This window comes from Chenopodium quinoa, unplaced genomic scaffold (assembly GCF_001683475.1).
Source record: "Chenopodium quinoa cultivar QQ74 unplaced genomic scaffold, ASM168347v1, whole genome shotgun sequence".
In the NCBI taxonomy this organism is placed as follows: Eukaryota; Viridiplantae; Streptophyta; class Magnoliopsida; order Caryophyllales; family Amaranthaceae; genus Chenopodium; species Chenopodium quinoa.
The window spans coordinates 1,694,751-1,766,839 of NW_018743783.1; the positions used below are offsets into that span (position 1 = coordinate 1,694,751).

Below are 72,089 nucleotides of genomic sequence, written 5' to 3' on the forward strand. Positions count from 1 at the left end.
ACCATCCATGTCTGCGAGTTTAGCTGCGCCTCCAGATAGGATAGTTTTTACAATGTATGGTCCGGACCAATTAGGCCTAAACTTGCCTCTTAGGTCTAGAACATTCTTTTTGAGTGCTTTTAACACCAAGTCTCCTTCCTTGATGTTTCTTTTCTTGACCTTTTTGTTAAAGTGTCTAGCCATGCGGGTTTGGTAGCATTGGGAATGATGTAAGGCTTCTTGTCGTTTTTCATCGAGTAGAATTAGCTCTTCATATCGTGCCCTTGTCTATTCGACCTCATCAAGCTTACTTTTTAGTGCTATGCGTAAGGAAGGTATTTCTAATTCTACAGGTTGTACGGCGTCCATTACATAAACTAGAGAGAACATCGTAGTTCCTGAGGATGATCGGATTGACGTGCAATAACCCCAAAGAGCAAAGTGGAGTTTGTTAGGCCAATCCTTGTAGTTTTCTGTCATCTTTTCGATGATTGTTTTTAAATTCTTAATGGCTGCTTCGACTGCACCATTTGCTTAAGGCCTATATGGAGAGGAGTGGTGATGTTGAATTCCATACTTTTTAAGCAGGTCTTCACACTCCGCTTGAAAGTGAGTTTCATTGTCACTTATCATTTCATGTAGGACTCCGTATCTACATATGATGTTCCTTTTAATAAAGAGTGCCACATTTTTTGCGGTAAGTTTTGCGTAGGACGTTGTTTCAACCCATTTGAGAAATAATCAATAGCAACGAGAATGTATTCATGACCTCCCGTTCTAGGGGGGCGATTTTTCCAATGATCTCTATTCCCCAAGTTAAGAATGGCCATGGAGATGTATAAGTGTAGAGGAGTGATGGTGGAACATGTTGTAAATTGGCATATATTTGACATTTTGCACACCTTTTCACATATTGATAGTAATCTTTTTGCATGGTAGTCCAGTAATACCCTTGACGCATGATTTTCTGAACTAACATTTTGCCATTCATGTGTGTCCCACATGCTCATTCGTGCATGATTCTCATCACTCTTTGAGCTTCCTTTTTGGCCTACACAAAGGAGAGCTCTTCCTCTAGGTACTCTTTTATGGAGTTTATCGTTTATGAGCACATACTGTGAGGCTAAGAGTCTTAAAGCACGCTTTGCTCTTTTGTCAGCATTAGGTGGATATTCCCCTTTGGTGACATAATTGAGGATGTTTTTATACTAGGGTTCTTCTTCTAGAATTACTTCGTCATCCTCAATAGCTTGAATGTAAGCCGGTTTATGCCTTTTTTTTTATAGTTAAAGGCATTTGTTCAATTTCCTTAGGAATTCTAACCATCGAGGCTAGTCCTGCCAATGCATCAGCAAATTGGTTTTCTTCTCTTGGTAAATATGTGTATTCTACTTTTTCAAGTTGGTCAGTAAGTGTTTCCAAATAGGTTGATAGGGAGCTAGACTTTTACTTCTCACTTTCCATCTTTTGGAAATCTGGTTGATAATAAGGGATGAATCCCCAAATATTCGAAGTTTCTTCACTCCCAATGCCAAGGATGTTTCGAGTCCTACCACACATGCTTTATATTCCGTAGCATTGTTGGTAACGTCGAAGTCAAGCTTGATTGAGATTAGGACATGCTCTTCCTTAGGTGATACTAATGAGACTCCTACGCCACAACCTTTCTGGTTGGATGCGCTATCAAAGTATAATGTCCAAGTATCATCCTCAGTGACCATCAACTCTTCATCTGGGAAGTCGTCCTCTTGTGCTGGTGTTGAATCTTCAATTGGAAAGTCTGCTAAGAAATCCGAGACCGCAAATACTTTGATGGACTTTTGGGGCATGAATCTTAGGTCGAATTGAGCTAAGTTTACTATCCATCTGGATATTCTTCCATTGAGTGTGGATTTTTCAAAGAGATACTTAAGGGGATCTATTCGAGATACCACATAGACTGTATGGACGAGCATGTAATGCCTTAACTTGGTTGTGGCCCACACAAGTGCGAGGCACAGCTTTTCAAGTGGTGTAGCGAACTTCGTATTCAAGCATCTTTTTACTTAGGTAGTAGATGGCGTTTTCCTTTCCTTCTACTTCTTGTGCGAGCACAACCCCCATTGTTTCCTTGGTGAATGTCAAGTACAGGCGAAGAGGAATTCCCGGTAGTGCTGGTGCTAATATAGGAGGCTTCGCAAGGTAGGCTTTGATCTTGTTAAAGGCTTCTTGACATTTATCCTCCAATATTACTGGTACATTTTTCTTGAGTTTCTTGAAAATTGGTTCACATATCGTGATGAGCTTTGATATGAAACTACTAATATACTGCAACCGGCCAATAAATCCTCGAATTCGCTTCTCGGTTTTTGGCGGTGGCATGGACATGATAGCCTTAATTTTAGTGGGATTTATCTCTATTCCTCTACAGCTAATGACATAGCCTAAGAGCTTTCCTAAGGTAACCCCAAATGCATACTTGGCGGGATTAAGCCTCATGTTGTATTTTCGAAGCCTATCGAAGAATTTTCTTAAGGCTACTTGGTGTCCGGGGTGATCCTTTTATTTTACAATCATGTTATCTACATAGACTTCGACCTCTTTGTGCATCATGTCATGGAGTAAGGCAGTTGCTGCTCTTTGGTAGGTGGCACTCGCGTTTTTCAACCCGAATGGCATCACCGTGTAGCAGTAAGTGCCCCATGGTGCTATGAAGGTTGTTTTCTCCATGTCTTCTTCCGCCATGAGAATCTAATTGTGACCTGCGTACCCTTCCATAAACGAGAGAAGTGCAAGATTGGCAGTGTTATCTACTAAGACGTTGATGTGTGGTAAAGGGAAGTCTTCCTTTGGACTTGCCTTGTTAAGATCTATGTAGTCGACACACATTCTTAATCTACCATCCTTCTTGAGAACTGGTACCATGTTGGCGACCCATTCTGGATATTTGGATACCTTGATAAAACCTGCAGTTATTTATTTTTGAATTTCTTCTTTTATTTTAAGAGCTACGTCGGGTTTCATTCGACGCAACTTTTGTTTTACAGGTTTCATTCATTAGTGGTATAGTGTGTTGAGCAATTTCTCTATTTATTCCTGGCATATCTTCGTATGACCAAGCAAAAACATCGATAAATTCTCAAAGTAGATTTATTAATTGAGTTCTTTCTTCTTGATTTAGAGTTAAGCCAATTTAAACTTCTCTTTTAATGGTAGGATCCTTTGAGATGTTAACTGTTTCAGTTTCCTCAATTATTGCCGTTTTATTCTCAAGTGCTTCCATTGCTTTAATTATTTCTTTGTTGGATAGAAAAAGGTGCAACTGCTAAGAACTTAGGAAACTTATCAACGGAAGACTCAGACTCAGACTCGGACGACTCAGACTCATCAAACATGGGTCCTTCTCCTGTGGTTATGGATATCTTCCTTCCACTTGGTGTAGTCACCTTCACGGTCTTGCGCCATCCCTGGAGTAATCCTTCTGCTGGAGTGATGAGCTTGGAGGGGCCAAAGTTCTCACTTTGTAGCACGGTTTATATAAGCGCGGAGTTGTCGTCAATACGCTTAGACTCATTCTTCTCATACCCAAAGAGGAGACCCATGACATTAAAGTCAAAGCATGGAGGTGCTCGTTCCTTATAAATAGGAGCTGGGATCTCGTCTAAAAAATTGCAGTCCAGGAAAATTTCGAAACTAGGCTGGCGTATCCCATTTCTAACAAGTGGCTCTGGGAATTCGTAGCATGGATAATCTTCCCCTTCTTTTATGCATTGTCCATTTAAGGTGAAAGGGTATGAGTCCATTGGCATTGCATTTTCTAGGTGCGAGCTTTACTTCGTGCTTTAGACTTTTCCCGAGCTCGCTTAAGGTCCTCTAGAGTTGGTTTGAAACCAAGTCCAAAAGTGTCCATCTTAGGGAGGCCAGGTAGTCCCATTTGCTTAGCTATTCCTTTTTTCTTTCCTAGAGTCATTCCAGGAAATTGTCCTTGTCTTGTAAGGATAGCGTTGACCACAAGATTTGAGTGGGGATTATAGTCAATAGGGGTCTTTTCATCTTCCTCGATAAAAGAGACCTCAGCGACGATAAAGCCCCATAAATCTTCATCGTTTTCATTATGATGCACATTAATGATGGGTTTATCAACCGCTTTGATCCTCATAGGGGAAGCATCAATTGTGACAGGGATTGCTCCAACTATTGCCTTTACTTGTTGGTGGAAGGATGAAGGAACGACCTTAAGGTCATGAAGCCAAAGGCGTCCCAACAATAAGTTGAATGAAGTCTTGATGTCTACTACGTGGAAAGTAGTGCTATGTTCAATGACTCCCGCAGTGACATTCATGGTGATGGTTCCAAGAGCTTGGAGACGAGTATTGTCGTAAGATCTTATGCCTTGTGTGGATGGAGACAAGTCTTCATCCTCTATTCCCAACATTCTTGCAGTACGAAGTGGGCAGACATTAATTGCTGAAATATTATCTACAAGGGTCATGGGCACATTCATTCTTTTGCAAACTACTGTGAGGTTCAAGGCTTTATTGTGTTTATCACCTTCTAGGGGTAAATCCTTGTCAGAAAAGGTGATCAAGTTGATGGGACTAGGGAGGTCACTTGTAAGGAAATTAGCTAACCCCTCTGGAATAGTTTCAGAATCTATCCCTACTTTTGCTAGAGCATCCATTACTGCGACTCGGTGTTCATGAGACGAGTCTAGGAGTTTCCAAACATTCATCTCAACCTTAGTCTTCTTGAGTTGTTTGAAAATTTCATTATCTTCTATGAGAGGTGTTAGGATTGGTTGAGTTGTAGGGATAGGCGCATTTGTGACTGGTGGTTGCAACCTTCTGGACCTTGTAAGCACAGTGATTGGGGATTCTTCCTCCTCATCCCAATTGTCGTCAATTGGGTAGAATGCGACAAGTGGTGGCGCTTCCATGTCTTTGAGGTATACATCCTCATCATCATTGTCCCAAATCCAATTGATGTTGGTGTCATTGTCCCAAATTTTGCTAGCATCCACTTCTAGAAGGTTGATGAAAAGTTTTCCATCATCTATAAGTCCTTGGATATAGTCTAAAAAAATCCGAAACATCCTTCAATTGTGTGACCTCCAGATTGGTGGTACTTGTAGTAGAGTTTGTTCATTTTTTTAAGGGACTCGAATGGTTTTGATTTGCGAGGCTTGACCATGCCTTTTTCAAAGAGCATGTCAAAGGCTCTTTCATAAGTAGTGCCTATGGGTGTGTAAGCTTTGTTACTCATCTTCGTGGGTGGTTTGACCACGTTGAAAGTGAACGGTTTCCTTCCAACGGTGTTTGAAGGAGAGGAATCGTTTTCCTTTTCGAGGATACGTCTATTTTCCATTTTTTCTACCCTTCTATAAAAAACTTGAAGTTCAAGACTTATTTCTTGCAAAGTATTGAGAAGGACATAAACTTCTGCCCTAGTAGGACCTTAACTACCAACGTCCTTATTAGTAGCTTCTTCTTAGAAATCACTCATGGCATCGAAGAAAATCTCTTCTTCTTCTTTAATGGCATGAACTTCTTCCATGGGAGGATCTTTGACTGGTTTAATGAAGAGTGATGGATCTATTGGATCCTGTTCATCAGAAATTGCCAAGGAATTGAATCAGAAAGTGGAGAATTGTTGATACTTGGCTTCTTGCTAGCAAGAGGCACTGGGAGTTGTTGTTATCGATTAAGTGTTAAATAGCTTCCTTCAATTTCCAACAACTTTCAGTGGAGTGGCCCCTGCCTTGATAATACTTACAGTGTGCATTTGGATTCCAATTGGGTGACCTCTTTTCAGGTGCGGGATCTTGAATGGGTCCAATAGGAGTAATAAATCCCTTTGCATGAAGACGATCAAAGGCGGTGTCGTAGCTCATCCCAATGGGAGTGAACTCTCTTCTAAATTGTTTCTTATGTCCTTGATTATTCATGGCTAGGACATGGTTTAGATCAAAGGTACTAACATTGTTACTAGAGTGGGTGTTTTTGGAAGAAGAAGGATTGTCGTTCTTCTTTCCTTTCCAGCCACTGCTGTTACTACTGTTAGCAACTTTTTGTTTTGCAAGATCATCTTCAATTTCAATGCCTATATTGTAGACGGCCTTGAAAGTATTTATATTGCATCGATATTTCAAATGCTTTTGATATTTGTCTTGGAGGTTCTTAATGAACATCCTTACAAATTCTTTCTCATTAGGAGCTTCAATCATTCTAGCAGAAGTTTCCTTCCACTTATTATAGAAAGCTGTAAAACCTTCATTCTCTTTCTATTTTAGCATTTCAAGTTCCCTATGATCAGTTTCTACTTGAATATTACATTTATATCTATCAATGAACGTTGGCACACGGGTTTAAGAGAAAGTGAGAGTAGTGAAGGGAACACCTTCTAGTCGATCCCCTTGATCTCCATGACTCTTTTGAAAGCCCTCAAATGAAAGTAAGGATTGTCAATGGGTTTGAACTTAGGGATGTCATTGGCAGAGAACTTTTGCGGAAGAAGATCTTTGTCTACGGAGACCCCTTTTGGAACTAATTCCAAGGTACTTATAGTCATTAGAGATTTGACTCAAGATGTCCTCCATACGCTTGACGGTTTCTACTGGCACTTGCTTATTAGGGTCATTGACTTGAGTGGTAAGCCCTTTAAGCATCTCGGCAAGTCCACTGACGGTTTGTTTAAGTTGGTCGACTTCTTCTTGACTGGCCATTATTAAGAACTTTTTCTTGCGTCGAATCGGTTTATCGAAGAGTAGTACTTAAACGAAGGTGTTGTCTTTGATTAAACGCCCTTCTCTTCTTGACCAAGTGCTATAAAATTAAACCATTGACTCGTTTAATGACTTGACTCGAATTGACTTTTATTTTTTATTGGGTTGAAAAAGCAAAAAATTGGTGCATATTTTTGGAATCAAGTATGGGGATTTTATCATGGTTTATGTTGGGAGGATAATATCCGACTTACCCTCCTAAAAAAATGACGGAAAAGCGCACACAAGACTAGGCATGGTCATGGTGAAAAGACATATACAAAGTGTGTGCATTGACTAGTGAGTGAAAGTGACATGCCCAAGACTCGTGTAACGACCATGGGACTATGTGCTTAGACTCAATCAAGAACCAAATTAAGACCTTGGTTATTAAATTAATTAATCAAAAAGTTTAGACTCAACGCGAAGACTCAGAAAGGAAAACCGAATCATCGCGAAATGATGGAACTATCACATCGCGTTGGTTCTATCGCAGCGCGATATAAATATCGTCGCGATAGACCTAACTTCTGCGCTACAAGACAAACTTTCGCGCCAAAACTGGAACGTTAGTTTAACTTGTTTTCGGTAAGTCTTTCAAAAGGGAAGCCTATACTCTTAGTAGGTCAAGTATGTTTAGACTTTATTAATCCGATTTCATTAATTAATTAATTAAGCAAACTCCTTTTTAGTCATTAATTAGTTTATTAAGACTTTATAAACACAAGTCAACACAAAGGCTAGTTTAATCACAGGCAAGATATGCACAAGTAAGGAATGCACAACTAGTCAAATAGTCACAATATGATGCAATGAGTTTGCAATAACCTTTGTGATTAAACTAAAGTTCTCTAGTTCTCTAAAGTTCAAGAGTTATGGCAGTCAAAGAGCGTCCATAGTTATGAATCCGGATGCACCGCGCGGAAGCCTTACCTTTGGAAGGGTTGGCGCATATGGATGGGACCCCGCAAGTTATACTTGCTTCCATGGTTTGGTAAATTCACAAACTTGGATGTACATGTCGTTGCACGGAGCGTTCGATTAGCTAGATAGAGCGTGAATTCTCAAGGGCTAAAACCATATGTAGAACACATATGGGTTCAGAAAAGAAGGAAAAACTCAATCAGGAAGTAGAATCGGCGAAACAATACTAGAATCGGTCAAAACAAGAAGGCAGATTCCTGGAGCGATGTCGGAAGAACTTGACGAGAGAAAACAGGAGCCATCGCACAGCGACAGCAATATAGCTTCGCGATATAACTGTCGCAGGGCGATGGATCCTGTCACCTCGCGACAGTTCCTACGCTTTGAGGCAATTTTATGTGTTCTTCGGAATTTCGATTTTCGTAGTATTTTTTCGATTCTAGTTGTGAAAGATATTTCCGACTTTTCCTACGTGTAAAAATCCTATGTTTTTGACGCATTTTGGATGGTCTTTCCAATGTGGACCTTTTTATGATTATGCCACAATGTTAATAAAAATTACGCACATGAATATTTAGAACGTTTCAAGTCTCATCCACTCACTCTAAATTGAATTGCCAAAATAAATTTTAGGAATTAAAATTAGAAATCCTTCCCAGTGGAGTCACCAAAAATGTGCAGGGAATATTTCAAACATCAACTTTGAGCCCCATTGTGGTCATGCATTTAAGCATGATGGCGTCCAAAGGGAAAGAAGCTAGAGATAAAAGGGTCGCCAACAAGTTTTAAGAACTTTTAAACCATTCACGAGTGTAAAGGTTACACCCCATACACGACCACAGAGATCGCTAACTCCATAATGGTCCAGAACCACGACTGGATATTCGAGGATGATGGTATGAATCCAACCTAAAAGAGATTGAACCCGCCCTAAATTGGCCTCTACTTAATTCTTATGATATTCATGTGCGCTTTCCGATTAACATACATACAACAAATTAATCCTAAACCTGTTTAATCTACATTGCTTGATTATTAATGCACAAATAAATCTATTATTGGTGATCACTTGAATTTAAATCATATTAACCTACAATCAAATTATTAATTATCTCATTAGGCATGATTTCAAATAAAAATTCCTTTTAAACCTGTAAGAAGGTGCTTGATCAAGCAATAACAATAAATCATGAACAATCAAGCAACGCATAATAATTATTGACACAAAAATCATCATCATAATCTCATCAAAACATGATTAATAGTAAGATCCTAGGCATGATACTAAACGGATTAATAATAAACCCTAGCATGTCACTAAATAATAATCAAGATTAAAGCTTTATCCTAAACATGATACTAGCAACCAACATGATATTAGAAAAATTAATTAACACCCTAACATGATACTAGAAATCATAAAAGCATCATAACATGATACTAGAAATCATAAAGACATCCTAACATGATACTAGAAATTAAAATAATATTCAAAGCACGAGTTCTATATCAAAGTAATAAGAATAGTAGATCTACTCACTTTGATGCCTTATATCTCTTTTTATCAAAACAATACACGAGTTAGTAACTTCAAGAAAAGAATAAATCAAACAAATAAACAAATAAGAATTGAAATATAGATATGGGACCAAACCCTCAGAACTATCAACCTTTCTTGTCGAGGTCGAACGCAACTACGAGAAGGGCTTGGAGTATTCAAGTCTCGCAATGGACGTATGGTGCTGGGATGTGTTTAGGCTAAGGCTAAAAAAAAGAGAGAGAAAAAAGCTTATAGCTTAGAGAGAGAGATTAAGATGACGGTTGTTGGTGAATCAAAACGAAGGAAAACGACCTTTATTTATTGAGAAAAACGAGGTAAAAGATCAGAAAAAGAGTCAGAATTCGACTTGGAGGAAAACTGATCGTATCACGAAACGACAGCTATATCGCGGCGCTATACTTATATCGTTGCGCGAGATTAGTATCGCAGCACGATCTTATCATCGTTCAGCAATACTTTTGAGAAGATAGATACCGTATAAAATCCGACTTCCAATCAAATTGGGTTAATCGTATTTCTATACGTATACTAGTTTTGTCAAAATTAAATCTATTGAAAATCAAGTGTTTTATCTGAAGTAAAATTCTTAAATTTTTATCTTTTCAAATACAGGATAAATTAGAACCTTCTAGAGGATTCTAGAAACTAATATTAAATCCTAAGGGATTTAGAAATGGTGTTAAGGTTAATGGACCCTCCACATGGTCATTGGGTCGTAGGTAAGGCTCAGTTTGGGCTTAGTATAGTATTTTGGTCATAACTTCCTCGTTATAACTCAGATTTAGGTTTATAATATATCGTTGGAAGCTCTTTTCAAACCCCATCCAACTATTCAATCACTGGACCCAGATTATGGACCAAAATAGTCAGTTTTGGACGTTTTTATAAATTGGACACGAAATGAATGATTTTTAGGACACGAAATGAACTATTTTGGGTTTAAAGACACGAAATAAATGATTTGGGATAGAAAATTTTTAGGAAAGATTAGAAACGGTTAAGGATAAAGGGAAACTCACGAGACTCTTCAACTCTTCACCTAACTCGATAATCAAAGACGTGAAAGGAACTCATCACTGGGTTTGGTTTTTGGGGAGACACAATCAAGTGTCTACACAAACAAACAAAAGAAAATTAGAAAAAAAAAAAATTCAATTTAACGTTAACTATTTTATGAAGTTATGATTATGGCTTACTTGTGGTGGTATATTTTCTGTATTTGAATGATTTGACACTTTTTTCTTGTTATGTTTTGTCTGCTTTGACCGAGAGGCTTTGGCACTTACATCATGAAATTTTTCAGTCCAACTTTTTCTTCGCTTACCTCTTTTTTTCCCCTATTTTGGTTTCAAAGTAATATTGTTAGGAACACATGCTTGTAGCTGTTCACTTGAATTCACCTCAGAAGAAACTCTACCCTTTTCGATAGCAAGGCTCATAAATAACTTATCAACTTGAGAAATCAAATTATTTAACCCATTCTCTAAAAGTGATGATGATTCTTCAAAATTAGATGCTCTCGAAGAAACTTTCACAAATTTTTGACACAATGATTTAATTTATATCTACGAGTAGCATCCAACCGAGGGTCCTCAAGAATAGTTCTTCTAGAAACATCTTCCACAACTTCACTCCTAGCTTCTTTAGTCCAACGTTTCAAAACATATTTCTTAGGGACTAATTTATTGTTCATAGTATCAAGGACCTTTAATGCATGAGAACATAATAACCCCAGTCTTTCAAACATTTTGCAACTACATGAAACAGTTTCGTCGAAGGATCACCTAATACTTGATATTCTTTTCCAATATAGTTGTCATTCTCAAGGTCGGAAATTACAACTCTATATTCATTGGTAAGTTGACCTTCAACACGTGGCTTAATATAAGCTGCTGCCGACCACTCATATTCATCTTGAAATGCTTCAAAAATATTAGGAGTATATATTTGGCTAATTTTGCCTAAGTAAAGGTGTTCTCTTCATCTTAATTCTTGGTAGTTTTCTCTTGAAGCAAACTCATTGTGCAACTCATTTTGACGCTTTAATCCAAGAACTCTCTCAAATTGTTTAAAAAACCGCATTATATCCATGTTGCATTTTAGATAGTCTTTTAAGTCTTTATTAAAGCTTTCACTTAACTGAGTACTTTGCATCCCTAAAGAAAGCACATTTGTCATGTAACATTCTGCCCATTTTCTTTTCAAAGCATATATACTATCTAACCAAGTACCTTTGGTGACTATGCCACGCAATGCTTCGAATGCCTTTTCAAACTCCGCTTCTTCTTTGAAATAATACATATAAGCTTTGAATGCACGAAGAACATCTAATCCGTCATGTAATATGTGCTTGATTGCATTTTCTGTAATATGCCAAGTACATAATCCATGCCACACACAGGCATCACCCCTGAAATGGCCTTTCCCATAGCAATATCTTGGTCAGTGAAAATAGTCTTCGGCTTCTTGTTGCCATGTGTTGCTATAAATGTTTCGAATAACCATTTAAAAGATTCAGCTGTTTCTACATATAAAAGAGCTGCACCAAAAACTGTTGTCTCCCTGAAATGCTTAAAACCAACAAATACACCAAGTGGTCTATGCTCTTTATTTGTACAAAAGGTAGTATCAAAGGAAACTACATCTCCAAATACAGCATAATCAATAAGCAATTTTGCATCAGCCCAAAATATGTTTGTTATTTTCTCTTCACAGTCCAACTGAATTGAGTGTTGCAATGAAGGGTTCTCCACTGTTTGTAAGTGAAAGTATTTTAATAAACTTCCTGCTTCCCCGTACATCATATCTCTATGGCGCTTACTTCGTAGATAATTTTTATGGTCTTGATGAGTGTAGCCAAGATTGGAAGATCCACCCACATGAGCACCAATGAACTCATGAGCTGCTCTAGGACGAATTTTTGAATCATCCACAAGTTCAATATCAATGGCTTGTATTTCAGAAATTTTTCTCTGCGACGACAACAAGTGGCTAGTTTTCGGTGGATGAAGTACATGATTGTGTTCAGATACAAAATCATGAACCTGGTAATTTCCTGTAGATATAGTTAATATAATACCAATGCGGACCTTGCATTTGGTTCTTCTTTAAGCTTGAGAATTGGTTGTCAAGTGGTCTCGCTTGTCAGGTTGACGAAAACCCTCTTTTGAATAAACAAATCTCCTAGAAGTTACCTGTCCATCCTTGCCCCTGTTCTCATAATTCTTACGAACGTTAAATCCCATTTTCCCTTCATATTGTAACAAAAAATTCCAAGCATCCTCCACCGAATCAAATTCCATGCCTACCCAAGGAACCCAATTTCCTACTTCGTCGTTACTATATGTCATTCTAAGACTAATAAATTTTATTATTGCTATTAGTATGAATCATTAGAGATCATCATTCAAATTATAATTAATTTAAAGTGTAAAAATAAAAAAGATATAAAAAAACTGAAGTTTTTCAATTGAAATATAAACTAAAATAGGGCATATATTGGAGCAATTTCATCTTACTTGGAATGGTTGAATGAAAATACAAAATCACAAATTGTAGACTTCTTGATCAAATGTTGCGCCTTGAATTATTGTCAATGACAGATGATTGTTGCTTTAATTTTTTTTAATGGGTATATTTATAGGTTTAAATTTGGGGAAGCAAATAAAGAAAAAATTAATTCGCTTAACAATGGTGGAGATATAGGCTCATAGTAGTGAAGATTACGGATCATAGTAGTCAAGATTTTGGTGGGAAAATAATTACTCCTAGTGGTGAATATTTGGTGGAAAAAGCACTTAAGCAGTTTAGGCACCTACGTTACTTCGGTAATTGCTAATTGCCTTTTTTTTCTTTTTTTTTTCTTTTTTTTTAATGAATTAAGGGAGCAACATCAACCGTTGATATACATGGAGAGCTGTGATAAGCCCAACTCTACATGGTAGAATTTTCCTCCAACTCTAGAGGATCCGAACGCATTACTCTCTCTTTTCCATCTTTCTCTCCTCTACTTTAATTTCTGTCTCCTCTAAGCGTTTTCCCCGCCAGTCCGCCACCACTGCCAAGGTTTCTTACCGACTATCGCCATCATCTCCCTTCTACCGTCGTCACTTCCTTCCATCATCATCTTTACTCCATTTTTCTTATTAACAAGAGGTGCTAAATTCAATTCATTAGTGGTCGAATTGACCAATGATTTATGATCGACAACCTTCACACTCAAATTTGACAACAAAGGAATTGAATTATGCCTACGTTGAGATTTTTTAATGAATTACTCCCTTTGTTTTATAATAATTGCAACACTTTCCTTTTACATCCATTTAATAATAATTACAATACTTCTTTATTTGGTAAGAAACCACTACTAATTTATTATTTCTCTTTCCTACCAACCCCACTTACATTATTTTTCTTATTTTTTTTTTATTAATTTTCTCTTCTACTAACAATTAAATACATCCTCACTAACTATATTTTATAATATAGAATTCCCCTTTTGGTTACAAGAAAATGAAGTAAATTGTGACGCATTTGCTATGACGCTTTTAAAAAATGTCGCAATTTATTTTTGACCACCAACCTATTAATTACATATATTGGTGGGAGGAGGGGTGTTTTTTTTTTAAAAAAAAAAATTTAATTATTATTAAAATAACATATATTAAGGTTAAATTAGTCATTAAGTCTTTAGTTAACTAGGGTTCGACTTATGATTGTATTTTAACGTCATTAATGTCACCATTGGATTATTATATTAATTAAAGTTCAGCAGGGATAATAAAAACTTTTACAATTTACCACTGAGAATATTAAAAAAAAAAATAGTGTTACCAAAAAGAATTCCCCTTAAAATTTTTGTTTGAGGGGGTTTAACCAAATAAAAGTTGTGAGACCCATTTATAAATTTAGCTTGTACTTCTTTTATTTCTTCAATACTGTAACATGTAGAAAATTCCGAAATTATGCTCTCCAAATTACAATTTTAATCTTTAAATATTTTATTTATTATATAACAATTAATATTATAAAAACTTGATATTGTGAAAGTATATACTACCTCCATTTTACATGATATACAACAATTGGGTATTTTTTTTTTTTGTAAGAAATAAAATATTTAATTGTTACCTATAATATAAAATGGAGGTAGTATATTAAAATAAATATAATAATATTTCACAATTTTAACTAATGTAATTAAAGAGAAGTGTATGAATATTGAATAGTATCATATGATTAGTTGTATTGAAATTGAACTACGGTTTTTATTAAGGGAAACCAAATGAAAAGATAATAAAAGTGTCTTTTTTATTGTTCCTTATCTTAGTTGCTCCTATTCTATTTAATAATAATAAAAAATAAATAAAATCATAATGTAGGAGTTCTTTTAATTATGGAAAGTTGGATTACTAATTCTACTTCATATTGAATTGAAGTAGCTAGGAGTTATCGTACTTATTTATTAACTTTATAAAATCAAATGTAATTCTTATTTCCTCATATTCTTCATTAGCTCCAAGCTCTCTTTTTCTCTCTATAAAGTATTGACATTTTTCTTCTTTTTTCCAAGCATAATTTTCATTGTCAAATTCATAATGATTTGTGAAGGCGAGAGAATGAGGTGGTTAAATAATAAGAAACACCGTTTTAGGGTAGGACAAGTTATTAATGAAATCGATGCAAATTATGTACCAATACAAACTCTTGGAAAGGGGAGTTACAGTTTGATTTGTTCAGCGATCAACACGGATACAATTGAAAAAGTCGCACTTAAGAAAATAAGTGATGTATTCTTCGATCACATTGTGGCTCTTAGGACCTTAAAGGTAATGATAATCCGCAATGTTTCGTCATGACTACGTGATTGGATTACGGGATGTTATGATCACTTCCCCTAAAAACAGTTTTAAAGATATTTATTTAGTTTACGAAATCATGGATACTGATCTGGATCACATAATCAAGTCTCCTCAACCACTTTCTCATGATTACGTCAAGTTTTTTATGTTTCAGGTTTGTCTATTTTTAACGAGTAACTAAATATAGATTTAATTTCCTGTTTTATGTTTCAAGATTTAATTAATTTTAATGTATAAAATGCATAACAATAATAATGTTATTTACTAGTAATACATACTAAATTTATGTTTTATGTTTCAAGACTTAATTAATTTTAACGTATAAAATTATTCATAAAAATAATGTATTTACGTTTATACTCATTCTTAGTTTGTGTTTTTCTGTATGTAGTTACTGGAAGGCATGAAGAATCTCCATTATGCAAACATAGTTTATCGTGATTTAAAATCGGCAAATATTTTAATAAATGCAAATTTCGACCTGAAAATATGTCACAAAGGTGAATGTAATGTTAGAATTTATGGAAGTGTTGATAGGCTTTGGTGTTTTCGGAGTAGTAGTTTGGAAAGAGAATGAGTGAAAAGTATAAAAAAAAAAAGGTTGACTTTTATTAATTTGGTTATGTTTCTTCTTTTTACATCTCCATCATCATACATGGCCATCTATTTATAGGCCTAGCTTAGAACTCTCTAGATTTAGCTAGTTGTATTTCTAATTCTAGATTATTCTACCTAATTCTCTAATTTTCTACATACCACATGTTACATCACATGCTAAATATATTTACAAGATATTTCTACAAGTTTTTACAGTATTGTTCTAGATTTTTCCAATATCTCATGTTATATTTTTATACAACATAATTCTAGATTTTTCTAGATTATTATTTTTTAACAGGTGAATCATTCTTGAGTGATTATGTAGTAACGCGCTGGTATAGAGCATCCGAGTTACTTGTCTGCCACGACAACTATGATGCAGCAATCGACGTTTGGTCGATCTATATGATGCATCTTTGCGGAGATATTAGGGCGCAAACCTCTCTTCCCGGTGGAAATCCCCTCGAGCAAATTAAACTTATCATAACTTTCTTGGAAGTCAGAGTGAATCTGATCTCGCCTTCATAAAAAATCAAAATGTTGTTAAGTACAACAATGGATTGCCTTATTCAAATGGGGTTTGATTGGAGGATGAATATCCTTGGGCTAATCCTTTGACCTTAGACTTGTTGCGAAAAATGCTTGTTTTGAATCTAACAAAGAGGATTATAGTCACAGAAGTGATTCGACACCCTTACATGGCTGACAGCATGCATATTCCAACTGAATATCCTCCTGCTCAAAGGCCACTCGACATTGATATTGAGGCGAATGTAGGAGAGTCATGTCTAAGAGAGTTGATGTGGAGAGAAATGGTGTTTTATCATAATGTTTGATCTCTAGAAAATTCGAGTTGTACTAAACAATTGATGGTTTCTCCAAAGTTGAAAAAAATAAAAAAATAAAAAAAAAAACCAATTGATGGTGAAATAGCTTAGGTCTACTTTGGTTATTGTTTGTGAATTCAAATGTGTTAGATATAAGAAAATTTAAGGGAAATTCTCTTTGATAACACTATAATAATCCAATGGGGACATTAATGACGTTAAAATACAATTATAAGTCTAACCCTAATTAACTATAGGGTTAATGACTAATTTAACCATAAATGGCTGAGTTGGTGGGGAAGGGATTTTTTTAAAAAAAAATGTGCCACAAAATCCCCACCCTATAATTTTCCTAAAAATTTTTGCAGCACCTAGAAGTGCTGTGATTATTACGAAATCAATGGAGTATTTCTTTCTCTCACCTCTCCTCTCTTTTAGATCTGCTATTTTATATTGATGCGAAGGGCATTAATGGTGGTTTGCAAGGTGGGATTGGGTTAATTAGTTGGTTGATGTGGTGGTTCATTCAAGGTAGTGCTAGCAATGGTGTAACTCTATTTCAAGCTTGGCTTGCTATAGAGGATAACAGTGAACGAAAGTTTTATGGCTTTTACCCAGTAAAGATGCCAAAGTTTTAATTTGAAAAAGAAAATATCACCTTATAACAAATCCTTCTGTAATTTTTGCCCCATTGATTAGTACTCCCTTAATTACTCCCTCCGTTTTTATATACTTGCTCCATTTTTCCATGTGCAGATTTTTAGGAGAAATTGGAGAAAGTAATAAAATATGGAGGTAGTGGGGTAGGTGGAAGAGTAAAAAATTGTAAATATACAAAAGTAGTTTAGAGAATTGGAGGAGAGAGAATATGAAATTAATAAGAGAATGATTAATGTTAGGTCTACTAGTTGAGAGAAATTAATTAAATATTGTAAAAACTTTCCAAATAAGGAAATGGAGCAAGATTTAAAAAACGGCCGAAAATGGAATGTGGAGCAAGTATTTAAAAATAGAGGGAGTACTTCAAGAAAAATCCAGATAAGGCCTTAAAAGTAAAAATGTAGGAATTGGAAATTCCTTGATAATTAGAATTCCTACAAAACATGGGAATTATTTTACCCCACCTTACCTTAGTAAATTAGAATTCCTAAATAACATGGAAATTAGCTTCCTACATATATTTTTTTGATGAAGTTACTTTATTGCCCTAAAAAATTTGTAAAAAACATTGAAGTTGTAATAATACATGTTCGGGGAAGGGCCCAAATCTATAAAAATATTGAAATAACCATAATGTTCCTTTGATACACCCTAGACCAAGAATATATCAAAAACAACCATGACACATATATCAAGACACCCTAATATTAAGCCTGTACAAAACTATCTGAGAATCCAAAAATCTGATCTGCAACCAATCAGAATTTTTAGGTATTTGATACGAGTTTTCATTTCGATTCGGATATCCGATCCGAAAAGCGAATATTGGATGCGTATTTGATATTGATTTTCTAATTTTTGGATATTCGAAATCCGAAATACAGAGGCTGAAATAGTGAAATATATACTACCTCTGTTTCGTATTTGCAACTTTGGAATTTTTTATCTCACAAATAATACACCAAAGTTGCATAAAATACGGACCAGAGGTAGTATAAATTTTTTAAATTGTTCATATAAAACTGTCCATGTATTATTAATTTATTATAATATTCTTAATATATTTTTATGATAATTTTTATTGCAAAAGACTACTATTTTGTTAAAATATGTTGTAGAGTTTAAGGATAAAGAAGCTATAAAATTGGTGAAATTTAGAAAATAACCATGATCAATTTTAATTAATATTGGATAACGAATATCTGAACCATCCGTTCCGTATATTTTGGATATCTGAATACTATTGGATATCCGAAATTTTCGGATCGGATTTTGATATCAGTTTCTTATATCCGAGTAACCAAAATGGGTCGGATGTTCGATCTGTGAACAGGCCTACCTAATACCGCCTAACAATGCCTAATATGGCCTAGAACGGCCAGAAACCCTAATCAATCAGTTAATTCTCTCCTATAAATAATAGTCAGCACATATTAAACGGGTAATTAATTTTCTCCTTATTCTCTCTCTTTACAAACTTTACCTCTCTAAACGATTGACTAACTTGACAATCGGAGGGGCTTTCTCAAGAACACTTCCTGAGGTAGTTAACTAACTTTCTCAGTTTGTAGGACTTAGTTTGACCAGATGAGTGGGCTCCCCCATTCACAGATCTCAAATTTCTTTTGTAGAAATACTTGTGAACTGCATAAAGTTAACCAAACAAAACATAGGAAGTTAATTCATGGCAAATACAATTTCCTTTATGTCAACCAAGTATGATTTTAGTAATTCCTAAGAATTATAACTTCCCAAACATTTTAACTTCCTATGGATATTTAATTCTCATATGCAACCAAACGAGGCTTGGTTTATCAAATGAGATGTACACCCTCCATTTTTAAATACTTGATCCACTTTCCTTTTGCGGCCGTTTTTAAATACTTGCTCCATTTCCTTATTTGGAAAACTTTTACAATAATTAATTCATTTTATCTCAATTAGTGGACCCAACATAAATCATATTTTATTAATTTCATATTCTCTCTCCTCCAATTCTCCACTAGTTTTGTTTTTTACAATATTTTATTCTTTCACCAAACCCACTACCTTCATACGGAGTATTTTATTTACTTTCTTCAATTTCTCCTAAAACTCCGCGCATGGAGAAATGGAGCAAGTATTTAAGAATGGAGGGAGTAATTAAGTTCATCTTAATATGTAACTTCCAAATATGAAATTTTCATTATTTTTCGTTATGCAGACAACCCAATAACACAAGGCCTCATAATTCGTAGGGTCCAAAATCTGTTTTTTTTTTTAAAAAAATAAGTACAAAAATTTTTCTTACACCGTAAGAAATACTTACTCCGTATTTTTTACTTTGACTAGTTTGGTGATTTATAGATACGATAAAATATATTCATATGAGATCTTGTTAAACAAAGGAATTAGAAAATTAAACTTGGGGCAGTTGGTTAGTATGTTTGATTGACCGAGTTATGGAGGCATTTTTTGCATAGGCTTGTTCTCAAACTTGCAATAGTGGATTCTATCGTTTAGACTGTAGATCAATGACCGTTCGTTTAATGTGTCAAGATAAAAAAGTACTCGTACTTAAATTTGCAATTGTTTTAACTAAAACCATTACTTAAGCTACTAGTCATGACAAAATCCAGTATATACAGTTGAAGAGTTATCAACATTCAACAATTTCTAGCTCCATAATCTTCCTATAAAAAAATGAGAGATGTACAATGTAATGCAATAAGCTTCGAAAGCCGCAAGGGTGAACTTATTCATTCATGTTGGGATGCTAAGACCAGAAGCTTCTACCGTTGAAGTAGTGTAGAATCTGAAGTCAGACAGCAATAGCCAAACCTTCTGTTTTATTCTTAGCAGCAGTTTCATTACCCTGAACTTGGTGAATTCAACAGCACCCATCAAAATACTTGGATTTTCTAAAAGAGAGTTTCTACTGTACTCAATTATCCAAGTATTTGGTTCAAATTGCACAACAGAAGCACTCCATTTTCTTAAAATCCATGTCATGTTCACCTCTCGAACAGTATAAATGATCTTGCCTTCAGGCCACTGTTAAATGAACAGAACGTAATTCAGAAAACAGCAGCAATCTTAGAAGCCCATAAGTAAAAATGTACTACAATACTACATAGTATATACTATATTTTTGGATTTGATTTTAAGCTTTAATATCTTTAATTCCTCATCAAAAAGTTGAATACTCTTACTCAAAGCCTCAACCCTCAAGGTACAATTGTCTGATTGAAATCAACTCTTTACAAGTTTACAGGATTAACATGATATCTACATTGTAAAATGACCAGATATTATTCTAACATATAATCTTAGCTCAATTAATTGTTCATATAAGCAGGTAATTTGGGTATATATGTATCTATACATTAGTCTTAACCTGGCTCGCTCACCTCAGTAATTCTGCCAGACAACACCTTGAATGATCGCGACGAAAACTCGGCTGTTAAAAGACCAGCAGTCTGCAGAGGCCACCCCCATATCAACACTTCTTCTGCTGCCGATTTGTACAATGTGCAATATGACATTGAGATCAAGCCATCCTGAAAATATACAGCATATTTTGTTAAATCAATATCATAAAATTGGTCATTTGCTTCTGCCTTATGACCCATACCAATTGCAGAAAAATTCTCAAGTCTATAACATAATTGACATGTATACACTATTGTTGTTCGACAATTAACAGTCACCTATACTATTATTTGAATGTCCGGAAGATGTCAGTATTAACAACGGGTCAATCTATAAAAATCACTCTATATATCCCTAAATTTGTAACATTTAAGATATGAAATCATTGTTTACCTGATTAATATCCCAGGAAGAATCACCAAGAATGCAGCTTGATACTGTAACACCAACAGAATCATTCAATTTTTTCTGAATCAAAATCAATCTTTCACTCAAATTCTCAACCCCAGAAGATTCTTCAACAATCTCTCTCAAAATCTCCCCTGATAATTTGGGCCGTAAAACCCGAATAATCCCCCAAGAAAACCCAAATTCCAACCCAAGAATCAACCCAATCAACAAAACCCACCTCAAAAACTTCCATCCCAACCCCAATTTCTTCTTCTTCGGCTCAACAATCTTCGATCCAACCGTTTTTGCTGTTGATCGAACAACTGTCTTCGACGATGCAACCTCAGCAATTGGTGGAGTTTTGGAAATTGGAGTAGAAAGAAGAGTAGGATCAATCGAAACCGGGGTTATATCGACTTCCGGTTTCGAGGCCGAAAGCTTAGTAAGAGAGCTTTTTTGAACACTCATTGACATAAGATCTAAGGTAGCAGTGATACTATCTAAACACATTTTGCAGGTACAATTGGCGTCTTTGCGGCAATCTGGGAAGTAATTGGTTTCTCTTTCATCTTGGAAATCCGATCTGTTGTCTTCCATGGTTATGGGTTGGAGAGATTTTGGAGAGAGAAGCACAGTTTTCATGGTGGATTTTTTGGGTTCTTGGAGTTTGAATGTGATTTTGAGAGTTAGGGATTGTATGAAAAATGATGAATTTTAATTTGTTTGAATTTGAAATCTTAACGGTCGAGTCTGGCGCTTTAGGATTTGTTTGGGTTGGGCCTATATAATCTGGGTCTGTGGGCCGTATCTTTCAGGACACTATATGTGTATAAACATTTCCATTAGTCTTCCCTATGTAATTCTCCTTGTCTTGATTACATTTCCATTAGTACTTCCTATGTAATTCTATTTGTCTTGTTTGTTACTTGTTTTCCGTGTTATTATTGTTAATTATCGTTAGTCACATACAAGCTACTAAGCTAGTACACTCTGCTTTCCCTTTCATGTAATAAGAAAGCAATTAAAACAAGAAATTCAATCAACAAAATAAGATAGACCAATAAGATATAGTGGTATTCCCTCCATATTTTATTACTTGCTTCATTTCTCCGTGCTTGGAGTTTTAGGAAAAATAGTAGAAAATAATAAAATATGATGGAAGTGGGGTTAGTTGAAGACTAAAGAAATTTAAAAAAAAAATAAAAAATAAAAGTGAGTATAAGTGGGGAGGAGAAAGAATATGAAAAATATTAAAATATGATGTGAGGGGTTGGGAGGAAAATAGTTAAATATTGTTAAAAGTTTCCAAGAATGAAAATGGAGCAAGTAATAAAATACGGCCGCAAAAAGAAATTAGAGCAAGTAATAAAATACGGAGGGAGTACATAGATAATTAGGTCACTTACGTCTCTGATAAAATGATAAGTGCAACTTGATTAAGAAAATTATTTAAGGCGTGTTCGGCGCTAGCTTTTGAGTAGCTTTTAGGTAGCTTTCAGTGTTTTGACTTAGTCAAACCACTACTTAACAAAAAATGTGAGTGTTTGGCAAAGTAGTGGTTAAGGTAGCTTTTAGTGATGGAGGTAGTTTTTATGAAATGTTAGAAATATTAGTTTTTGAAGTTAGAGGTAGCTTTTGAGGTAGCTGTTGAAAATTTAATCTATAGCTTTAAAAATAAAATATTGATTTTTATATGTAACAGCTAGTCAACCGCTACTTTACCGAACACTTATACCTAAATTATCTATCTTCACAGCTAACAGTCTACCTACACAGCTAACAACCACCTTCACAGCTAACAACCACCTTCACAGCTATATTTTGCTGAACACGCCCTTAAAAACATTAAATGGTAATTATACATGATTGCACAACAACACAAAAAACTTATTGTGGAGCTAGTCCACGGGAGGCCAATTACTTTTTTAGGTACAAAAATGATTAGAAATCAATAATCTTAGTTAGTGACAATTATAAGCCTAACATAATGATTGGATAGCCAATTTATGGATGATGATTTATCATGGTTTTCTAAGGGAATAATATTATGTTCGGTTAGTGTTGTGCACTTGAATGAAATCCTATCCCATTTAACCCCTATCTATGCCTATCATTTGCTTTTGTTCGAATAACCACTTTCTAATTCATAATCATGCTCTACAACTTAAATTAATAGACATTTAAAAACATTTACATAATAATAATAATAATAATAATAATAATAATAATAATAATAATAATAATAATAATAATAATAATAATAATAATAATAATAATAATACCTCCGTTAATTGTTATCTGCAACTTTGGAATATTTTATCTCTCATAAATAATACCCTAAAGTTGCAGATAACAATTAACGGAGGTAGTAATAATAATAATTATTATTATTATTGTCAAAATTTATACACAACTAGAAAACAGGAAGATTTCGACAGACTGGTTCTGACGGACACGAAATTCCGTTGAATAATTCCGATGGAATTGTTCCGACGAATTCAACAATTCTGACGGATTTATAATCCGTCAGAAATTTCCAACGGAATTCTCCGTCGAAATATAATAAAGAAAAAAAATTAAAACTTTTTACCAAACCCTAAAACGTAAATTTCTGCCTCTCTTTCTTCTCTCCTCTTTCTCTCTCCTCTTCTCCTTCGTTATCTGCTGCTCTTCTCCTTCTCTTTCTCTCCCCTCTTCTCCTTCTTTTCTACTACTCTTCTCATTCTTCTTTCTCTCTTCTCTTTTCTCTTCTCCTTCTCTTTCTCTCTTCTCTTTCCTCTTCTCCTTCCCTTTCTCTCTTCTCTCTCCTCGTCTCTTTTCTTTTTCGCCGGTGTGGGGTTGGGGGGGGGGGGGTTCATGACGTCGATTTGGTTTTCTTTCTCGCCGACATGGAGGTGCGGTGTTCTCTAGAAAATAATGGTTTTTTAGGATCTAGAGTTTTCATGGTCGAATTTGGCAATATTAAACCAAATTCTAGGTGACATTCAAAGCCAAATTCGATTTTAAAGGTATGTTTTCTTATTTTTAAATTTTTTTTTAATTGTTTTGTTAATTTTTGAGTTGTGATTGTTGTTTTGGTGGGTGATTGGTCGGAAACTCGGAATAGGTAGGGTTAGGGTGGTAGTTTTGGGTTTTGTTTGGGTGGTTTTGAGTGATAGATATGGGTTAGTTGGGTGGTTTAGGGTGGGTGGGTTCGGATTAGGTAGGTAAGGTGATAGATCTGGGTTAGTTGGGTGGTTTTAGGTGGGTTAGGATTAAGTTGGTTAAGGTTGTGGGTCTGGTGGGTGGGTTCGGGTTAGGTGGGTTAAGGTGGTGGATTAAGGTGGTGGATCTGGTGGGTTAAGTGAAGGATTTATGTCTTCATCAAGTGCAATTACTAGATATATCAAGGATCATTTTTATGGAGATAATTAGTTCATTCTTTTGGGTCGTTATTGTTTGTTGCTAGATATGATAAATGATTGGGCTAGTCAAACAGTCCAAAACCCAATAGAATAGATCATATCACACAAGGGTTTTGGATTGAACAAGTATGAAGCCCATTAATGGGCCTCATAAGGTAATGTCAAGCCACATAATAAGTTAGGCTAGAGTATTTGGTTTGGGTTAGGAGTTTAGGCTTCACATGGACTCTAATTATATATGTGATATATAAATAGAGGCCTTGCCTAGGTTATGTATACAAGTCACAATTAACCCATACAGTGAATTGTGAAGCAAGCAACCAAAGCTCTCTAACCCCCTCTCTCACACGCCTCTCTCCTCCTCTCTCCCTGTCCGTACAGACGTCGGCCCCCTAGTGGCTCACGGTGGTGGTGGTGTTGGTTCGTGGTTCATTCATTCCTCTCCTCTCCCTAAAAGGTTGATTGAAGGGTTCAATCACGACTAACTAGCATTAGTGGAGGTTCAATCCTTGCCCGTGGACCAAATAGAGGAATCACGTTTGGGGTTTTAGTTCTCCTTATTGTTCTTGCTCGATCACTCGTGGAATCACGTTTCAAAGGTATAATTATGTGTTCTTTATGTGTATGCAAAGATCTTGATTATTAGATGCTTATAAATATGATTCATGTAATTCCGCTTATATTTAAAGTCCTACATTAAGGTGGTGCGACTGGTGGGTTAAGGCGAGTTGATTTCTTACGCGTAGTGGCGGTGGGGGCTGGAAGCGGTGCTGCGGTTAGTTTTTTTTTTAAATTTCTTCGTTAAAGTTTTCGACGGAATTTTCGTCGGAAATTTTCGGTGGAGTACATTCTGTCGGAAATTTCCTACGGACTTTTCCAGGTCGAAAAACTTCTTCCGACGGACTGAATTCCGTTGGAAAAGGTAGTGTTTCCTACAAATGCTTTTCAGACAATCGGTTCCGATGGAAATTCCGTCGAAAAACGGTTTTCCAACGAAAAACAGGGTGTTTCCGACGGAATAATTCCGTCGGAATTTGCCTATTTTTAGTAGTGATATATAAATTAGTGTGTGGTTTGGGTGTTGCATATATATGCACCAAGTTGCTACTTTAGTGTGTGGTTTGGGTGTTGCATATTCACCAAGTTGCTACTTTAAAATACCGGAAAAACTTGTGTGGACCTGGTTCACAATAATATTATTTTGGACCCGAGATTCATACACGCGTAAGTGACTGTATCTTGAACATAGTGACCCATAATCTTAATATAGTAATCTTAATCTTAACATAGTAAACTTTATTAAAACTTGTTTATATGACCTTTATATTATTGTGAATCTAAAGTACGACGAAATGTTGAACATAATTGAATAACCCTAATTATAATATAATGACCTTTATTAATCATATTAGCTAAAATATAAAAAAATTCATTAGAAAAATAATTGACCTATTAGGACCTTTATAATAACACATTGACTTTTATTTTAACATAATAACCTTTATTTTAACATAGTGACTTTTTTTTTAATTAATAAAATGACTATAATATCTATAATATAGTATTAGTGGTTGCTTCAAAAAAAAAAAAGTATTAGTGGTCCACAATAAATTAATGTGAACCATGTTTATTTAAGAGTTTGCATTAAAACATAATGTTAGTAACAAAGAAGATTTAAATAGAATAACCATCCATTCTTGTAATTGTTGAGGCTATTCCTCTTTATTTATATAATCTAGGCTACATAATTATTTTTTTTCTTCCTTTTTTGGGCTTACTTAAAGATATACCTCCTCTATTGTTATTTACTTGCAAGTAGTTGCAACACAACCTTGTGACACGCATTTTAAAGTCAAGATTATACAATATAAACGAATAAATTAATCAAAATAATTTTAATACATGGTTCCTAATCCTTCCCTATTCCCGATGTTAAAATTATTTTAATGAAATCATTTGCTTACCTTTAATAATCACCTAAAAAAGTGCGGGCCTAAAGACTGTGTTGTAAATAAAAGAAAACGAAGAAAATATTTATTTATGTGTATATAGAGGCACAAATATCTTTAAAACATAATGTTATGAAGAATTGTGATTTTATATCCTTGGGGTTTGCTCGTTTAGGGGGGGGGTAGTTTTACCAAACTACCTTCAGTGTTCAAAGCTTGTGAGATATTTTTTTCCCATATATTTTGATATGGAATAAGTCATTGTTCACTTCACCTTTAAAAAAATATTACAAAGTAAAAATAAGTTCATCAGTTCAATAATAATAAATCCAAGTCAATAAATATAAGTTTAGTTCAGTAAAAGTCACTAATGTTCAGTAAAAGTAATTTCAGTTTCGTAAAAATAAGATGAAAAGAAAAATCAAACTATATCAATTGTTCTAAAACAAGTAATGTGGCTCTGTTCACTACATCTTATTTTTGCTGAACTGAAACTATTTTTATTGAATTGAAATTATTTTTGCTGATTCTCAATTATATTTCCTCTTTAAGGTTACTGGTTTTTTTACTGAAGTGAACTTAATTGTAATAAACTTAACTTATTTTGACTGAACAAAATTTATTTTTACTGAATTTAAATTAATTTAACTAAATATTTTTTTTAAAAGTGAAGTGAGCATGACCTATTGTTTTACAAATTCAACCCAAATACCTAAAACTCCAAAATCATAAAATTGATGAATAATCGTGACATGAAAAACGCTACAAAACTGTGACAGAACATGTGAAATGTCATTAAAGTCAGATTTTATGTCACATGATCGATTTTTCAATTTTGTGCATTAATCATTCACGGAAAACGCTGGGAATTCGTTCACTACTAACTAATCCATATCAGGTTTCCAAAACGTTTGCAAGTCCATCTGCACCCAGGATCTCGTCTAGTATACAGAACGTTTTCACAAACAATACGTTATAATTATAAGCGAAATTTTAATCCCTATATTTATCAATTACATTAATCATGTACTAACTTTTACTATAGTCGTTACTACGAGAAATATAAAATACATGTATGAAAAACAAAGGTTACTACGTATGTAAAATGTTGTTAAATACAAGTACATATTTATATATACTACATATATAAAGTTGTGTACAACTTAAAATCAATTTTTTTTACCTCTATATAGTTTTACTACAGTAGTATTTAATTGTAAATGGTCAAACTAATACGTTTATATGTGTCAATTTTAAATGTGTCAATTCTCCAGATAAGGATGTAATTTCCCATCTCTCGTCCTGTTAGAAGAACAAATTTCATTTTTAAGACGAGCATACTAAAACTTTTTGGTCCTCAAATAAATTACTAAACCTAAAATTCCAAAAAAGCTTAAAAATAGTCCAAGTTTATAGAGAGATTTATTTAACAGAATTCACCGCTGTACAAAACAAAATAAGATAGAAATAAAAAAAACTATCTAAACAAAAAAATAGAGCACCCCTGTTTGATAAACAGAGGGCTTATAGAAACTTAGATCATTCTCCTAACGCTTTTTCATTCACGATTTTATGTTCGTCATTCTTTATCGATTCTTCCCCTCCTCGCCGGGCTTTATACTCGGCTTCGGAACCTTTCAAAGGACTTGAGGAGCAGTATTTGATCTTGCATATTTTTTAGCAGAAGAGTGAGATAACTCTCCAGACCTTCTCCTAAGCATTTGGCGCATACCATCAGCAACCCTCGAAGCCGGGCTAGACTTGTAGTTGCTGCAGAAAGACATGTGCGCGCTCACAGCATTTTCAACCCCCGCTCTATTTACCTCGTCTCGCACCGCTACGGAGCATAACCCACATAACCATTTTCCATTGAAGTTTGCCTTTACTGCATCTATGTATTCTACTGTGCATTCCTCTTTCAGTCCACAACACTCACACTTTACTAGCTCTACCTCCATTATTTATTTTATATTTTACTTCTTTTGAAATAAAAAGGGGAAAAATAGGTTTAGTTTTGAGGATTTTGGTTGAAAACTAGAGGGTTTTTTTGTGGTGAAGTATGAGTAGTAGATGTTTGTAAGGTGAGAAGAGAGATAGCAAGCTAAGAGAGAGGGGATGAGAAGGAGGAGTATATATAGTGGTGGGGAAAATCAGCCATAATTTGCTGCATGTTCTAAGGGAACATGGGTAGTGGGGAAATAAGACAAATGGGGTCACCTTTTTTTTGGGTGGGATACCTAATGTGTTGATTAATCGTTGCATCATTTAACACTATCATATTTGTCACCAAAAATATAAAATAAAAATTATAAAACAAAATTTGGGTGATTCCTGTCAAATTGACATATTCTGTTCACTTTATTTGTACTGATTTAAAGAGGAATATTTCTTAGGGCAGTGATCCAGGGGTCGCCTCGCATCCTCAGGGTACAGGTTCGAGCCTCACCATGAAATTCCCCTTCCCTACCCTTTGGCATTACCAGCCATGTTTTGTGGTAGGAGCCTTTGGTTGGGACCCAATTAACCTTACTGTATAATTTTTTTTTTTTATTTTTTTATTTTTTATTATTGTTTCAAAAAGAAATGTTATGTAATCCAAACTCCAATCCCTTGTAAAATGACCATTTTATGATTTGTTTTTTTTAGGCTTGTTCATTATTATTTTTATTTTTTAAAGTGTATCAGTATGACCAACACATAAATTTAGGAATAAGAGTTAAACAAGGTAACAAGGAATTGTTCTCTGTTTACCTTATTGTCACTTATTTTAGATGTAAAAATTCAAATAAGTTCAACATTACTAAGTTCTGATAAGGATTATCCAAGTAATAATTACAATAAGTTTTAATAAGGTCAATAAGTTCATTCAGGTAAGTTCAAATGAGATAAGATAAGTTCATATAAGGGAAAATCGATCAGGTAAATTAAACACACCTTAAGTGAGGTTTGTTGGGAATTAAAAATAATAGAAAAGATATAGTGGTGTAATAATTTTTTAGAAGTAAAAAATGTAAAAGGAGAGAAATAAGTAAAAATAAAATAAAAAGTATTCGCTTGGTAGAAATGGGGATCCCAATTTACTGTTGGTGTAGTGGTGATTGAGACTATACTTGGTAGGGAGGAATGTCTGTTCGATCCCCCACAACAGCAATTGGGAGGGAATTGGAACCTAACCACCCAAAACTAATCCCCAAATCCGAATTAGCCCAAAGGGTGAAGCGGGTGGAACAAAAAAAAAAAAAAGTCCAAAAAAAGAAAGTTATACACTTATAAAAAAAACGATCAAGAAAGTGATGCACTTAAATAAAATAAATAGAGGGAGTAGCAAAATCCATATGGTTTATCAATAAAAGCTTCCAATCTAATATTTAAGGTGTTTAATTGAGGTACTCCGTAGTTGACATGTTCGTACCGTAAAAATGAACAATTAGGTGTTTTAGATTAAGACTTTGCTCAATTTACCTTATTTTTACTTGTTCAAGAAACTTAATTGATAAGGATTTAGTAGATTTCATATAACAAGTTCATTTAATATAAGTTCAATTGAATTCAAATAATTTCTACAACAACTTAAATAATAAAGGTAAGTCATGAGGTGAATAAATATATTCAGAGGTACCTTGCCTTTAAGAAAGGAAATTTTGTGTAGAAGTACCCGCAAGATAGGGTGATTTGTGAACAACTACCCATATTTTTTTATTTGTTTACAACTATCCGCAAGTTTGAAAACATTTGGGTAGCACTACCCATTAACGTTTTTCGTCCAATTTACCCGTTAGTGGGCCCACTTTTTAACTTTTCCCACCCAATTTACTCCCCCCCCCCAACTACCTTCTCTCTCTCCTAATTTATTTCCCTCCATTCTCACTCTCTTCTTTCACCTTCTTCAATTGACCTCGAATCTCTAACCTAAGCAGCGAATTTTCACCATCATCTTCACCTCCTTTTCAGAAATTTGGCAGCCCTACCAACCTTTTCTTTGTTGTCTCTCTCTCTTCCAACATAACTCATCTTGTTGCTTTTTTGGGTAACTCGAAGTAAATGAGTGAAATTACAGCAATGGAAAAGGGGGAAAGTGAAGTAAATATACAAATTAATGAAGCAAATCAAGGACGAACAAGGTACATTGGTGTATTCACCTTAAATTTCTGTCCTTTTCCGTAAATAATGTAGAAATTATTCAAACCCTAAATATTTAAATACTCGAAATTGGAACCCTAATTTTTTAATTGACAAAATTGACTGGACAATTAAACAATTACAACACTTTATCACATAATTAATTAACGTTAAACTTGATTGAGGTTGTTGTTGAGCTTTGATAATTGTGCATTAGTTGCTTGGTTGTTTGCCCTGCTTATTTTATGCTATGCATGTTGTTTGACTGAATGTAGTCACATTGTTATGTATATTTACTGTTATCAATGATGTAGGGAACTTCCATCATATGTTGACATGAATATCTGGGTCAGTGGGGAATTCGAATACAAAAAAGGTAAGACAAAATATTTGGGGGGAGGGATGTTTATGAGATTGAGTTGTTCGTTGAAGGAACTTAATGTTGGGAATTTGAGGAAGTGGGTGATCCAAGCATATGATTTAGTGTGCAGTAGGGTACCCCAGAATTTCAGTGTCTGGTACAGGTTACATGACAGAAACTTGACTAATGGAAGGAGGAAGGTGGAGACATTTGATGACATTATCAATTTGGTCAACAGTAGGGATAAATTTGATAGAGTTGTAATTTGGGCCTTAGTTGAGAAACCAAACCCAGTCCAGCAACTTTAACAGGGCCTAGGTCCAAGGACAAAGAACTTTAGCTTTGTACCTACTTTGACACCTAAACCAGAACCCCCAACTTCTTCTGTTTTACCATCTACCAGCACAAAATTGAAGCTCATTAAAAAAGAGGTTAAGCCTGTTAGGTGGAGCTTGAGGTTATCTCCCAAAAAAGGCAAAGTAGATGATGATGATCTGATGATGATGATGGGGAAGTTGTAGTGATCACCCAAGCTGAGTATAATAGCCATTTCAAGCAACTATAGAAAAGCCCAATGTTATCCACACAAAGCTCTCAGCCTTCTTTGACTGTTAGTCCACAAAAACTAGCCACCTTCCTAGTTCTTCTTCTCTTCCATCAGTGAACCCTAGCAGATCATCTACACTTAAATCACCTACCCCAAGAAAGAAAACAGTTTCTCATAAGGGAAAGTCAAAGAAAAGTGTAGCCACAAAGGGAAAGCAAGTTAAGGGTAAGGGTACAGGAAAGGTTGATAGAAAGAGAAGTTCAAAAAGAGTGATTGAACTAGGTGTTGATGGGGAGGACTGGAGTGGAGAGGGTGAGTGGTCTGATGAATTTGAGTGGTCAGACCTAGATCCAGACTTTGCAGTTGAAGGAGAGGACAACTTAGAAGAGGAAGTTGATCAGAAAACTGTTGAAGCCGAGATAAGGCAGGAAGATTTGAATGTAGGTGATGTTGTGGAGGTAGAGTATGACTCAGAAGAACTAAGGAGTCTTCAAGGCTCAGATGAAGAGGTATATCCTAATCCCACTTTTAATCTTGAGGTAGATTACAAAATAAACATAAGCTTTGTTAAAAGGTTGAAGTTTCCTATTGTTGAAGTTGTTAGAAAAGCAATTAGGTGTCATAGCATTGAAAACCATTATGATTATTATTTTTTGCATAATGGGAAGACTAAGGTTAGTGTGTATTGTAAAAACAAATGTGATTGCCCATGGGAGAAGCAGCATGGGAAGATAGTGTGTAAATGTCAGTCTGAGAACAAGTGTTACTTCAAGATTCTGTTGAGGCAGCTAAGAATGGAGAATACTCTTCAAGTCAGGAATTTGAACTTAAACCATACTTGTGGGTTTCACCATGAGAGTTTAAAGGTCACATCAGAGTATTTAGCAGATAGGTATTTAGATGAATGGAAATTTGATCCTACTTGGAAGTTGAAAGTGTTCATAGACAGGGTGTAAAGGGATTTAGGGGTTCATATTGGATACTACAAGGCCTGGTTTGCTAGGGAAAGGGCTAAGTTAATTTTGTACGGTGATTCAGCTAAGGAGTATGCAAGGGTGTTTAATTATGGGCTGGCTTTGCTTAAATACAACCCTAGTTCTTCAGCTATTGTGGTGATAGAAGGGATTGAAAGGCCTCTCCCCATTTTTCAGAAGATGTATGTGTGTTTTGAAGCATGTAAAGTTAGGTTCAAGAGGGGTTGCATGCCTGTTATTGGAGTGGATCGGTGTCATTTGAAGGGTGCTTTCCCTGGGATGATACTTGTTGCTGTGAGTAAGGATGGTAACAACAATATCTACCCAGTGGCTTGGGCAGTGGTTGAAGTGGAGAACAAGGATATATGGATATGGTTCTTGGAGCTCTTAATCAAGGACATTGAGAAACCAAGAGAAAAGGGCCTTACTTTGATGTCAGATAGACAAAAGGTACTTATCTAATCCCAAACTTTGGATATTCTTATGTTATGTGGTCAGTGTATATGTAATGAGTTAACACTAAGTGTATTTGCCTGTTGTAGGGACTATTAGAAGCTTTTGCTATTGTGGTTCCTAATGCTGAAATCAGGTTCTGTGTAAGGCACATTTGGGCTAATTTCAAGCTCAAATTTGGTGGTGAGGCTTTTAAAGAGCATTTTTGGAAGTCAGCAAGGTCAACAACAAGGGTATGTGGTTGGACTTTGAAAATTGTAACTTATTTCTGCATTGTTTGCATAATCATTAAAATTACATCATTGCATTCATTGTTAGGCTAATTTTGAAGAGCATATGGCAAAGATAAAAGAGTTGTCTAAAGATGCATTCCAATATTTAGATGTAATTCCAACTAGGCATTGGGTTAAATATGCATTTTTCACATATAGCAAGTCTGATATGCTTTTAAACAACATATGTGAAAGCTTTAATGTTGTATTGACAGATGCAAGAGACTAATCAATAATCACATGTCTAGAATGGATTAGGAGGTATGTCATGAAGAGGAACACTCAGAAATGGGAGGGTGTGCAAAGTCATGAAGGCAGATTTATGCCTTATGTTGCCAAGGTGTTCCAATTTGTGTCACAGTTGGCTAGCAATTGTGATGTAAATCCTTCCAGGCTAGACATATGGGAAGTGGACTACTACAATGTCAGGTATGTAGTAAATCTGGTGGAGAAAACTTGTAGCTGCTATAGATGGGAGCTCATTGGGATCCCTTGTGCACATGCTTGGGCTGTGATAATAAAGAAAAGACTCAGGCCAGAGGACTTTGTTGACGACTTCTACAGCAAGGGCAGGTACTTACAGGCATACTCACCAAGTATCAAACCAATTCCTGGTATGAAACAATGGGAGAAGAGGATTGACCTGATGCAACCTACACCACCTGTCATAAGGAAAATGCCAGGAAGACCTTCCCACAAGAAAAGGAAGCAGGAACAGGGTGAAAGGGAATAAGCTGAGTCAAGCCAAAGAGCTAAGAAAATGCCTAAGTGCTCTAACTGTGGAGTCCCAGGGCATTACAAGAACAAGTGCAAGAATCCAGCACCACCCAAAGAGGTTGATAAAGGTGGCAGACCTCCATCAATGAACCCTCAAAGGAAGAAGAACTGGGATAGAGCTGTGAGAAAGGTATGTGGACATTAGATTTGGCATCTATATTTTAAGGTTACTTATTATAACATGTTCTAAAACTGTATTTGTTGTTATTTTTGTCTGTCAGGGCAAGATTAACCCTGCAATTGGGACATCCACATCCCAAGTTGCTCTTTCTCAGTCAAGCTCATAGGGTGTAGGTCCACCACAACCAAGTCAATCAACCCAACCCACTCAGCCCCTGCCTCAAACAAGTGACAAAGGCAAGTCCAAGGCAGCACCATTAAAAGCTAAGTTATGAATCAGGTCAAAAATGAAGAATCAGCCTGTGTGGAAGCCTTAGATCATTATGTGATTTAGTTATGGTCTGTATTTTGTGTTAAGAACAATCCTTATATATTTTGTGGGGCTACATGTACTTCATGGTTTAATTACATTGTTGTAGCCTATATTTTATTAAGTGTTGATGAACAAATCCACTTTGGCCTTGTAATTATTTTGGATGATCAAATGCAAGGCTTTTTCAATATGGATGTGCTTAAAATTTATGCCTTAAATTGCATTGTAAAGGTAGTAATCAAAACACAATTCCATTTCATTGTCATGACAATATTACAACCTAAAATTGATAAAGGTCAGCATTTGCACTATTTTTACATACCAAAATCTTTGACATATGCCACTTATACAGTGCAAATGTAATACCAATGATTACCTAATTGCCTACTACATCACTGTCCTTCCTAAATACACTAGCACCATTCCAATAACAATAACTATCACAATCACCTGCCTTTGCCTTCTTCATAGTAGCAGAAAGTGTCTTGCATTCAGTAAAGCAATCTCATTTTGCATCAGTTTTTTGTCCAACACAAGTTGATTTGTAACAAACGTTTGACACTCAAGTATTTCTTTATCAATCCATTTGAAAAATTTGCATCATCTTCTACCAGATGCAACATCATAGAATTTACAAGCCAAAAATCTTCTCCCGGGGTTTATTGTAGTCCACGACGTCTTCAATTTTGGTTGGATGCCGCAATTGCACTTGTTTGGATGATATTACATAGCAGAGTGGTATGAAGAATTTGACATCCTACCAATTACAATGTCAATAAGTAATTAAAATGCTTCAAAATTCAATCTCAAAGCCAAAATAACCGAATCCCACAACTCAATTGAACCCCCAAACCCTAGAAATCAAAAGCCCCAAATTCGATTGAACCCATAAATCCTAATCTGAATCACTAATTTAGACCCTATTTATGTTAATTGCATTCAATTAAAACTTGTTAACAAATGCAAAAAAACAATGAATTAGAAGGAAGGTGTGAAAGATTACCTGAATTTGCGTTCAATTGCTTGATTTCTTGAATCTGATTTTTTGAGTTATAAGGGAGGGAAAATTAAGTAGGGATGAGAGAGGAGAGAGAGAAGGTTAATGGGTAGTGCTACCCAAACGTTTTCAAACTTGCGGGTAGTTGTAAACAAATAAAAAAAAATGGGTAGTTGTTCACAAATCACCATTTAAAAATACTCCATAGTGTACCTACTCAATTTACATACCTTTATTTTATTTTTTTTAATTTAACAAATATATCCAAAATTAATACCGAGTAAATAAATTGAATAGATAAAAAAAAAAGCTTTGATGGACATTTTTCTTTTTTTTTTGGCAAAATTGGCCTCAACAATCTGAATTATGGCTTGGGTGCACCCATCCTGTACTTTGCTTAGTGGCCAAAACACCACAAACTAATGACTTGGGTGCAAAGCTCACCTTTAGTGAGTTTTCGGCCACCATTCTCACCGGAGCAGGTGAATTAAATTTTTCTTTTTCGATTTGTATGCCGAAAAATGTCCCGTAAAGGTTTCGGGGGTCATTTTAACCCTTATAGAACCTAAATTGAGCTCGAAACAAGCAAAAAAAATAGCGTACATGATTCGTTTAGCGTGTTATAAAATATCTTGATTTACGTGTCATTGTTTTTTAAGCCGAATTGAGTCATTTACGCTATTTTTTTTTTGCTTGTTTTGAGCTCAATTTGGATCCTTAAGGGTCAAAATGACCCCCGAAACCTTTACGGGACATTTTTTGGCACGCAAATCGAATAAATTCACCGGCTCCGGCGAGAATGGTGGCCGAAAAACTCATTAAAGGTGCGCTTTGCACCCAAGTCATTAGTTTGTGGTGTTTTGACTACTAAGCAAAGTACAGGGTGCTGAGTGCACCCAAGCCATAGTTCAGAGTGTTGAGGCCAATTTTGTCTTTTTTTATTTTTATTTTTATATATTATTTTATTTTATTTTTTATAGTATTTAGAGAGTTACAAGGATGGATGATGATAATCAATTCCTAAATCTTCTGAATCAGAAGGAAAGCTCTAATTACTTGAATTAGACTATCTCTCACTCTCTTTATGGATAATCAGCAAGGAGAGGGGTGTAAGGCCGGGTCAAAGCTTCCAACAAGCAACATAGACTTTACATGATAGGCTAGTCTTTTGCAGTTTTGCTGTATAAAAAAAATTAAAATTTTGAAGTATTAAACGTTGCTTCTTTTTTTTTTTTGAAGTACTAAAATTAAACGTTGCTTTAATAACTTTTTAAGTGTCAATTTCTCAGCAAGTTAATTTTTGGTCGGTTCATACGTTACTACAATCACAATCTTAATTTATTTGAAAAAATCAGGTTTCTTTAACTGCCTTATTCCTCTCATTATTTCTTCTTGTTGCAAGTAATTACTTGTATATGTTTAGCTCAACTTTATTTTCTTTCTTAAATCTTAACTCTTAAGTAATTAAAACAATATTGTAGCAAGGGCAGAATTTCAATTTTTAAACATGCAATTTTGCAACTACTATTTTACGTTTCTGGTAGTAACAATCAAGCATGGGCCGCATACTCGCAGAGTAGTACAAGTGGTAGTATGGTAACAAAGCAAATCTACTGTGAGTTCACTCAACCAAAAATTAAAGTAAAACGTTTAACAATATATATCTACATTTTAAAAGTAATAAGTATGTTCAAAAAATCATATAAAATGTCCAATAATTTATATTTGTTTTAATGTGAGTCTAAACTCACACAAAGTCTTTTTTGTATTAGACAGTAGGACACGAGACACGTGACCCCTTAATAGATCCATCTTTTCTAGCGTATCATGCTGCTGTTTTGTACGAAACAAGGGGTTAATAAATACAAGTACTACTAGTATAAGCTAAGCTACTCCGAGTATAATTTGGCCGTTACACTTGTCTAGGAGCTTGTAGTTCTTTTAGGACGAAGGAGGTGAGTGACGGTTACTTTCGGTTTGAGTCAGTTCAAATGGAGTTTTTAATTGAAGTTCTTGGTCTTTATTGATTGAATATTATTGCTGAAATAGATGAATAGATAATATAATAATATGGTGTTATCCGTTACATTTTTTATAATTAGACGAATAGGCGAAGACGCGCAATCGGTTTGGTGTGGCTTTTGTCTTGTTCTAAGCTTGAATGCAAATATGCAATTGACTGCTCTATTTAGTTTGTCCCTCTTAGCTAAAGTGGCTTTACAACATAATCTATATACTTTTACAAAAAAGTTGACAACTTTGTTGTTTAATTAATAGAGAATTCGATCTTGTGGTGGATGGTAGGAAAAGTGTATGTTTGCTTGACTACTTTCTAATGTTTCATATAAACATTTATTTGTTGCTAATAAGTGTTATTTTTAGTTGTTTCACTTTTGACAAGGTAAGGTTAATTGGACCCCAGCCAAGACTTCTACCACAAGAAGTTTGGTTGGCAATGTCGGGTAAAGGTGATCAACATTAGCTCGGCCCGCTAGCCAGATTCGAAAATAGGGCGGGTTTGGACAAGCCTAAACACACATTTTTAGTTAAAACCCGAACTCGGCCCGAAATAACCGCTTTGGCCCGATAAACCCGCTACTTTTTTGCGGATTTGGGCACAAGGAATAATGTTAAGGCTCGACCCGGCCTGATTTTTGATTACCTCTAATGCCGGGTGAGGGGGAAGCTAGGGTAGGGGATTAGTGAATGTTGAGAATCGAACCTCGCACCTCAAGGATACGAGGCAAACCCTTGGTCACTGCATCTAGTGTGTGGTTGCTACAGGTGTTTGTACCTTGCATCGTACAGACGTTTTGCGAAAAGAACATATTACACAAATGTAAATAACATACAGCTGTAGTGTAAAGAACATACTATTAAAATGTAATGAATATATACCTAAAGTAAAAAGAACATATTTGCTCTAAAAAAGAGTGAAAAGAACATATGTCCATATTTTTTAATTGTCAGTGTAATGTACTTGTATTTGTGATATAATATTCATTAGTTTGTGTAATGTTCTTTGAATTTTGTCTTTAAATTATGGTGGGTATATATGAATAATGTACATTACATAATACTTCCTCCGTTTCTATTTAGTTGACACGTTCAATTTAGGCACACATATTAAGGAGAGGAGAGAGAATGAGAGAGAATGATAAAGCAAATGGGGTACACTAGTAAATGTAAGAGAAAAAGCTTACCCAAAAAGGAAACGTGTCAACTAAAAATAAACTTCCTAAAAAAGAATGCATGTCAACTAAAAAAAAAAACAGAGGTAAGTATTATCATGTTCTTTATTAATATTAAAGTTGTTCTTTTAGATTAATATATATATATATATATATATATATATATATATATATATATATATATATATATATATATATATATATACTACCTCCGCCCACGAATATCTGCAACATTACCATGTATGGATGCTTTGAGTATCTGCAACAAATATTTTTTTTTCCTTTTTTAGTAAACTTTTACCCCATTAGTTACTGTTTTACCCTTACTTAAAAAACAAAACACAATTTCTATTTACCTAATTACTTTTACTTATCTACTAATAATGTATCACCCCCTAATGATTCCCTCCAAATAATACCCCCACATCTCCCCTGTCAATCACCCAACCACCCCATTCAATGAACTTCATTGAATTTGCCCAGATGTTTCTGCCCAGATTAAATGCTTGGGTCTGGTTTTTTCCAGATTTTTGGTTTAAGTCTCTTCGCATCCCTCTTTATTCTCATTTCCCTCAAACACTCTCTCTCCTGTTCTTCGTAACTTTTCCTTCTTCTTCTCTCTATGAAACCCTAACTCTGAATTTCTTCAGATCTGAAGAAAACCATGAGTAATTCGAAGGATCTAAACGAGTCCCCTAAACCTAACACTCCAAACAGTGAAATTGAGCCATCTTTCACTAGGTACACCTTACAGCGAGGGTCTGGAGAACTTAAACCAGTTCATCGCTGTTCAGCTTCTTTTTCTCGATTCAAACATGGTAAAATAGGGGCTAAGCTAGTAGAGTACATCTCTAGTGATGAGGAGAAGGCTGCGGGTAAGAAGAAGGTCGTAGGGAAGAGGGAAGTGTTGGACCATGAAGAGTCTCAGGGTTCGAGTACAAATCGGCCCCAAAAAGCGGCCATGAAGGAGTCGGTGGTGGTTATCAACGTTCCTTCTTCGCCAGAGGATCTGACTAGGGTTTTCCCTGAAAGTCCTGCTGCTAGGGCCACTCCCGGCTCCGGCAGTGGGAAGAAGAGGCCCAGATCTGTCTTCAACGATGACTACAGTATGTGGGACCCTGACTACATGCGCTATCTAAGGGACAAGTTCCCTAATGACTTCCCCCCCCCCCCTCAAATTGACTCTGCAGCGTAACTAACACTGAACCCTTATTTTATTTTCTTGAATTTTTTGGGTTTATGTATGCTTTAAGGGAATAGATCTGTGATTTGTGAGTCCTTTTTTTGTGGTTGATGGTTGATATGTTGGATGCGTGGTTTATGCTGTTAACTGATGTTGTTGATGGATTATGCTGATGGATTATGTTGATGATTTATGTTGTAAATTGTTGTTGTTGATGGATTATGCTGTTGAATTATGCTGATGATTTATGTTGTTAATTGATGTTGTTGATGGATTATGCTGATGGTTTATGTTGTTCACCTATGTTGTTGATGGATTATGGTGGTTGGTTTGTTTGTTGTGCATGTATTCTGGTGAGATGGTATGTGGGCTGTTGGTGGATTTTTTATGGTGCTGTGATGTTGTGCAAGGATTCTGGTCACATTGTGTGTTAGTTTTTGATGGGTTCTGGTGGAGTCCCTACTTAGGTTTGGATTGTGTTTGTGAATTGGTAATGGCCAAGGGAATGGATGTTTGATGAATGATGATTTATGTTGGATGTGTGGAGTCCCTTTTCCATGTTGCCTTGTTGTTGTTGCAAGTCAGTGCCTCTAGTGAAATGAATGAGTCCCCACAATGTATCTTGTCTTTCACATAATTCCAAATGATGAAGGGACTCACTTTGAGTAGGCTGTGAGGTTTGTTTTGCTCCAACAAGTGCCTTAAAACACTTGTTGTTGAGGTAACAACCTACACAAAGCTGCTGAAAACAAAATGTTACCCTGATGGAATTCATAGTTTGCTATTCAATCTGGAAATCATTGAGTTGCATATAAAAACTTTCAATTGCATAACTAATACACACAATCTTTCCTTACATGACTGCCTATAGTAATGCATTTAAACCTAGCAAAATACACATAAATAAATCATAAAAAGCGTTTAATAAAAAACATATGCTTACTTTACACAAAAATCTGTTCTGAGTTCATATTTGGTTAGGTGTGGAAGTCATGTTGTCTTTCAAACCTTGTGTAGTGCCTAATCTGCATCAACCTCAGTTTCCATGTACTCTTCATGTTGTTGATGAATAGGAACAACAACTGTGTTCAGAAGTTGAACTGCTTGTTCAATGAGTTCCCTCTCAACTTCTAAAAATTCTGGCAGCTGCCCTAAATTGTCCAATCTTTTCTTTTTCATGTGAGGTGGATTGAAATTGTTTCCACCTTCTTTTTCTAAAATCATTTTCATAACACTTTGCAAAGTGATCCATGTATACTTGTTGAGTATTGGATCAAACCATTCATAGGCCTCATACACCTTCTCTATTAGCTCTTCAATCTTTCTTGGAAATGACTGGTATTGCAATGATTGTATGACATTGAACAATCCAAGATCCAGTACATTAAGATCTGGAGACTGTGCAGGTTGGAAAACCATTTGTATGTTGAACCCATTTGCTATACAGGCTGCCTTAAACTCTTCATCCTTTGGAACTTGATGTGGTCTGGCATTGTCCCACTGGATGAATACATCCTTAGACAAACTAGGGTGCCATTGGTTGTGTATTGCTGGGATGATGTTGGTTAACAACATTTTCCTGATTTCTTCTCTGGTTACACTCTGAACAGCCTTTGTTACAAGAGTCCCTGCATCTCTGTTCTTGCTTTTCTTCTTGGCCAATTGCTGGTAGGTAAAAGGAAATATTCCATACTTACCATCATGTAGCATGTTCCCATTTAAGTCATGTAGAGGCTTCCCAATCATTGCCATGAACATAGCTTTTATTTTGTACCTTTTGGACTGCTGACACATGTAGGGATTTTCTTCCTTTGGCAACAAGTAGAATTGCCTTGTCTCTGGGTTCATGTAGAACCATTTCTCATCTATGTGAATCACTTGTTGCATATCAATGAAAGTTGGATTTCCTACTTGGGGGATTGGATGAATATGGGCTAATGCCCACTTGAGTCTTGCCAATTTGTGATTTGGTGTGAGTGCTGGATGGTTGGTTGCTGAATGTGTTCTAAGTCTGCCCTTTTTCTTCAAGTTGTGTATGAATCCATGTGATACCTTCAGAGCTGCTGCATAGCTTCTCTCTGTTACCCTTTTGTATAGAGGCACTGACTGCAACTCCTCATCACTAATAAATTTGGGTTGTCTTCCTTTTTTCCCTACTTTTTTGCTTCTGACATCAATAAAATTCCCTTTGGCTATGCTGTCTTGTACAAACTGCCACACCCGTGTTGCTGTGCTTCTGTGGATCCCATGCTATTTTGCCACTGCTGATAATAACCCCCTGGGTAGTTCTCCCTGATTCATTTTCATGAGGAACTCATCTATGAGCTGGCGTTTTTTTGTGACTGTTAGTTGCTTTCTACTTGTTGGATGTACATGTCCTTCTTCTTCCTCTGCATTGTTGTTTCCTTGACTGGCTTCATAACTGTTGTTGTCTTGTGCATTGGCCTCATACTGACCCTCCTGTAAAAGTTGCTCTATTCCAAAAAAATCCTGATCAAAGGGTTGTTCCATGTTTTGTTGTGGGTCCCTTTTTGTTTTTTTCCACAGATGAGTAGGTTGGTGATGAAGTTTTGGCTGCTGATTGTTTTTGAAGTGCTGTTGAAGCGAAACCCCGATGCTTCCGTAATCCTAACTCTAATTGTAGTTTAGGCAGATTTAATCTTAACCTTTACATTTGCATTTCATGGGGTATTTTGTGAACTTATGATGTAAGCTTTTGAGAAACATTGGTGGAAGATGTTTATGTTTATTTAATGTGAACCAGTAGTATGCCCTTTTATAGTGGGCACTTTTAGAAAGTGAATGTGAATTTTTTTTTTTTGTTCAGTATAATCATTTGCTGTATGTTGGTGGGAAATGAAAAATTTTGGAATGAAATTTGGTTTCTTCCAAAATTTTCAAAATTGGCAGACTTTCAAAATTTTGGAATGAAATTTGGATGTGTTTTGAAAATTTTCCACAAAAAAAAGGAGGGAAGTAGATTTCCCTCCTAAAAGCAGCGCATGCATCAAAAAACAGGGCCTCATGTGGTCCCTTTCACCAACTATATTCCACTATCTAAACCCACCCAATAAAATTAAACTAGTGGGACCTTTTACTTCCCTCCATTTTCCTCCTTAATTAAACCCACCCAACTACAATTAATATCCCCTAAAAGTTTTATCTAGGAGTCCGTAAAATTGTACTTTGTTGCAGATATTCGTGGGCGGAGGTAGTATATATAGAAATGGGATCATGTGAGAACCCATAGCTTAGGTGAGAACCAAGTTAAAATGAGAACCAATCTAAGACCATTCATTTTTATTAGATGAATGGTTCAGATTTATTGGTAACAATAGTGGGAATTCACGTGGGCCAACTTGAAAAGTGTAATGATTGTTTGTAATTTTTTATTTTTTTATTTTTGTGCATTGGAAGACGTTGTATTCCATTGGAATACATTCCGTCAGTCATTGGAAGACGTTATCTCAGCCATTGGAATACATTCAGCCATTGGAATACATTCTTTCTGAAAATATTATCAAAGGTTAGAGCTCATATTTTTTTTTTCTGTAGTTATATTAAGCATGGATTTGTCCGTTGAATGTGGTACGTCTAATGTTCTTCATGCTTGTACCCCTGGTGGAACGAAGATATGGATTCCATGTTGTGATAGTGAAATTAGACCAACTATAGGTATGAAATTTTCAAAACTTGATGAAGGTTTGCGTTTTTATGAGTCCTACGCAGCTGTTGTAGGATTTATTATTAGAAAGTCGACGGTCAAAAAAAGAAAAAATGGTATTATTTCTTTTCAAATTATTGTATGTAATAAAGCTGGGTTTAAAGAAAAACGAAATAATGTGGTGACAGAGAAAGTTGATAGTATCGGGGAAGAAGATGATAATTTTGTAGATGATATGAATGTTGAAGAAGTGGTTGTTGGTCAAGATAAAGAAGACTATGATTGTCAAGAAGCGAATACTCCTATGGTTAAAAGAAGATTGTCTACTCGAGTTGGTTGTAAGGCAAAGATGATTTAAAGTATTGCAAAGATGGAGGTTACATTGTTTCTAATTTTGAAGAAGGGCATACTCATCATATGTATTCATCCGAGAACTCTCATTTTCAGAAGTCCAAAAGAAAGCTGACAATGTTTCATAAGAAAATGATAATTGATAATTCAAAGGTATTTGAATATGGTTTTGTTTAAAATGATTAAATTTTTAAATGTGAAGTAACAATTGTGTAAATATATGAAACATTAGTACTGTAATATGAAATATATATTGTTTTGGATGGAACATTCGTATTTGAATATGGTTTTGTTTAAAATGATTAAATTTTAAATGTGAAGTAACAATTGTGTACATATATGAAACATTAGTACTGTAATATGAAATATATATTGTTTTGGATGGAACATTCGTATTTGAATATGGTTTTGTTTAAAATGATTAAATTTTAAATGTGAAGTAACAATTGTGTACATATATGAAACAGTAGTACTATAATATGAAATATATATTGTTTTGGATGGAACAATTGTTTGTAATGTATGTACTTAAGTTGGTGTAAGTACAACTGTATGGAACAATGGTTTTGATAAATGGAACAAAATTACGTATAATTGAAACATAGTTGGAGCGATTGGTTGTAAAGGTTTAATATTAACAGTTATTATAACAAATGTAACAATAGGGTAATGTGGAGGAACAGTAGGTCAGATATATGGAACAATAAAGTGCATTTTTGTTTCATATCACTTCCTTCATCATCGAATTTCGCACTATCCATCAAGAATAACGTGTACCGTTATTTGTAATTAAATGTGTGCCTTTTTGTTTTTTGTACACATCTATATTTAGAATCATTGAAATCTTTTTTTCCTCTTTTTTTGCATAAAATTAAATATGCACTGTTAGATCTGTTTCCATATATAGCATGGTCCTCAAACAGTCTAGTGTTTTTACATTCTGTTTCATATACTTTTTTTGTTGCTCCACAGGTGAATATTGGTCCTGTCAAGACATAGAGAATGGTGAAGGAATATGTTGGTGGGTATGAGAATATAGGTGCTAGTAGGAATGACATCAAAAATTTTCATAGAGATTTAAAGGCGTATATTGAAGGATCAGACGCCCAAATGTTTGTTGACAATTTTAAGAGGAAAAAGTTAATGTGGTCGGCTTATTTTTTTTATTACGAAATGGATGAAGACGACTGTCTATGTAGAGCTTTATGGGCAGATCCTATTTGCCGGAGAAATTATGCCGTATTTGGTGATATGCTCTCATTTGATACAACCTACCAAAGCAACAGGTATCATAGTGTTATTTTTAAAGTTTTTTGAAATTTTTTTTTTGGTGTTACAATTTGATGTAACATTTGTTTAACTTTTCGGAACATTGGAAAAATATTACGAAACAGTAGACATAAATATCGGAATCGTAATTTCAGCGTATTTTTCATGTTTTCCAGATATAATATGGTGTTTGGTCCATTCACGGGAGTCGATCACCACAAGAAATGTGTCACTTTTGCTGTTGGTTTTATTGTAAAGGAAGATGTTGCTTCATTCCAATGGCTATTTAGAACATTTGTTAAGGCAATGGGCAGTAGGGAGCCCAATTGTTTAATTACGGATCAAGATCCAGCTATGAAAATTGCTGTAAATTCTGTTTTCCAGCAATGTGAGCACAGGTATTTATTTTATTGTACTGCAACTATAATGATTCATTTGTGAATACTATTGTTTCAAAATATGTGTCTGATGTTTCATATTAGTTTATTGATGTTTCCAGCTGTTGTTATGATGTTAAATATTATTGTTCTGAATTTAAAAAAAAAAAAAATCTTGTTCCTAAATAGTGTTTTATTGTTTCAAATTTATGTTTTGATGTTCCATTAGGTTAATCAATTGTTACGAGAATTTGCCTAATTATTCCAATTATTTATTTTATTATTTCAAATCTTCATGATAATGTTCCGGAATTTTACTATAATGTTACAGTATTAAAAGCTAATGTTCCTAAATAGTGGTCTAATGTCCCATAATTAATGTCCTTCAGATTTTGTATGTGTCACATAATGATTCATTTGTGAATACTATTGTTTCAAAATATGTGTCTGATGTTTCATATTAGTTTATTGATGTTTCCAGCTGTTGTTATGATGTTAAATATTATTATTCTGAATTTAAAAAAAAAAAAAATTCTTGTTTCTAAATAGTGTTTTATTGTTTCAAATTTATGTTTTGATGTTCCACTAGGTCAATCAATTGTTACGAGAATTTGCCTAATTATTCCAATTATATATTTTATTATTTCAAATCTTCATGATAATGTTCCGGAATTTTACTATAATGTTACAGTATTAAAAGCTAATGTTCCTAAATAGTGGTCTAATGTCCCATAATTAATGTCCTTCAGATTTTGTATGTGTCACATAATGATTCATTTGTGAATACTATTGTTTCAAAATATGTGTCTGATGTTTCATATTAGTTTATTGATGTTTCCAGCTATTGTTATGATGTTAAATATTATTATTCTGAATTTTTTTAAAAAAATATTGTTCCTAAATAGTGTGTTATTGTTTCAAATTTATGTTTTGATGTTCCATTAGGTTAATCAATTGTTACGAGAATTCGCCTAGTTATTCCAATTATTTATTTTATTATTTCAAATCTTCAAGATAATGTTCCGGAATTTTACTATAATGTTACAGTATTAAAAGCTAATGTTCCTAAATAGTGGTCTAATGTCCCATAATTAATGTCCTTCAGATTTTGTATGTGTCACATAATGATTCATTTGTGAATACTATTGTTTCAAAATATGTGTCTGATGTTTCATATTAGTTTATTGATGTTTCCAGCTATTGTTATGATGTTAAATATTATTATTCTGAATTTTTTTAAAAAAATATTATTCCTAAATAGTGTGTTATTGTTTCAAATTTATGTTTTGATGTTCCATTAGGTTAATCAATTGTTACGAGAATTCGCCTAGTTATTCCAATTATTTATTTTATTATTTCAAATCTTCAAGATGATGTTCCGGAATTTTACTATAATGTTACAGTATTAAAAGCTAATGTTTCTAAATAGTGGTCTAATGTCCCATAATTAATGTCCTTCAGATTTTGTATGTGGCACATAATGAAAAAGCTGCCTGATAAAGTTGGAAGGAATATCATTCAGGATACTGAATTTTTGAAGGAACTCAGTAAGTGTGTTTGAAATTTAGAAATTGAGGCACCTGAATTTGAAGGGAAGTGGAACAATGTTCTTGTTGAGTTTAAATTACAAGACCATGATTGGTTGAATTTGATGTTTGAGATGAGATCTATGTGGATTCCAGCGTATTTTAGAGATGTGTTTATGGGTTGTATTATGAGAACTACCTCAAGGTCAGAGAGTGAGAATAATTTTTTTACATCCGTTGTAAATCCTCACGTGTCTCTTGTGGAATTTTTCATGAGGTATGAAACTGCGTTGGATGCACAGAGACATAGTCAGGCAGAGAATGACAATGAATCACAGGAGAAATTCCCTCAATGTAAGACATAATTGTTGATTGAGATTCTGAGGTGTACACCGTTTCTGTATTTTATGAATTTCAAGATGAAGTTCATAGTGCTTTTTATTCTTGTGGTGTAGATGAACTGAGGAAGGAAGATGGTATTGATGTAGCAATTGTTACTGAGGCAAATAGGAGAAGGAAATTTAAAGTTTTGTTTAACTGCTTTAGTTATGACACTACCTGCTCTTGTAAGAAGTTTTATAGGATAGAAATCCCATGCAGACATATGATATGGATGTGGAAGGCAAAGTATTTAAAAAGCATTCCAAAGCAATATATATCTTAGATCGTTGGACAATAACTGCTACTCAGAAACCAGTGTTAGATATAAGTTGTTTAGACACCGAAGACGATAAGCGGGTGGTTATAAATGAAATGTGGTTGGAGATATTTTCTTGTGTGAGTTGGGTTAAAGGTCATGAGGAGGACTTTATTAAGAATATTCGAGAGTTCAAGAATAAAATTGAAGCGACAAAAAATGTTACTGTAGTTGATACTCAGAATGTAAGATCTAGTGAACATGATATTGAGATGTTAATAGGATGTAGCATTCCTGATGAAATACTTGTTCATCCTCCTAAAGTGTCGAAGAATAAAGGTACAAGTGTTCATGATGGCTGTGAAACTAGTGGGTCTAAAAGATTAAAGGGTGCCAAAGAAATAGCAGTTGAACAATCTAAAAAGAAAACGAAGAGGAAATGCAGTGGCTGTGGCAAGTTAGCATATCATGATATTCGGAATTGTCCTCACAAAGCATGATGATTTGTGCAGCTGTTGTTCCTTCTTATGGGAATGTTTTACTCATTTTTATGTTTGTTGTAATGGAACAATTAGTTACATTTGAGAAACATCAGTTTTAATATATGTTACATCAGTTTTGAGAAGCATCAGTTTTAAGAAACATTAGTTCTAATATATGTAACAATTGTTTCATTTAAGGGAACAGTAGGAACATTATCTGAAATATTAAGATTCGTTTTAGCATGTTTTATATAAAAAAGTTACGGAGTATATAATATTTTTCACAAAAGTGTGCAAATTGATTTTATGTGGCAGCGTGTATTGATTTGACTAGTTATCTTTTTTTAAAAGTACTGGCGTGGTATTGTTGCTTTGGGAACATATTTATGGTAAAGTTTAAAAGCAACCTTACACTTGTCAGTTTCACGTGGAAACGTGTTCAGTTGTGACAGTGCATGGTTTAAATTTATTTCTTACCGTTGACAATGCATGTTGTGACATTGTTTCATATTACCTAACCGTTGTTTCATTTTATATATTTATAGTTTTATTTAATAGTTCTAATTATGGGAAAATGATCCAGAACATGTTTAGCTAAACCTATAATGACATTGTTTCATATTACCTAAATGTTGTTTCATTTTATATATTTATAGTTTCATTTAATACTTCTAATGTTTCATATTAATAGTTCACAATTGACAATAATGTATGCACATCTTTACGTACGAAGAAGGAACTGTTCAGATATTAATAGAAAATCATTAGACGAAACATAAGATGTTTAGCTAAATTATCCAGAACATGCATAAAAATTATGTATCTTACAACTAATGTGGAAACATTCATAAACATTGTTTACTGATTAACATGACAAAGCAGCTCTAATGCCCAGGTCTTTGATTTGGCTATAATTTCATCTTGTAGTACGTTTGCAGGGCTTGTCAATATTTTCCCACAATACTCAATCCTCAGCTTCTTCATTACATCAGGCTGAAATATATTAACAATTCAAAATAAATACCGGAACAATGAACCATAAATTATGTATAAATTAATATAAGAATTACACAAAAACTTACATCTTTTGGGTCGAATCCAATATCCCAACATTCATCTAGCTGCCCCTTGTAAGTTTCCATGTGTTTGAGAGCGTATACACCGCAGTCATTATAATTGTCATTATTTTTCCATCTCATTTCCTTCATAGTGGTATTGAATCTAGACACTGCCCGTCCATTCCCAACTTTCTTTTCATTTAGAAATTTAGCAAATGCCTTGATCTGTATAATATGAAACAATTAGATGTACCAAGGAACAATGAAACAACAAATATATATACAATGAAACAATTGATATATAATATGAAACAGCGTAAATGAAAAATGAAACATCAGATGTATGAATATGAAATAACATATTATATGTACAATGAAACATATTTTATTTAATATGAATCAGCAGTAATGAAAAAATGGAACATCAAATGTATTATTTGAAACCATATATACATATATTGAAACAAATTCTATATAATAAGAAACATCAGAAATCAACAATGAAACACCAGATATACTAATTGAAACAACAAAAAATAAAAATGGAATACCAGTGATGTTTAGTGAAACAGTGTTATATTTTTACCATGGTAGCTGGAAAATTGCTGTACTTTGCATCCCTTTCAACACCTTCTTCTAGAAATCTGTTGTCTATAATTTGCAGTTGCTTGAGTGAAAAATTGAAACAGAACGGATAATATTGTTCAAATGCTGGGACGAGAAAGAAAACCTATAATGAAACAATAAGTAAGTTATATGTAACATTAAGTATGTCTTATTGAGCAAATATATATGCTAAGAATCAGTATTAGTTTAGTATCTAACCAAATCTACTTTGTCAAAAGTAGTTATTTTAGAATGCTTCATCTCGTCCACCATCCTGCTCTTGAAACAATTGTATCTCTCTGCAAACTTGGTATTTGGCGTAAAGTACTTGTTACCGCACAGCATATTCTGTTTTTTTCCAGGTAATTAATCATTGTTAAAGTTGTTAGTGTATCAGAAATATTATAATTGTTAGTGTATCAATATTATGAAACTGAAATATTTTATACGGAGCATAATATATTAAAAATGAAACATTGGCACTATATAGTGGAACATTTATTGTCAATTGAAACAATGGAATATGTTAATGAACCAAATTATATGATAAATGAAACATTAGAGCTTAAAAGTGAAGCAGTTAAATAATTTTAGACATAATTACCCAACATTCAGAGGTGTAGAAAAAACGGTTGATATCGCCTGGTTGCCTTCTTTTGTTTGCCATGTTAAGGATGTGGCCCCAGGAGTCTATTATATTGTTGACCACATAGTTGTCACCTTGTAGTCCTAAAATGTCTTCCCTACTGATGAAGTTAAGCCCATCATTGTACAGCTGCTCACTGAAATTGATGGGACAGCAAAACAATTTAATGAAACAATATGTATATAATATGAAACAATATAATATTGTATATACTATGAAACAATATGTATATAATATGAAACAAAGCATTCCAGAAAATTCTCACGATTTTGGGCCTGCACAAAAGGCATATTCGGCGGCTGTTCTTTGTAGGGCATCAATTTTGCTGAAATTTTTTCATTCTGCACCATGAATGGGGATCGAAGGTGCACAAGAAGATTTTGTGTGAGTCTTTTTTCTCTTTGCATACCAGTCACTAGCTCCTCACAATGTTCCATCGTTATCTTATGAACGATGGATTCAGTGAGTGACTCCAACTGCTGATCCGTTGGAGATTCTTCCTGCTCTGGTGACTTTCCTTTTGCTGGGGGTGTTGGAGGCAACTCCTGTGAACCTACAAACAGATTATAGTTTGGCTGGGATTCAGATAATGGAACAATGTCTTGAACGGATTCATTGTGGGGTGTAGCTTGTGGGGTTACAACATTCTCAGGGGGGGTTCATCTTGTTGTTTGTCTTTGGCCTGAAATTTTGCCCATGCTTTGTTCATCACATCACTGAGCTTAGATAAAAACGCTGGCTCATGAAATAAGTTCTCATCTTGAGATAGAAAACCCGGGGTCTTGATTCCTTGTTGACTCATAGTGGGCTGTACTGATGTGTACTTGCCCCATAGATTTCTAATGAGCTCCTTCATCTCATCTGGGATCTCCACCTCCTCAATCAATTTGTATGCCTTGTCAATCAGTGCATACATTGACTGGACATGGCCAACAATTTCCTTGGAAATGTTGTTGAATTCATCAAGTATAAATCCCTATAACAAACCAACAACGTTTCAAATTCCAGTATTATAAACAATGAAACACGTGATATAAAATATGAAACAACATGTAGCCAATATGAAGCATCAGATTTATTATATGAAACAGCGTACACAAAACATGAAACAGCCGAAATATATTACGAAACAATAATGTCATGAACACGGAAACAATAGGCATATAAAATGAAACAACATACATCTGAAATTTATTGTGAAACAGTGTACACCTAAATTGAAACAGCTGAAATATATTATGAAACAATATACATCTGAAATCACATATTTTAAATATGTAACAGCATATATTCAACATGAAACAACAATTAATGAGAAGTGAGATTTATTACATGAAACAGCAGGCATTCAATATGAAACATCAAATTTATTATACGAAGCAATAGGTATATAAAATGAAACAATAGGCATATAAAATGAAACAACATACATCTAAATCATATACATTATTTTGAAACAACAGTAATATGTAATGAAACAAATAATATTTAATATGAAACAATGAAACATCAGGTATATTAATTGTTATGCTTCTTTTTTTTTTTTTTTTTTTTTTTTTTTTTTTTTTTTTTTACCTTAACATCTTCAGGAGCAGAGGACGACGAAGGCCCTTGATTTTCTTCACCAGAATTCGTGTTTATGGCAGTTAACCTGTCGAGGACTTTACCTTGTCCAAATCCTCTCTTCATCTCGACCTTCATTCGTTCTTGTATCATCTGCTTGTTCCAAACGGATATTAGGGGTATTGTCCTTCGTGGTTGAGCTGTGCCACGCTTCAGTCTATCAAAGTACATAACCTGTTTAAGCCGGTATGGAAAACTGTTGGTTTAAATTTTGAAACAACAGGCATATAAAATGAAACAACATACATCTTAAATATATTGTGAAACAGAACATACATTTGATATCACATATTTTGAATATATGTTGTTACATATTTAACAGATGGTGTTTCATTTTATAATAAATGTGATTTCAAATGTATGTTCTGTTTTACAATAAAATGAAACACCATCGGTAAAATATGTAACAACATATATTCAAAATGAAACAACAATTAATGAGATGAAAGATTTATTACATGAAATAGCAGGCGTCCAATATGAAACATCAGATTTACTATACAGTAGGCATATAAAATGAAACAACGTACATGTGATATCAAATGTTTTGTTCGTATTATTATTTGGATAATGGACTATAAATTATATATAATGTACTATATGAAACAACAGTAATATGTAATGGAACAAATGACATATAATGTGAAACCGCATAAATAACAATGAAACATCAAGTATATATATGTTGTTTGATTTATATGCCAATTGTTTCATATTTTAAACAGGTTATGTACTTTGACAAAGATATCAAAGTACAAATACTACCAGTTGGTTTAACATATGTAACAACAAATAAACAATATGAAACAGTTGATTTTAAATATGAATATGTAACAACAGACGTTTAATATGAAACTGCATATTTATTATATGAAACATTATATATTTAACATGAAACAACTTACATAAAATATGAAACAGCTAATACTAAAGCAAGTACTCAAATTAACAGTGTAACAGTAAGGATTATTTTAGTTACATTGTAATTACTCAGTGAAACAGTTTATTAAGATTCTGAAACAATATAATTACCATCAAGAATGTCAGAGGTCCTGTGAAGTATGCAGCTCCTTCCTTCCATTCTGCTACGGAGTTTATCAGATTCTCAAAGGTGTATGTACACCAGTCGTAAGTCTTAATTTGTGAGACATTCTCACATCAATACAAAAATTTAAAATTTAATGTTGAACGAGATGTAGATCGTACACTACAATTTATGGCAGCCACAATGAAATTCCAGATGAATTCATTGGTTACATCTTCATCTTTTTGGGTCTCAATCAGCTGTATTAATGAGGTATTGGTTGGACTTCCATCAGCAAATTGATCTCTCCATTTTTGCAGGAAAACCTGCGATTCTTCATCCTCTTCAATCCACTTATTGTCTTTAATTTCTCTCCCTCCGATTGGAAGACCAAATACAGCATGGACGTCTTCCGGGAGGACTTCTATCTCCTCTCTATTTGGCAATTGAATAGAGGCTCTGTCGGGTTTAAAGCTTGTCACAAGCTCGTGACAAAAACTGTTTTTGTTAGAATCCAGGTCCAATAGTAGGAAGGACCCAAAGCCTACATCCCGTATAGCTTGATTGTAAGCTTCCGGAAGTCCTACAATAACGTGTTTCATGAATTTGGCTAGTGGAATACGTTGTCTAAATACCACTTGTTCCTCCTCATCGCTGTCTACTTCACATGTCTAATTTTTTTTCCCTTCGCAGACTATACATTTGCTGAACGTTCCTTCCTTTTTTTTTTGGCACGGGTACCACTTTTTCCTTATCAGCGCCCCTAATATAAAATATGAAACAAAATAGTTTTAATGCATGAAACAATATAATTAGTATATGAAACAATACATGTATTTTATGGAACATAATTAGTATAAAATGAAATAGAATTGTTATTATTTCGGAAAATTAATGGAAAACTGAAATAATTTATATATTATATGAAACATTCATATGAAAAACTGAAACAATTTACATATTTTATGAATCATCATTAAAGAACAATTCAACTACATTTTAGCATAACGTTGACAACACAATTCCATGTAACATTAAATCAGTGACAAATCTTTTTGAAACAATAACAACACCTTATGGTACAAGTCAAAATTATTGTTATAATACAATAAAATTTGAAACATTACTTTGTAGATTGTGTTTCTGTTGTTGGTGGTTGTATGTTTTCCGTCGCTTGTACGGTTACGACGGGAACGGCGGCCTCATCAAAAGGGTTTTCCGCCACTTCTTCCTCCAACTCTCTTTGCACTCTTTCGCTGTTCAAAAGGAAATTTTTTTAAAATTTCCAACAAATATTATGGTTTATATGAGAACATTGAAACATCTACCAAACAAAACGGAACCACAGATATGACTATGTAACAATAAATATGAGAAATGAAACAGCAGTCATTGATATAAGATATGTAAGAAATGAAATAGTATATCATTAGTATATGAAACAATGCACATATTATATGGAAAATAAATATAATAAAATGAAACATAAGGTATGTTTTTTTGAAACATAATGATAAGATATCACTACACCTAGTTCATAAAGAACCCAACTATATGAAACAAGTAATATAATATATGAAACATTAATATAAAATATCGAAACATTGTACAAACAAAACGAAACCACAGTTATGACTATGAAAAAAAACATTGACACATCTAACAAACCAAACGAAACAACAGTTACGACTATGTAACAATAACTATGAGAAATGAAACAGCAGTCATTGATATAAGATATGTAAGAAATGAAATAGTATATCATTAGTATATGAAACAATGCACATATTTTTTAGAACATAAATATAATTAAATGAAACATAAGGTATGATTTTTTGAAACATAATGTATAACATATCACTACACCTAGTTCATATGGAACCCAACTATATGAAACAAGCAATATAATATATGAAACATTAATATGAAACAATTGAAACATCTAACAAACAAAACGAACCCATATCACTACATCTAGTTCATAAAGAACCCAACTATATGAAACAAGCAATATAATATATGAAACATTAATATGAAAAATCGATACATCTTACAAACAAAACGAAACCATATCACTGCATCTAGTTCATAAAGAACCAAATTACATGAAACAAGCAATATAATATATGAAACATTAATTTAAAAAATTATAACACTTTATATATTTTATGAAACATCATTAAATTACAATTAAACTACATTTTAACAACACAATTGAATGTGACATTAGTTTTTTTAATTTTGAAACAATAACAACAGCTTATGGAACAAATCAAAATTACTCTTATAATGCAATAGATAACAACGTTCAGAAACAATGGTTCATTTTTTCGTTACAATAATTCCAAATACAGAAACAATATAACAAAATTATGGAACAAAAATAATTTTCAATAATTTAAATCCCTAGTTGCAGTAATTTCAAAAATACCAAAACACAATCTATATAATTTTTGAAACCCTAAGTATAATTCGCGCGACATTAACAATAAAATTGGAAACATTACTTTGTCAATTGAGTTTCCGTCGTTGGTGGTTGTAGGTTTTCCGTCGCTTGTACGGCTGCGGCGGGAATGGCGGCCTCCTCCGTAGGGTTTTCCGCCTCCACTCCATCCAACTCTCTTAGCAATCTTTCTCTGTTGAAAACCAAACATTTTGAAAATTTCAACAAATAAGTGTTTACATTATCTTATTTTCATCATAATTTACTGAATTATAAAAAACTTACTGAAATATTGTGAAACTCTCCTTGCTTCGGTAGTCCTTTTTCTGCGTTTGCTCTTTCATTTTTCTAACAAAATCGAAAATGGGTATTTTTGGGTAGTTTTTGGGGTTTTTATAGAACAATGTAGCAGTTACTTCCGTTTTTTTTTCCAATGGAAGTTATGGACGCGAACACAATTGAAGTAAGATAATTGGTTTTTGAAATGATGTAAATATGTAAGAATAATCGTTGTGTAAGGGAAGCAAACCAACCGTCAGTTTTGATTAGACAATAGGATGGCAGTTTTAAATTTTCGAGGGAAAAGTGATCATTGTCTCAATAAATGCACAATGGGTATACGTGTGCATATGTCTAATCTCAGCCATTAGTTTCATAATTTTTAATGGCATAAGATTGGTTCTCATTTTAACTTGGTTCTCATATAAGGCTTGGTTCTCACATGATCCCTCCCCTATATATATATATATATATATATATATATATATATATATATATATATATATATATATATATATATATATATATATATATATATATATATATATATATATATATATATATATATATATATATATATATATATATATATATAATTGGATGTTCTTTACAAAACAACGATATATTCTTTAAAAAACAATTGTATATTCTTTACAAAATAGCTATATGTTCTTTCCGCGTTTTTTGTCTGTACCAAGCTAAGCAAGGTACAGCCGGCTTTACCTTAAAATTGTCACACTGCATCAAGAGGTCTCTCTTATTCAGTATTCACTTATATATAGGCATCGGACAACATATTTATTTAAGCACCTTAGCCAACTTGGCAAGTTGGTAGGCAATAATATTGCAATTAAAAAGTATTATTTCGAGCATAATTGGCTACTTGATTGGTTATAAAGCCTATAATTACCAATTTGCTTACAAACAATGTGCAAATATAAATATTCTGTACTTCCTGACCCGAAATAAATCATTAACTTGCCATGAATGATATTATGCCGCCTATTTGATTTCAAGTGAATAAACAATGCGTCATTTGATCAATGTCCCAATTACCTCATAGAATTTAGAATATACCATGACTATATATACACGTAAAAAGTATTTATAAGGAGCAATTGTTGTATTTCTGTTATCTTTCCATGCATCCTTTAAAGTAAAAGAAGTATAAGAAGATTCCATTATATAATTCAAAACCCCCTAAAATTTTATCATCATTGTTAATTAAGGCACTAACCATCACAAACCTTGACCAAATCAATTCAATTCTTGTTTCATCGTCAAAATTCGTGATTCACGATACTACTTGAGAGAAGAAAAAATAGATCGAATGAAGGTCGGTGTTTTGCCACGAGACAGAACTTGGCTTGTTGGCGGTTTGGGGATCTATTCATTATTTCTCGAAATTTGTACACAAGTTAAGAGTAATGTCACAAATCTTATAAATAATTGAAAGATAATTTAGAAATATATATACTACCTCCGTTAACTACTATGTACAACAAAGGTGTATTATTTGTGAGATATAAAATATTCCTTTGTTGCACATTATAATCAACGAAGGTAGTACATTATTTCAAAATTAAACATAAATCGGTGGAATTAATGTTAGTTTTTACTTTACTTTTCCATTTGCAGCTGGTAATCTATCATCTTCCTAAATTAAATGAATATATTTTGATATAAAGAGTGATATATCAACAATAAACATTCAAGTGCTCAAGATTATTTGTGAGTTTGTAACCACACACTAAACAAAAAACCCTTTTATGTCTCTAGTTTGAAACCACAAATGATGTGATAAAAATAAGTTTTAAAATGCATGGGACCAATTAGAAGTATACATCTTTGATAGCACTTTAAAGCCATAAAGTTAACATCAATTACATTTATAGGATGCACCTAAGATCCACACACGTACGTGAGAAGAATATAAGTTCCATAAATATACCTAAAATTTTGAAGTTTAAACCACCGCATGAATGACAATGATTTATCACATTTTGAACATATGGACTAATGGACTTGAAGAATATATGCATGATTCTGTGAAATTCACTCGGATAATCTTATGATGTAATATGTCAATCCATATCCAAATTAAAAGGTTAATGTATCAAGATATAATTACAATTCCACGTATATTTCGCATAAATTAATTTGTGGTTCTAAAATGATGAATTGGTGAATCATTTTTACCATGCTTTTATAGCTCGACAACATCGGTAATTAAGTCATGTCTTGGGTCTTTTCGACTTTAATACTTGTATATCTTAAGTTTGCCAAAATTCATTTTTGACCATTAATAAATTTGATTATAATGAAAAATATATATAAGAAAAAAGTTGATTTTCTAGTAAATATACAATGAAATTACACCAATAACAAGTAAAAATTATAATTATGGAAAGTACTAAGAGTCAAAATGGTTCATGTATTATAATGATACGAAGGAAATATAACGAATTACTAATAAGATGATAATGTTGCATACAAAATTTGGTAACTCCACAACGGAAGATTAACCTTGAATACCGAATAATACTATTGACACAGTTCGTATGAATTTTTGCACAAAGTATATGCTTCGTACTGTATCTATTAGTGTTGACCACTTATTTATACTTATATAAAATAGTCAAATGTATGTTGTGAAATATGATAGATTAGTATTACTATTTATTTTCTTAATATAAATCAACTTTTTATTACCTATACTTCTTATTAAATATTAATGTATATTTTCATTTATAAATAGTCAAACTTATACGTTTTCATGTGTCCTTGTTGATCAAACTGTACTGTGTTAATCATTTAGATCAACGAAAGTGATAATAGAGTGTCTAATCTACTTATAGATAATTAAAATAAAATAAAAAGTGAGAAAAGGTTAAATTTTCTTATACATTTTGGACTTTAATGATGTGTTTGGATTGAAGGAAATGGAGGGAAAAGAAAGGAAGGGAAATGGAGAGATGGGTATCTTTCATTTGGATAACAAATGAGGAAGGAAGGGAATTGGAGGACAGAGAAATGGAGGGATTAAAATGTAGGAAATTGATCCCTCCAACAATGGAGAGATTTGGAAGGAAAACTTACCATTCTTCTCTCCCCTCGCTTTCCCTCAGCTCCCCTCCTCTTCTCCTCCTTCCCCTTCTTTTTCTTCCCCTTTCTTTATCCAACACACTGTAATAGAAGTAGGGCCTGTCCAATTTCGGATGTCGCTCGGTTACGATTTAAATTTTTAGATATTCGAAGTTTTGAATCAGTATCTGATCTGAAAATTTTTAGATTTCTAGAATTTCATATCGAATCGTCGGCAGTTATATTGTTTATTGTTTTAAATTGTAGTTGAAGGTTCATAACTTGGCCCCTTGTACATTATGGTCCAAGACCCACCATTCACATTTTCGGGCTTTTAAAAATTTCTCTGACCATTGGAGTTAGAATATACAATTAGCTTGGCCAAGCAAATGGTTGAAAATAACTTGCAAAAAAGAAAATGTTAAAAGTAAATTAGTAATTAATATTAAAACAATAAATTAATAATTTAATAGTAAGCTAATAGCTAATCATTGGGGCTCAAACTAGCTAGAAAGATAATTAAATTACAAGTTTATGTGATATGACAAGTTAATTTGAGTTGCCATTAGAGTTGCTGAAGTGATCTGACAATTATGTTTTTCTATGACGTAGATGATTTATACAGAGTAAATTATAAACACATTGGTTGTCAAGGGAAAAAAAAAATATATACAATGAACATAAGCTTAAAAGGCTTAGGACCAAGGAAACTAGTATAATGCTCCTATAGTAGGATGCTTTGAAACGAACCTTATAACTAACTTACAATTATATTGAATTAGATGAAGCCTGTGTGATGTACGGTTTATTTGCATTTTTTAAAACTGATATTTTTTGTATTTATGTGATAAGATTTGTTATTTTATTAGTTGTACGTAATATATCATTTAATATTTTTATTTTAAATAAATTGTGAATTTCTTCTCATTCGTTATATATTTTGATAAAATTCATAATCTCAAAAGACAATATATTACATTTAATTAATTTAAACTTCAAAATCTCATTCGCCAAATTTACTTATGTGGCATTTGAATTATTTAATTCTAAAAGAATTTACAAATCTCTTATTTAATTGACTATAACTAAAATTTATAATCCTATATGGTGCGTTAAGAAAATTTATCCTACGCGGCTTTCTAAGAAATCGGGAAAAAACTCCATATATATATATATATATATATATATATATATATATATATATATATTAGATTGGATTGGATCGGACACGTACGCTTGAGGGCATAAGATCCATAAATTCTTATTATGTTGAAACTTAAACCACCACCTGAATGAGATTTTATCATAAAAAGTCCATTATTCCATAAATATCTATCCTATTTATAAGCTTCAATTCGTGTTTAAGGTTTAAAATATTAAGATTTTATCATAAAAAGTCCATTATTCCATTTAAAAAAGTGATTGTTTGAAATATGACTACCATAATGTTTTAATGATTATGTAATTCATAATTGATGTATTTTTAACAAGTAATTAATTATATTACTTTATTTTTGGTATAAAATATTATTATCAGCCATTTTTTAATTTATGTAAAATTTAGTTTCATTTATGTAAATTTTATTCTTATTTCCTAATTATAAGCTTAAATTAATGTTTAAGCTTTAAAAGAATAAGATATTTTGTCATAAAATTCCATAATCCGATTTAAATTTGACCTAGTCCGTAATAAAACTATAAAAATAAATTAGTACACCCTTTACCTTTTTGTTATTTACGGACAAAAGTATTCAATTATCGGGCAGGAGAAAAACACTACCACAAAATAGGCAATAGAGATCGTCTCAGAGGCGCTCTTCTGAGGGGGTGCCCCATAAAGTCTATAGATTGCCTTTTTCAGGAGCTCTATATTAAGTATAATATAGATCGCCAACCTGAGATAACAATTCTCTATTCCATGTTTAAATTGTGTGGAGCAAGGTCCATACGCGCGCAACTGACGTTGTAATACCCCCTATTTTTGAATCGTATTTTCTAATTAATTAATTAATTAGTGTTTTCTAAAAAGGGTATTTTAGTAATTTATTTAATTATTTGAATTTTGGAGCCAAAATGATATTTGAATTTTGGCGACAAAAATATTTTCAAAACTCAATTATTATTTTGGATTTTGGATAAGATTTATCATCCATTTAATTCATTTTTTAAAAAAAACCTGATTATATATATGTATTTCAGATATTTTAATTAAACAAAAAAAAAATTGTATTTCCTTATTATTTTCACCGGGGCCAAATTCTCCTAATTAATTAGCTAAGATTTTCAGATATTCTAAGTGTAGAAAATCTGATTTTCTTAGTTAAATTGATTAGTTATTAATTGATATTTTTCTAATTAATTATTTTCTACAAAATATATTATTTACACAATCATTTTTATTCCTTAAAATCTAGCAAAATAATTCCTTAAAACTAATAAGGAGGTCTGAAAATATGAGCATGTAAGGCTCAATTATTTTGGCCACCATATGGGATTTTTGGGTAATTTATTTTGGTAGTTTTGTATTTTAATTATCTTCCTTAAACTTTCTTATTTCCTTAATTCCTACTTTCCATCTCACTAAGATTTGGTCATACCATTTACTTGCCTTAAATCTTTTTCCTCAACCAAAGCCTACTTACCATTTAATATTTCATGATCAACTATTCACCTTATTTGTTCATTACTTAATCACCATAAACTAAACTTTCTTAAATTCCTAAACTATCTTTCCCAGTAATTTTTTAAACTAAATTTGCCATATTTCTTCCTACATTTTCTTACCTTAATTCTTGCATGCTCAAGCCTGTAAATACCCCATGCATAAAAGCTAAAAACTCACACCAAAACTCTTAATTTCTCTCTTCTTTCTCTCTTAATCTCACGATTCCTATCCTCTCTTTCTCTCAGTTTCTTGCACAACCACCACCTTAAATCACCACCTTCACCATCAGCCACCACCACCTCACCGAAGACCACCATGACCCACCGGCAGCAGCCACATTCCGACGAGCTGCTGCCACTGCCGTGCCTTTTTCATCCTTCTTCTTTTTCGGTTTTCTACTCCTTCTCTTCTCTTAATTAATGCTATTATTATTATTATTATTATTATTATTATTATTATTATTATTATTATTATTATTATTATGGTTTAATAAAAATTATTATTGGTGTTTTAAATTAAATAAAATCAGATTTACTTCAAGTTTATGAAAAGAATTTTATTTTACAAGGTTCATGTACATAGAGTTGGGAGTTTATTTTAATTGTTCTGATTATTTGATGACCTTATATTAATTAAGATTATATTTAATTGTAGGGTGTCTTTGACAAGAGTGCTTGAGGTTCTTGTTGTGTTTGCTTAGCGAGGATCAAGGTAAGTTTAGATGGCTAGATACCTTTGAAAGTGATTGGTTTGAATATCATGTTTATTTTCATTATTTTTTTATTGGTGATTGAATTTAATTGATTTGAATTATGATTTATGAAATAAGTTTGAGAATTCATGTTTTAAAATAAAGATGTTTGAGAATGAATTTTAATATCATGTTTTGAACGGTTTGAATAATTAAAAGATTTGATTTTAATGTATGTTGAATTAAATAAAAAGGACTTTGAGTTATTTTACTATAAAGGTTGATTTTATTCAAAAGAGGATTTTCATGAGAATTATTGAATTATCCATTAAAACTTTACAAGCATGTTTATGTAATCCCACTATGCGGATTTGGTTGATAAGACTATGGACTTTGTATGACCTACTCTTTCCTCAAGGATTGCCTTTCAATATAAAGATACTAACTTGGGGGGTGTGCACACTTAGGAGAGGAAATTGGAGCAAAGGAATGGATTTTCCGTGCTTTAAAACTATATTGATATTTATTGAATTTTGAGAATTAGATTTATTGATACATTGAGTTGGAAAAGATTTATTTAAAAAGGTGATTTTTAAGAATTAATGTTGTCATGAATTTCATGACTTGATCTTCAAAAGCTTGTTTATGAATAAAATGAATTTTACTTATCTTGCATCCACTTATATGTACTTACCATATTCTGCTAATCCGTACTTTCTATTTTGTTTTGGTTCGCCCTATTTACCTTATTGGTAAGCAGCATTGACTTTTACAGGTGGAGTCATGATTGAGCATATGAGAGTCTCGAGATTCACTTCACCTAGTTTAGGAATGGTGGTTGTTTTGTTTTATTTTGAGCACTCAAAACAATGGTTACTATTTTTATTATTAATAAAGAAAGAGTTTGAGTTTCCGCTGCAAAGTTTTTGGTTTGTGTTAATAGTTTGAGTAGTCTTGCGCAATCACGCAGCAATAATACGCCTAAGTCTATCTCTACGGTATAATTATATGTATTATACTAGTATTTTCGTAGATGGAGATTTGGGAGTGTTACAAACGTATTGAACACAATGACTCTTATTTTAACATAGTAACCTTTATTAAAACTTGTGTGACCTTTAATATTATTGTGAACCTGAAATACGCACATGTCAGCCGATGTTATGTTGATATAGTGACCTAATTAACATATAGTGATCTTAATTGTTCATATTGACTAGTATTTTAAAACTTTCAGTAAAAACAAAATTAACCTCTTATGACTTTTATATAATAACACAGTGACTTTTACTGTACAAAATAGTCTTTATTTTAACATCGTGAACTTTTTTTTTTTTATTAATAAACGACCATATTGTCTCTAATATTAGTGATCCAAAATAAATTAATATAAATCAGTTCCATTTAAGAGTTTGTAGTTGAGGAGTTAATAACCTAACTCATAATTCAGTGTTATAATAATAATAATAATAATAATAATAATAATAATAATAATAATAATAATAATAATAATAATAATTTAATATTCCTTTTATATTTACATGTGTTTTCGAGCTCAATTTATCTTAACCTAACATAAATTTAAAATTATAACCAATATATACATAAAATTATACTTCATATTTTTTTTTTATAATATCATTGCAAGTATTAAAATTTCATAATATTTTGGGTATATATTTTAGAATAATTAGTATATTTCGGAATAAATGCTTTAATTAAAACTTAACTTATGGATTAAGTTGAGTAGCTCACAAGCCAGGTAGATTGCATCAGAAACAAACCCATACCAGGGGCGGAGCTAGAAGGGGACGAGTGGGGACACTTGTCCCCCCATTTTCAAAAAAAAAAATTAAAAAAAAAAAACAAAAAAACGCAATTACAGAGTGCTCTGTGCGACATTTGCAGCCAAACCCTAAGTCTTTCAATTTTTAATTTCTCTCTCTTCGATTCGCCCTCACCTCGCCAGAGTCGCCTGACGCTGTCCACCGTTCTCCGGCAGTTCGCAGCAGTGAGGCCAATGACGAGGTTCGACAGACGACAGCGCACAGCCTTCAATTCCGTTCGACAGTCACCAAAATTAAAAAACCAAAGTCCTGTCTGTCGCTCGGTCGCTGCCTGCCAAACCCCTCATCGTCGTCGGTCGTCCGTCAGTCGCCAGTCGCCGCCTCGGTCATCTTCTGGTCTTCGCTGCATCTAAAGGTATGTCTTAACTCTTAAATATATTAATTTGTTCTTCTAATTGAAAATTTGAAATCCCCAATTTGCAATTTTAATTGTTAACCCAATAACCCTTTCTTTCTCCCCATACTTTACTTATTTTCTGAGGCTATATATTCTGAAAAGGGTATCGGAATTTGTGTCAAATATTGAAGGGGATTTGTTTTGGTCTTTAAATGGGGTTGGTGCTCCTGATTTGATCTTTATTTATGTGCTTGAAGGGTGCCGAGTTGATGCCCCTTTAAATTTGAGGTCTTTCTCACTGAAAGGGAGTGATGCCGAGTCGAATATGTTGCCGGTTTCGAACCCGAGAGTATTGGTGTTGATAGAAGGGAGGAGAGGTGGGTATAGTTGAGGTGTTTTTAGGTGGAGATGGTAACAAGTGTTATTGGACTAATTATGTTCTTGAGGTGATCATCGGTGAAGGAGCAACATTTAGCCATTTTTATGTACAAACACAATCTTTGGGAGCTGCCCATATTAAATGGACTTCCATTAGGCAAGTATATTTGGTTCTGCTTTTATTATGTTTTTGTTGATTAAGTGTCATTATGTGCAACACTTTAGATTTTGTGATATCCTTTGCTTATAATCCTGTTAGTGCATTATCATGTGATTGCTTATACTTCTATTCTTGTTGGTGCTTTGGTATATCAGGATTAAATACATTATAATGCAACTGTCTTCGCTTTTATATTATATCCATAATTTGTCCCCCCAATTTGAAAATCCTGGCTCCGCCAATGCCATACCAACCTATTAAAAGAAAGCCACGTAGGTCTTAGTACATAGCAATAAACCAACAAGTCAAATCAATACATGATCCATGTTCACCCATCAATTAAGATAATTACAACAAATATTAATCAATTCAACTAAAAATATATAAATTCCAAGCTTTGCATTATTATTTAGAGAAAGCGATATGATGGAGTACTACTTAATATTAACTGCAATAACCAAAATCAATTCAAACAAGGATTCATTAATTTACCAACAAAACAGACAAAAATTCCATGGTAATGTACCCTTTCAACTCAACAATTCAACATGTACCATATATGTAGTAATTATCTCAATTAGATAAATGATGCTTGATCAGCTTTTGGATAAGAATAATACCACTTCTATTTTTGTGGTTGAACTGAATTTTCAGAATTATTTAATTGAAATTTCTACTAATATATATCAAGATATATTAATAAATATGTTGTACAAGATTTTGTTAAGAATTGTTAAATAATTGTTTCAATGTGTTTTTCTGTATTTCTCATTGATCACCAACACGGCTACAATGTATATATATATATCACAATAACTAACCCTAAATTTCCTAAGATATATCACAATCTCTTGATATATCTTATCACATTAATTACTCTATCTTTTCACAATATACATTATACTAAAATATATCCCAATACCCCCCCTTCAAGTTGGAGCAGCCAAATCTCTAATGCCCAACTTGCGGAGAGGAAACTCAAATTTCACCTTCCCCAAGGCCTTGGTGAAGATATCTGCCAACTGTACTGTTGTAGACACATAAGATGGAGTTATAGTACCATCAACTATCGCATCCCGTACAAAATGACAATCCGCCTCAATATGCTTTGTTCGCTCATGGAACACCGGATTCTGAGCAATATACAAAGCGGATTGACTATCACAAAATAGGCGCATTCCATTCTTATGTCGCACACCTAAGTCTCGAAGTAGTTGTTTCAACCACTTTATTTCACAAGTCACTGTTGTTTCGGGGTTTTCTGATGTCCTGCGGGAGAGTTACAATTCCGAGACTGGAACCGGACGCCTGTACCTGCAAAATAACGGAGACTCCTGAGAGCTCCGCCTCCAACGGTCAAGTTAGTGCCTGATTAAGGAGTAATTAATACGGAAATTAAAGTAATAAGATCTCTCTAGGTGAGAGTGTTTAACGTTGGTAATCTGCGTCGTTAGCGAGATTAGCCGGTTATTAGTGTTCCGTAATGTTTCTGTTCTTCTCCTGATTTCTTGATTGCTTAATTAATGAGGATTAATTAAGTATTTATAGCCTTGAGAAGCGTGCCACTCTCTAGGTTTAGGGTAAACCTAGAGCTGACCGGGCCTCTAGACATGATTGGGCCTTGATGGCCGGTTTTCCCATTTGGCATGGGTGGACACGTGGCGTGCCTCGATTGGTCCGTAGAGGACGTATCTGTGATTGACACGTGGCAGGCTCCTATTGGCCTTCGTGAAGGACACGTGGCGGAACCTGGTTGGTCCACTTGTCAGACGGTGATTGGTGGATAAAAATCCCCTAATCATTTGCCCCTCACAGGTGGCACGTGACTGGTCACGTGTCGCCTGTGACAGGTGTCGCACGGTGACAGGCGACGGCCTGCTACAGGTGTCACCTTGCAAACGGCCGAGAGATTTTCCCGCCCAAATTTTGAATTTGGAAGCGACCTTTCGCCTTCTCACCTTGCCTATATAAGGAAGTGCTGACTTCGGTCATTTTCACATTTGAGAACTTTGCGAGAACATTCGGACCCCTGAACTTGCTCTGACATTTCGGACCTTTTCTGCCTACCGCCTGTTCTGACAAGCCGACTGCACCGGACTTCCAGAACTTCATCAACCGTCACTCGTTCAGGTAACTCAGTTCTCTTACTCTTAATTTTCTTTTTATTTTTTGAAATGGCACCACGGAAGCACACGACACGACCTAAGTTAGTGATCAGCTGGTCACCGGGGACGGCTGAATCTAGGACTAGGAGTGCCGCCTGCCCTTTTCTGGACCCATCTTTGCCCTTTATACAAAGTCCGACTGTATCTGTGTCTATGCAGAACGTGATGGCCAGAACAAAACAGACTGCTATGATATCAAACTCAGACGGCTCCTCCCAAAGGGTGCTCCTTAGTGAAACATCTGACCAGGCGCCAGATGTAGAATTGAAACGAGGCGGCTGCCAAGCCGACAGTTCTGAGAGAGGGGCCAAGGTGGTCCCTTCCCATCTTACCGTTTACATGTCTAATTTTCCTCCTGCTCCTTCTAAGGGAGAGGAGGCGGGCCCCTCTGGGAGAGGGGAGGAGTCGTCCTCTTCGGACTCGTCAGAGGACGAGTCCGAGTCCAGCTCTTCTGGCCACAGTTCTCCAGGCTCAGAAGAAAGACATAGCCGCCTACAAGAGGCGAGACTTTCTCATGCAGTTGAGAAGGGGGACAATTGGGCGGAGCCGTCCGCCTCTTACAGAGAGGAAAACGCCCCCTACTACTGCATGGTACCCCGGGGCCGGATCGCAACCATGCAAGACAAAGTGGAGAGCTTTATTGCTAACCACAGAATGGGCCCGGAATTTTTACAGTTCGTGCCGGATCCAGAAGACACTGTCGTCTGGCCGGCTGGTACCAGCTATGATGACGGCTGCTTTGGCTGCTATGTGGCGGCCATTAAAGCTGGACTGCGCTTCCCATTACATCCGGCTGTTCAGCGGATTTTAGATGGGTATGACTTGGGGTTATGGCAGTTAGCCCCCAACTCTTGGGTGAACGTACTCGGCTATGTGGCCGGGTGCGAAATGTACGGGGTGGAGCCAAGCTTTGAGGCTTTCGCCCACATGAACTATCTCAGCCAGACCCCTAAGTCGGGAGGTACCGGCTGGTATCAATTAACAAGCCATAGGGGTTACCTCATGACGAGAGGTAAAGCGAACAAATGGAAGGATTGGCGGAACACCTTCCTTATCATTGAGGGTTCAGACACGGAGCTGAACCAACGTTTTAACAAGTGGAATAGGGATCCGCCTCTTCTCGCAGGCGGCCGCAGCATGCCGCCTGTTCCCCCAAAGGCTAAAAGGGAGATCCTAGACAAAGGACTCTTCAAAGTAGAGACTAGGGTGAACCCTACTTCAGGGGTACGAGAGCAAGTACCCCTAAACTGCGTCCCGAGCTTCAAGTGGCTCTATGACGAGTACTTTTTGGCCGCCTGTGGCCTCAGCAGTCGGTGCTCTAGAGGTAGCCGGCCTGACAAATACTCTGTTTTTTTTTCACGCCTTGTTTACTTGGGATCTTTACTAACTTTGCTGTTTATTTTTTTTTTGCAGCTGACGCCATGAGTAAAATAACAGCATCCAAGACTGCGGCGGCCATGTTGCGGGCCTCTCTCATGCAACAGTCTTATGCCGAATCCCCCAACAAGGGGGCACCCTTGGTAGGCTTCGAAAACTCTTCCTCTTTTAGGAGTTGTCTTATGCATATACTAACTCTTTTTGTTTTCAGTCTGGCACTCCAAGAGCTTCTTCCTCGCAACAGCCGGACCCCAAGGCCCGGAGGACGACTGTTGCAAGCTCTCCTGGGTCTTCCAGGAAAACAGTGGCGGCTGAGAAGCAGCCGGCCACTTCTTCTAAAACCCCGGCGGGGCCGCCTAGAAGTATGGACAATCACTTGTAAAAACTTTCACACTTGCTTCCTTCTTGACTAAGTCTAACTTGCTTTTTTTTTTTTTTTTTTTTTTTTTTTTTACGCTTGATGCAGCCGGCCCTCAGGGGCTTGACTTGGTTGAGGTAGCCAAGTCCATGGTCAAAGTAGTTCCTCCATCTGAAAGGGAGGCGGTCAGGGGTGCCGGCACCCTTGACCTTGATGGGATTTCAGGGGTCCTTGCTGAGGTATACTTAGCATATTTTTGAGTATTTGAGTTCCAGGACGCCTGTTATTTTTTTTTTGTTTGGAAACAGACGCCTGTTTTTTTTGTACTTAGGCCCTGCTCCGAGTCAACAGCCTTCGCAAGCCGATTGATCGGAAAAACAAAGAGGTAAAGGCCGCAAAAGCTATGGCCGCCTCCAGCTGTGATAAGGCAATGTTTCAAATTGCCCAAAATGAAGTACTGACCATTGATATTCTTTATTATCAGGCGCAGGCTACCGCCGCTGTTCGGGCTCAGTTAGAGGCGGCCCAGAAGAAGAATGACGAGCTGGAGGCGACCGTCACAAATCTTAAGGCCGAGCTGAAACCTCTTCGCCAAAAAATGCACTCTTACGAAGCCATGGAGAAATCTTTGGCCAACGTAAAAGAACGCCTGGTGAGCCAAGAGAAGAGTCTTACCCAAGAGCTCTCGGAAAAGGCCGAGCAAGAGAAGAAAGAGCTCGTCCGGGAGATGGTGGAAGACTCCGCTCAAATCCAGCGCATGACCTGGGGCCGCCTGTTCCCCTGTGCCGACTTTGCCTCATGGGAAAGAACGTACCGCCAGTGTTCGGAAACATATAATCAAGAGATCCTGGCGGCTGCTGAAGAAGAGGCATTGGGAGATGCGTTGGAGGAGAGGAAGAGCCGGTTGTGGCGCTTGTGCCACTTGGGGGTAAGGCATCAAAAGATGGTGCAGCTGAAGCCGAGTCCAGCAAGAAGAGTGCTGACCAGGCGGCAGCTGCTAATACTGAACTGCCCCCTTCTTAAGCTTAATGTATTTTTTCCACGGCCTGCGTGCCGTTTGCTTTGTATTTACCCGGCCAGGGGGCCGGGGTTTTGAATATTCTGCTGGTCTTTAATGACCGGCTTATTTTTAATCAAATTTTTGTTTTGATTCAAATTTGTCTAAGTATTCCATATCTAATATCCCATTGTTCACTAGACCGACTGTTGTACATGGCCGAACGTTGCAAACAGGTACAAATAGTAAGTACGCCGCCTATGCCCCTGGACGACTGGTTGTCTGTTTCCAGGATAGACGATCAGTCGGCCATTTATTCAATCGGTATTCGAACTATTTATTCAATCGGTCTGACCAAGTAATTAGTATTACCTAGTCGCCAAGGAATTAAGTAGGATAACAAGCGGCGGGTACCGGTTGTTTCCCTTTATTGCCAATGTTGGCTTTTAACTCGTAATTTGTTAACCTAGCAAGAGTAGTGGTTGAGAGCCCCTGTTTATTAAAAACAGGCGGACGACTCATACCTTTTAGGCTCCATACTAAGTTTGAGTGACTATTAAGTTAACATAGGAGTTACTTAGTCTTCGTCACACTCTAAATTGAATAGTAGAGGTACCAGGCGGCGGAGGCCGGCTGATCCTCTTGATTTGCCAATGTTTGTTGGCTATTAACTCAATAGGTTACCTAGTAGGAATAGGGGTTTGAGTGCCCTTGTTTGTTTAAAACAGGCGGACGACTCAAACCTTTTAGGTTCCATACCAAATTTGAAGGAGTGACTATGAGTTAACGTTGGAGTTACTCAGTCGCCGTCACTTTTGTTTGAGAAGTAGAGGTACCAGGCGGCGTAGGCCGGCTAGACCCCTTGATTCGCCAATGTTTGTTGGCTATTAACTCAATAGGTACCCCCTGCATTTATCCCAAGTAATACAGGCGGTCATCTGACTCAGATGTCAACTGCTACCACTGGTTTGGTTAGTGATAGAGTTATCCTTGTCTCAAAAACGGCTATGTGGTTGCCCTTGGGGACAGTCGTATAGGTGTCGTGTAATTAGTTTATAGAACAATGTTCCACCCAAAAGGGAGCTGCTCTCTGCGACGAATTTCATCCGGATGGATGCCGTCGGACGCCTGCTATGATGTTGGGACAGGTCGTATTAGTTTTGTAGATTTGATCAGGTGGCTTGGCGCCTGGTCTGATCATTCGGCCTGTGGCCTTGGTAAGTTCTTGGTGAACGTAGGTGCTAAGTAAAAGAAGGGTAGCCGCCTGTTAGGCACAGGGTCGGCCAGGCCCTAATCTTTTTAGCTAAGTACTGTGAATAATATACTCAATGGAGAGTAGGCGACTGTAAAGGAACAGACGGCATGCCCCTCTGAAGATAGAGTGAAAAACTCAATGGAGAGTAGCCGACTGTAAAGGAACAGACGGCATGCCCCTCTGGAGATAGAGTGAAAAACTCAATGGAGAGTAGCCGACTGTAAAGGTACAGACGGCATGCCCCTCGTAATACAAAAATTGAATAGTAAGTGCAAACTTTATTAAGTAGCTCTTTACTTTACATCTTTCAGAAGAAATATTTTTTAAGGTTATCTACATTCCAAGTTCGAGGCAACGGTTGTCCGTCTGGTGTTTCCAGACGGTAGGTACCGTCCCTGACTTCCTCATAGATTCGGTAGGGTCCTTCCCAGTTGGGAGTTAGTTTGCCAGACTCATTAGCCCTACCAACTGCTTCCATTTTTCTAAGTACAAAGTCCCCTACTTTGAGTGGACGCCTGTGTACTTTTTTGTTGTATGATCTAGTCATTCTCAGGCGATAGATCTCATGGCGCAAAACAGCATTGCCCCTCTTTTCAGGAAGTGAGTCTAATGCCAGGCGCATGGCTTCCTAGTTTGCCTCTTCGTCATACAGCATTACTCGAAGAGTCGGCTCGTAGTGTTCTATTGGAAGAACAGCTTCCGCACCGTAAGTTAGGAGGAATGGAGTTTCTCCAGTCGCCCCTTTTTCAGTCGTCCTAATGGCCCAGAGAACATGTGGTAGTTCATCCGCCCATAGGCCGCCTGCTCGTTCAATCTTTTTCTTGAGACCGTCTGAGATGATTTTATTAAAGGCTTCTACTTGGCCGTTTGCTTGTGGACGGCCGACAGATGCAAAGTAGTGTGCAATTCCTTGGTCTCCCAACCAGCTTTTGAGAACAGGCGTCTCAAATTGGGGACCATTATCAAAAACCATAGACATGGGAACCCCGAACCGAGTGATGACGTTTTTCCAAATGAATGAAATTACATCTTTCGTCTTGATTCCCTTTACAGCCTCCGCCTCTACCCATTTAGTGAAGTAGTCAACGGCAACAAGTATATACCTTCTGCCGCCTGTAGCAGGCGTATATGGACCTAGAATGTCCATGCCCCACTTAGCAAACGGTAGTGGGCTGTGA

General features: G+C 34.9%; 6 protein-coding genes across 6 annotated transcripts; 2 read left to right on the top strand and 4 right to left on the bottom strand.

Moving 5' to 3' along the window:
• Window positions 1–11,530: 11,530 nt before the first annotated feature.
• LOC110684895 (protein FAR1-RELATED SEQUENCE 5-like) lies at window positions 11,531–12,553 on the bottom strand. The gene is made up of 2 exons (XM_021861333.1): window positions 12,398–12,553; window positions 11,531–12,247 (listed from the first exon to the last, which is right to left on the bottom strand). The coding sequence occupies exons 1-2, from the start codon at window positions 12,551–12,553 to the stop codon at window positions 11,531–11,533; spliced, it is 873 nt and encodes a 290-aa protein (XP_021717025.1).
• A 7,138-nt stretch (window positions 12,554–19,691) lies between these two features.
• LOC110684775 (sigma non-opioid intracellular receptor 1-like) lies at window positions 19,692–21,661 on the bottom strand. Its single transcript, XM_021861207.1, has 3 exons — window positions 20,956–21,661; window positions 20,541–20,690; window positions 19,692–20,184 (listed from the first exon to the last, which is right to left on the bottom strand). The coding sequence occupies exons 1-3, from the start codon at window positions 21,592–21,594 to the stop codon at window positions 19,894–19,896; spliced, it is 1,080 nt and encodes a 359-aa protein (XP_021716899.1). The 5' UTR covers window positions 21,595–21,661; the 3' UTR covers window positions 19,692–19,893.
• Window positions 21,662–27,698: 6,037 nt separating this feature from the next.
• Window positions 27,699–29,042, bottom strand: LOC110684819. Its single transcript, XM_021861249.1, has one exon. The coding sequence runs from the start codon at window positions 28,261–28,263 to the stop codon at window positions 27,943–27,945; it is 321 nt and encodes a 106-aa protein (XP_021716941.1). The 5' UTR covers window positions 28,264–29,042; the 3' UTR covers window positions 27,699–27,942.
• A 4,257-nt stretch (window positions 29,043–33,299) lies between these two features.
• LOC110684896 lies at window positions 33,300–33,764 on the top strand. Its single transcript, XM_021861334.1, has one exon. It carries the CDS (start codon window positions 33,300–33,302, stop codon window positions 33,762–33,764), a length of 465 nt encoding a protein of 154 aa, XP_021717026.1.
• Window positions 33,765–40,632: 6,868 nt separating this feature from the next.
• Window positions 40,633–42,123, bottom strand: LOC110684897. The gene is made up of 2 exons (XM_021861335.1): window positions 41,986–42,123; window positions 40,633–41,823 (listed from the first exon to the last, which is right to left on the bottom strand). Exons 1-2 carry the CDS (start codon window positions 42,121–42,123, stop codon window positions 40,633–40,635), a joined length of 1,329 nt encoding a protein of 442 aa, XP_021717027.1.
• Window positions 42,124–44,629: 2,506 nt separating this feature from the next.
• On the top strand, window positions 44,630–47,936 carry LOC110684898 (protein FAR1-RELATED SEQUENCE 5-like). Its single transcript, XM_021861336.1, has 6 exons — window positions 44,630–44,913; window positions 45,073–45,294; window positions 46,735–46,820; window positions 46,956–47,153; window positions 47,255–47,325; window positions 47,382–47,936. Exons 1-6 carry the CDS (start codon window positions 44,630–44,632, stop codon window positions 47,934–47,936), a joined length of 1,416 nt encoding a protein of 471 aa, XP_021717028.1.
• The last annotated feature ends 24,153 nt before the right edge of the window (window positions 47,937–72,089 follow it).

Excerpts from the sequence above, each read along its gene's own strand:
- LOC110684819 (XM_021861249.1), bottom strand. The coding sequence starts at position 28,263 with ATGGAGGTAGAGCTAGTAAAGTGTGAGTGTTGTGGACTGAAAGAGGAA.
- LOC110684895 (XM_021861333.1), bottom strand. The coding sequence starts at position 12,553 with ATGACATATAGTAACGACGAAGTAGGAAATTGGGTTCCTTGGGTAGGC. Across the intron at positions 12,248-12,397 it reads ACAGGGGCAAGGATGGACAG|GTTCATGATTTTGTATCTGA; the intron begins GTAACTTCTAGG and ends GGAAATTACCAG.
- LOC110684775 (XM_021861207.1), bottom strand. The coding sequence starts at position 21,594 with ATGAAAACTGTGCTTCTCTCTCCAAAATCTCTCCAACCCATAACCATG. Across the intron at positions 20,691-20,955 it reads CTTCCTGGGATATTAATCAG|GATGGCTTGATCTCAATGTC; the intron begins GTAAACAATGAT and ends GTATATTTTCAG. Across the intron at positions 20,185-20,540 it reads TGTCTGGCAGAATTACTGAG|TGGCCTGAAGGCAAGATCAT; the intron begins GTGAGCGAGCCA and ends TTCATTTAACAG.
- LOC110684896 (XM_021861334.1), top strand. The coding sequence starts at position 33,300 with ATGAAGAGGAACACTCAGAAATGGGAGGGTGTGCAAAGTCATGAAGGC.
- LOC110684897 (XM_021861335.1), bottom strand. The coding sequence starts at position 42,123 with ATGGAACAACCCTTTGATCAGGATTTTTTTGGAATAGAGCAACTTTTA. Across the intron at positions 41,824-41,985 it reads CAGAGGAAGAAGAAGGACAT|TTTGTACAAGACAGCATAGC; the intron begins GTACATCCAACA and ends CGGGTGTGGCAG.
- LOC110684898 (XM_021861336.1), top strand. The coding sequence starts at position 44,630 with ATGGTGAAGGAATATGTTGGTGGGTATGAGAATATAGGTGCTAGTAGG. Across the intron at positions 47,154-47,254 it reads ACAGGAGAAATTCCCTCAAT|ATGAACTGAGGAAGGAAGAT; the intron begins GTAAGACATAAT and ends CTTGTGGTGTAG. Across the intron at positions 47,326-47,381 it reads ATAGGAGAAGGAAATTTAAA|GATAGAAATCCCATGCAGAC; the intron begins GTTTTGTTTAAC and ends GAAGTTTTATAG.